The 72,089-nt window shown below is 37.3% G+C and overlaps 1 protein-coding gene across 2 annotated transcripts; it reads left to right on the top strand.

Moving 5' to 3' along the window:
• Nucleotides 1–21,632: 21,632 nt before the first annotated feature.
• On the top strand, nucleotides 21,633–64,645 carry LOC104589402 (uncharacterized). 2 transcript variants are annotated; one of them, XM_010247715.3, is made up of 15 exons: nucleotides 21,633–21,870; nucleotides 21,963–22,095; nucleotides 28,251–28,817; nucleotides 29,654–30,871; nucleotides 31,098–31,425; nucleotides 32,306–32,561; nucleotides 32,671–32,887; nucleotides 33,033–33,379; nucleotides 51,119–51,655; nucleotides 55,043–56,246; nucleotides 57,003–57,356; nucleotides 58,034–58,271; nucleotides 60,779–63,390; nucleotides 63,462–63,610; nucleotides 64,133–64,645. In XM_010247715.3, exons 2-15 carry the CDS (start codon nucleotides 21,982–21,984, stop codon nucleotides 64,404–64,406), a joined length of 8,415 nt encoding a protein of 2,804 aa, XP_010246017.1. In that variant the 5' UTR covers nucleotides 21,633–21,870; nucleotides 21,963–21,981; the 3' UTR covers nucleotides 64,407–64,645. The 2 variants fall into 2 exon arrangements, with proteins under 2 accessions (XP_010246017.1, XP_088760335.1); XM_088904209.1 differs by lacking the exon at nucleotides 28,251–28,817 and having other exon boundaries at nucleotides 21,634–21,870.
• Nucleotides 64,646–72,089: the final 7,444 nt, after the last annotated feature.

Raw genomic sequence — 72,089 nt, 5'->3', positions numbered from 1 at the left:
AAGGTCTGAACCATTTCTTCTTTATGCATGGGATGGTAGAGTTTGGCCGCCACCTCACGCCATTGGTAAGCATAGTCTAGAAAGTATTCCCCAGACTTCTGATTCATCAATTCAAGATCCACTTGGTCCGGGACCAGCTTCATATTGTAGGAAAAATGGTTTAGGAAAGCCTCTAAAACCTTTTTCCATGACATTTTCTTCTCCTCCTCCAAATTTGCAAACATTGTTCTTGCACTACCTGTCAAACTTTTTTGAAACATTTGGATCAGCAGCTTCTCATCAAACCCATACTGAAACATGTCTCCATAGAAAATTTTAAATTGAGCTTGCGGGCATCCCTTCCCGTCATATTTCTCAAAATCAGGAATCTTAAACTTTTCAGACAGCTTGGCGTCAGGGTAGAGACATAACTCCTTAAAATATATAACCCCCAAATTGTGGACCCCTTTCACTTGCCTCATCTCTTCTTTCAACTTTTCTACATATTGTCCTTTCATCTCTTGCATTAGTACTAGGTCAAATTAGAACTCCTTTTATATTGTCCTTTTCTTATTATTTGTTAATTATTATTCTCCTATTAATTGTTAAGTCATGGTTAGTTTTTTTTCTATTGGTTAATTTAATATGATATAGTTTTGTTTTCCTTTTCTTGGCTACTTTAGAGTGTTATGTATTTATCACTTTATTTCGTGCCCAAAAATTATTAAATAATCTTTGGGACATTGGTCAAGTAGAGGCCGGTTTAACTAGGTGTGTGTGAGGTGCTTATGACTTCTCACACCGTACCTTGGTCCTCGGACCCTAAGAATTTCATCCCCATTGGGTAACGAGTCACTAAGAAAACAAATCATTTTTCTTGAAAAATTCCAAGTTTTCCTAAATTCCCAATTCCCAAAAATTTAGGCGGTAACTCGACAATCCACTCCATTTTGTCCCCCTCTAGGTCAAGTAGCCACAGTCCTATTTCTAGATGATAAAGGAGATGACCTTTCCTTCCTGCAACTATTATGATTTTAGAATAAGGTGCAACTACAAGAGACTACCATTTCAAATTACCAATTCCTTCCTCTAAACATCTCTACCTTTGCCTTTTTTTAGTGTTATTGCCTTCATATTCATTTATAGGTGAATTCTTGATCCATTTGTTAGGGTACTAAAAAACATTTATGGTAATAGGATCGTAAGAAGGTTTTTTTCTTGTAGAACAAAAGAATAATTAAGATAAAAGTGTTTACAAATTACCTAGTTCATGACAACACTAGAAATTTCAACTTTCCTTAAGCCGAATAAAGTTACCACTTGAAACACTAAAACCATTACATACAAAACCAAACAGAGCACTCTTAGAAACATTACCTCCATTAAAAACAAAGAAAGACAAAACTCCTTGGAACCCTAAAACTAAGACCACAAGACACTGTGACACTAAGAAATAACTCGGGTTAACACTCCTAAAATTCCAAGTCTAATTGCCACTAATTGAATATCATCCTTCCTCATGATCATCTTTCAGCAAATTACTTTTCAAGTTTGAAATCTCAACCCTTAGTCCTTTAACATGATTTTCAAATTGCCTACACCTCCAACTATAGCTTTCTAATTATTCATATTTGACATAAAAAATTTTTATGTTAAAAAAATCAATTATTTTTTTCACCGCTATCATGCAGTCATCTTGTTCTGATTCCTTGTTAGGTGTTAATTTTCCATAAAATCTCCAATTGCATTCTTTAAGTCTAGAAATAATTGTAGCTCTCTAAAGTTTTTACCAACATCCTCAACGATCTTTCTTAGAGGTGAAATTCACAATCAAATACTTAACTAATTCAACACGTTCTTGAAGGAAATACTGAGTTCGTCAGATACGAACATTATTTTTGTATAGAAACCAAATCAAACAAAAGAAACTATGCATATACTAAAATTGCCTCATATATTCAACTTGTCAACTATAAGTATTTTTTGATATTCTAGATATAATAAAGACAAAAACAGATTGTACACGCAATTAATTATATGAAATTGAAACAGAAAATGAAGGATTTCAAATAATAAAAGTAGTCTACATAGATTCGGTTAGGCATGCATTTCACAAACAAACACAAGCCACATGTTATTGGTTTAAGCGTGCATTTCACAAACAGACACAGGCCACATGGTCTCGGTTAGGGTTTTTCATTTCAACTTTGATATTTATTTATCGGAAAAGGCATGAGAAGGCAGAGAGAAGGATTTGGAATCAATTTAATTTGGTTATTTATTTAATAGAAAAAACAGGATGAAGAGATAGAAAAAAATAAAGGATTTAAAATATGTAAGAGTACATGAAATCGGCTAAACATGCATTTATCAAATGAACCAAGGCTTTGCTCAGTTTACAAATACATGAATAATACACTACATTGAAAAATGAAAATCAATTAAAAAAATTAAAAAGGAAAAGAGAAACTTCTCACCGCTTCTTAATAATTGTTATCAATCAATTATTTAAAAGCAATCATATATGACTTTTTTGCCCTCGCATAGCATTCACGAAGAAGTTAAATATAGGGCTATCTTTTCAACTCAATTAAAGAGATCATACTTGACTTTTTTACCCTTAATTTTATATCAACAAATTTATACATGAAGGGGTAAATTTTGCCCTTAATTTTATACGTGCAGTTAAGGCCCTCTCATTGGATTTGGAACCTCCTTGGTGAATCCTCACCATTGTCCAAGATTGTAAAACTCTTCTTTCAGAGTTTACCACCCTTATGATTCATTATACATCTTGCTCTTGTAATAAGACAACCCATGAGCTAGCCCACTATGCCATTAGTCACCATCACTCAATGACCTGATCTTTACCTCCGGACTTCATAAGGTCTATGTTTCTAAATGAGATGTAATTTTGATTGATTGTTAAATTGAATTTGCCTGCTGTACTTCAAAAAAAATGTTTAGATTATCTAAATGGATCATTTGAACCAAAAATAGTTGGATCAGGATCAGGTTTTGGACCTTCACAGTCCACAATTATAATTATGTTTCATGGTAGAATTAGATTTTAGGATAAATGGCAGATTACCACCTTGTACATCTGGGGCAATGATACTTACCCCGGTCAAACTTTCATTTATGACAAAGATCCTCCTAAGCTTTTAAATTTCGACATTTTGCCCCTTGCCGTTACCTAGATTATGGAATAAATTAATTACTAAAATATCTTTTAAATATTTGTATGGACAAGAAGTCATTTAAAAATGACAACATGGACGAGACAAAGCACATTATCTTTCTCACCCAAAGTGGGCGAGGAAGAAGAATAAGCATAAATAAAACGGTTTATACAAATATGTGAGAGGGGAAATGAATGGTCCCACAAATTAAACAAAGGATACTTTAGGGATTTAGAAATGTTTAACAAGGAAATGACAACCACATGAGAATCTTGTTTGAAGTTAGCTGATAGCTAGAATGCTAATGGAGGGGACAAAGTGTTGGGATCTGAAAATTGAAGGGGTCTTTGTTGCAAATGAATGTTGAGGGAGGTAAGTGTCACTACACCCAAAAGTATAGCGTGGCCTTCTATAATTTACCCTAAGGCTCAGTTTGGAAGGAGTACAAATACAAATTTGTAGAGTACAAAACCTTACATTTTATATTATTTTGTATGTATTTGTACTGTACATATTTGTATTTGTACTCCTTCCAAACTGAGCCAAAATTTTAAAAGACTAGTTTAAGAGCACATGCAAGTAAATATTAAGTGTTGATGCTTGGATTGGTCGAGGACAACACAGTAAATTTGCTTACCTTCTTGGACGGCCTGGCTAGTGCATGGATCTGAGGGCGCTGAGGCACTTCGGGCTAGAGGAGCTCGAAGTGCGCTGCGACGAGGGTTGATGAAGTCTGCCTGAGGTCAGCTGAGGCCGAGGTTCGAGGAGCTTGGACGAGGTCGCCAGAAAGCTAGAGAGTAAGAGAGTTGGAGAGAATGAGAGTCTGGGCTCCAGTTACAGATCCTTTACCTTTGGGGAGTCACACTCTATTTATACTTGAGGTCGCCTGATAGCGGACACACGCGGACAGTCAGGATGCGATCTGGCTCTGACAGGGCGGTCATCCGAGCCCACTACATGTAGTCGCCCCCATTGGTCCCGCACTGGGCGTTGACCTCCGCTCTACCAGACGCGTTGATTGACTCCACACTGTGCCATGTGTCGACATGCCACAGGCTTGCCGAAAGCGTCTACATCATTTGCCCACCACTCTCGAGGCCGTGGTGGAGGTCTTAGTTGAGGACCTCGACTTTGGCTAAAGAGAGTGTCATTCTTGTTGGGAGGTGCTAAGCGGCCTTTTACGACGAGTACCTCAGCTGTAGGCAGGCTGGAGAGAGCAGGCTTCGGGCGCAGAGGTTTTGGTGCTGGCATCGTAGCTGCAGAGGATATCCCGGCCTGGGAGCGTGGAGACGTCTGCTATGGTTGAGGCCTCATCGGTGGTAGTTTGGCCCGTGAGCGTGCAGATGTCGTCCTCGGCTTCGAGGGGCTTCCGTTAGCTTGCTGTGCTAATTTTGCTCATTGAGGAGGTTGTGGAGGGCCGAAGAGCGCGGAGGTGTTGGCCCCGACTCCAAAGAGCTCGGTATCGTGTTTCCTATAGGTACGAGGCGTGGGTAACCCCTAGTCGTGTTTTTCAGATAAGCTGATGAGTCTATGCATGGGCCGGGCATCGGATTCTGGCTAGTCACCACCGTTTGAGGTGTACACGACGAGTGGATGTGTTGTGACCGTGTACGAGATGAGTTCTGGCATCGGGTGCTGTCCGTGCACGTGGCAGGTCTCGGCGTTGAAGGTCTAGACCGTGCCCAAGGTGGGTGTTGGGTCGCGATAGTACATGAGACGGCGGCGACGCTCCCTTGTATCTGGTGCAAAGGGCTAGTCATTCAGGTCAACTTGGTGGGGAGTTGAGCTGAGCCCTTAGTGGCGTAGGATTCCTGTTGTTGGCCAAACAAGTCAGCTCACTTCCCCGTTGATAAGCAGTAGTTAGCTCGTGCTTGCGTAGGGATGTCGTTGAACGCCAGGGACTTTGCTGTTGGAGAGGGCACTGGCAAGGGCCCGTTTGGCAGATAGGTCAAGAGGGCTCCTCGGCTAGGAGGGTGCCTCGGCTAGGTGGGTACCTCAGCCAGGAGGGTGCCTCGGCCAGGAGGGTGCCTTGGCCAATAGGGTACCTCAGCTAGGAGGGTACCTCGACCAGTAGGGTGCTTCAGCCAAGAGGGTGCCTTGGTCAAGAGGGCGCCTCAGCCAAAGAGGGTTCCTTGGCCAAGAGGGTGCCTCGCTCTGTTGCTTGGAGGATTCTTTTGTTGACGATTGCGCTTTTGTTGTGGGTTTCTTGTCATGCCATCGTTTTGTGGCTTCTATGCGAGGAGGGCGGCAGACGTAAAGTTGCAAGTGTCCAGGGTGATGCTGCCCTGAGTTGAGAGGCGCACGTCTGTTGAGAGGCAGTTAGAGAGGACCGCTGAGGAGGTGCGGCCGGCATCCGCGGTGAGGATGTTCCGAGTTGAGGCGATGTCACCGACAAGGAAGGGCCGCCGAGGTGTGGTTGTCACCCAAGGTAATGGAGTCCCAATGTGAGGGAGCGAGGTTGCGCTCCAGTCGGTGTGTGGTTGTGATGGTGCCCCGAGCTAAGGTGCGGCTGTCACCCGAGGTGACGGAGTGAGGTGAGCCTATTCTTGCCCAATGTGGAGTTTTTGCGTATCTTCTGCCTTTGTTGTAGTTGCATTTCTTCTGTGTAGGGGTTGGTGCCCCCTTTCGAGAGGTCTCATGTTGCAAAAATTCATCGCTCAATAACCCATCTGCTCAATCACCCAAGTGGGTAAGGTTGAGTCCTAGCTTTGCTGCCAAAAACATGGGGCCCCCTTCCTCAGCGAGAAGGAAAGGGAGGCGTACGCCATAACTGTCCTGGCTACCCATCCTATGGGGGATAGGGCACGTGAACCCGCGTGCGACCGAGGCTACGTAGCGCTCGGCCAGCGCCGCGGGACGTCTTGGTCTCAGTGAGGTGGTGTTGTTCCCTTGAACATGTTTGTTCTATAATGAATTGAGCCAAGCGGAGGGCCGATGCCAGCTCTTGAGCCCGGATGAGGACTCGCTCGCTTTGAGGGTCTCTCCAAGGCTGAAGCCAAAATCAAGGGCCGACATGTCAGCTAGGACCAAGGTCGAATAGGTCCCTTGTTACGCGGGGCAAGCAAGTGTGTGACCTCCAGTGGATCGTATGCCTTGGGCCGACGTCCGGTCTGGGCATGTAACCTTGGTGAAGGTTGTATTCTGCGGCTAGTTGATCATCCGCGGGCGTGTGGCCTCTGGAGGGTTGTATGCCTTGGGTCGACGTCTGGTCTAGGCGTGTAACCTTGGTGAAGGTTGTATGCTACGGCCAGGCGGTCGACCGAGGTGAGGGACCTAGTGACTAGGCATTTGAACTTTAAGGGTCGTGTGGTTTGGACCGAGGTCCAATCTGAGTGTGCAACCTTGGTGAAGGTTGTATGTTGCGGAAGGGCACTCGGTCGAGACAAGAACATATACGCTGAGGATTTGAGGCGAGGTAAGAGGAACTTGCTTTATTACAAAATGTTTACATGGTCGGCCGAGGCTGAGCTCTTGAGGTTACATGGTCCGACCTACAGGCATGCCCGAGGCCGAGATGTTGATGTTGAGTGGCTGATTACGATCATTGTTGCGGGGGCGAGGTGATAAGGTTAGTGTCAACGTACTACTTCAGATATCCGTGGCAGATTAGGGACTCAATCTCGTCTTGGAGGTCGTAACAGTCCTCAGTGTCATGGCCGGTGCCGCGGTGAAATGTGCAGTATTTTGTTGGGCCACCCCTCTTGGGGTTCCTCTTTCTCTTCTAGGCCACTTCATATACTCCTCCCCTCCTACTTACATGAGGATGTATGCTCGAGTGGAGTTGAGCGGCATGTACTGGTCGTTGGATGAGACCGGCAGCTTTTTGCTGTTGTTGTTGCCGTAACTGTCTTCATGTCGGTGGTCGCCATGGTCGTGGTCGGTGGTGATGTACTTCTGTGCCCTTTTCAAAAATTCCGCCTTGGTTCTGGGTCGGTGTCTTGGTGAAAGAGCACTTAAGGGCTGACCCGGGGAGGAGGCCTTGGATTGTTGCATGCATGGAGACCATGGGGTTGAGGTCGCAGACCTCGAATTCTTCTTTCCTGAAGCGGTCGAGGTAGGACCGCAGAGTCTCGCCGTGTTGTAGTTGGATGGCCATGAGTGAGACGACGCTCTTCTGGCATCGCCGGCTGCTGATGAAGTGGGCGAGGAAGAGGTTGGCGAACTGGTCCCAGGAGCTGATGGAGCAAGGTGGGAGCCTGGAGAACTAGCGCCGAGCTACCCCCTTGAAGGTCACTTGGAAGGCTCGGCACATCAATGTGTCAGAGTACCCGTACAGGAGCATGAGTGCCTAGAATCTCTCCAGGTATTCGTTTGCGTCCGAGGTGCCATCTTAAGTCTCCGATGTGGGAGCTTTGAAATGCTGTGGAAGAGGTTCCAAGGTGATGGCGGTAGTGAAGGTGTGTATCTTGGTGGAGGGATACTGATTTGCCGAGGTGTCACCTCGACTCTCCTTGACATGCCGAATTTTGTCCTTCATCGTGCTGAGTTGTGCCTGTAAGTCGACGATTGCTGGCCGACGAGTACCTCGGCTTTGTCCTGGTCTCAACGGTAGTGGGATAGGTCGGCTGCGTCTAGACCTGTTCATGGGCCGGGTAACCCAATGGCCCGGCCCGCACCCCGGTCGGGCTTGGTCATGTAATTAAGCCCGCGGGCCTGACCTCGGGCCTAACACAGTAAGCCCGACTGTGTTTCGGGCCGGGCTCGGGATTTGTCAAAAAAGCCCGACCCGACTCGAATCAGCATTATATATTTTATAAAATATATAAATAATATAATATTTATTAAAATATATATTTATAATTTAATATATACATTTTTTATTCTTTTCTTTATAATCTCTCTCTCTCTCTATTCAGCCGCTTCAGCAGTAGTAACAGTATGGGCTAAATTTCAAGCTTGGGCTCAGGCCCGGGCTTCGGGCTTTTTATGAGGGCTGGGCTCGGGCCCAAGTTGTAGGCCCGATGGTCAGGCCGGGCTCAGGCTCAGGCCTTAGAAAAATTTGTTAATACAGAATGAAAGCCCGGCCCGGCCCGGCCCATGAACAGGTCTAGCTGCGTCTTGGTTCCTTTTGGCCCGTCGGTTGTTGAGGTAGTCTCGGAGGTTTGAGGTGGAAGGTGGAGGTGGCTTACCTCGTCGGTGGTGGTGTTCTTGGCTTCGGCGTCAGTTGCAAGACCGCGTTGATTCGTTCTCCCATCGGCCGGGAGGTTGGAGGGTTCTCAGCGGCTGACTCACACTTCAGCCGCTTCCGCCAGACGTTGAGGGGCTTGTCCGGTAAGGTCTGACAGGGCGCTTAGCTGGCGGAGCCCATGAAGGGCATTTGCGGTGAAGCCCTAGGTTTCCAGTGGGGCGGCCACCTTACGAGCAGCCTCCTGCCGGTCGCCCCACCTCATCCAACCTCTGCGTTAGGTGGTCAAGCTGGTCGAGGACCATTTGGAGTTGGTCCCTGGTAACCAAGTTCTGCAGAGTTCTCTTGTTTCTAGCCATTACGCTGGAAGCTGAGTTGTAGTGCTGGGGGGAAGGCTTAACAGTCGTTCCAACAAACGACGCCAATTTTTTATGCTTGGATTGGCAGAGGACAACACAGTAAATTTGCTTAGCTTCCTGGATGGGCTGGCTAGTGCATGGATCCGAGGGCGCTAGGGCCGAGGGCTAGAGGAGCCCGAAGTGCACTGCGATGAGGGTCGATGAAGTCTACCCAAGGTCGGCTAAGTACTTATGGGGAAGGGAATATCAGAGGCCTCGGGTGATAAACCGAGGCAGGGACTCCGATGGTCAAGTTAGTGAGGGTGTAGCAAAGAGGGCAGACAAGGTCCGAGGAGCTCGGACGAGGTCGCCGGAAAGCTAGAGAGTAAGAGAGTTGGAGAGAATGGGAGTCTGGTCTCCAGTTGCGGATCCTTTACCTTGGGGGACAGTCGGGATGCGATCTGGCCCCAACAGGGCAGTCATCTGAGCTCACTGCATGTAGTCGCGCCATTGGTCCCGGATTGGGCGCCGGCCTTCGCCCTGCCAGACACGTTGATTAATTCAGCATTGTGCCACGTGTCGACATGCCGTAGGCGTACCGAAATACATCATTAATCATATATCATATATGATATTTGGCGATTGGATGATGACATTCTCTTGCATTTTAAGAGTTTGTTGTCATAGTAAAAGTTCAAATGCAACTACATTTAAAGCAAAACGTTGCATGTAGTATTTCTAAACATTTGTATTTGCAGTATACATTTGTATTTTTTTTTTTTTTTTTTTATATTCGGTGCTATGCACCACTAAACCTCCCCTTGACCCCTTTTCTTTGGCTCCCCAAAGTGGTGGTTGCGGGATACGATTCCTTATCACTGCTGGAACAAACCAGATAATACACCAACAATCCACCTCTCGGTTAGTTATACACATCTGTATTTACACTTACTAAAGTGAGCCTAAAGTGAAATTGGAACCTTGGATAAAGGTACATTTTGCTCACTTTTTTCTTCTTGTGGAAGGAAGATTTGGAGGTCATTTTCTGTCGCTTAATTGCTTGTTAATTAATTTCACTATAGCTGTTCTCTTTTCTAGCTATCAATGCTTTTCATGATTCCATCTTTGCTTTACTTTTTTCTTTTGATTGCATATTATTATTAATGTACCAACTTTGCTTTTCTTTATTTTTGAAAAGTCAATTAAAAAGAGAGTTTTCTTGGTAAGGAAAAAGAGAAAGGGATTGAGGTGGAAAATTCCCATTCAATCAATTACAAATGATATTTTTGGGTAAATTACAAATTATCACCCCATACTTTGGGGTAGTGACACTTACCACCCTCAATTTTCATTTGTGACAAGGATCCTACGGAACTTTCAAATTCTAACACTTTACACCTCTCTTAGTATTTCATCAGTTAACTTCAAGAAAGATTCTCATTTGACTGTTATATGATGTTTGTTAAACATTTCTAAATCCTAAGACTACCCTTTCCTTAATCTATTGGACCATTTTGTCTTTTCTCTTACATATTTGTACAAACGTTTTATTTATGCTTCTTTTTTTTCTTCTTTTTCATCCAAAGTGGGAAAAAAGAGATAACATGCATTGCCCTTGCCCCACACATTTTTGTCATTTTGGAATATCGTCCTTTCATCCATTTGAGTCTAAGAAGGGCATTTTAGTAAATTAATTTTTCCTGTCAATCTAGTTAACAGAAAGTGGGCAAAATGTTGGAATCTAAAAGTGTAGGGGTTTTATCGTAAGTAAAAGTTTGGGGACTAAGTGCAATATGTAATTATCTTTTCTTGTAAAATAAAAAGGAGCCAGAAAAATACATTACATTTTATTGCCAATGTACCTGGACAATGAGATCCAACTTTTCATCCATCAATGCTGCACTTTTGCACTTTTGACCAATTAGAACCTTCTTCTGATCGGAGGATATTTTGTTGTAGATCTAAGTGGGGGTTTGAGTTCATTTGTTTCTATTTTTTTTCCTTTTTTTCTTGGGATTTATTTGTTTATAGTGCAATTTTATTTGTACTAGTACACATTTATGAATGCGACAAATAAAAATGAATACAGTTTTTTGTTTTACTTTTGGATTGCCTTTTCTATTTTCCAGATTTTATTTTACTCCATATACGATTCCATTAGATAAGAGTCGAAGTGGTAAAAGCTGAAACAAAATAAATAATATTTGTCATATTAAAAAATAACTATGATAGAATAGACATAATTTTGTTAATGATGGACATCAAATATACAACTTAAAACCGAGGGAAAATTAAACAATTTTCCTATCTCGGGGGTGGGTTAATGGTTCAACCTTTTAGGTCAAATAGGTTAACTCATGATGTATAATTAAAAATAAATTTTTTAAAATAGAATCATACAAAAAATTATGAAACAATTTTGGGCACATCTATAATATTATATATATACTAATAATATAAACAAAAAATATAATAAATAATAATTATTTTATCAATGGTATAAATGAAATGCAAAATTTATAACCAGTTTGAAAATGAAACCGTTTTCATATCTAGATGGTAGGTAGGTCAATGATCTAACATTTCGGGTCAAATGTTTCAATCTATGATGTCATAACTAAGTAACGAATATTAAATAAATACATACATAATACATAATACAAACATATATATATATATATATATATATATATATATATATATATATATATATATACTCAAAAAAATATAAGCTTTGTATAAAGCATTTTGATACAATTCTATTGTTATATATTCACCATATTAAACAAATATAAACGTGAAAATAAGAATTACTTTTATCGATGATGAAAATGGAATACATGATTTTCCATCCAAGTGGTGGGTTAGTGGTTAAACTATCCATGTCAAATGGATGTTATTATTAAATAATAAAATACATAAAATTTTAGAAAATGTATAAATTTGTTGATAATTTTGGGTGCATTCTATAATATTATACATTCAATGATTCATCATATAAAAATGTGTGATTAATGAGAACTATTTTCATTAATGATAGAAATGGGATAAAAATTATGATAAAAATAAAGAGCATTAATGTCTAACACATTGCCTGACTAACCATGTCAAATGATTCAATAATTTAATTAGCTAAGTCATCATAGGCAAGTGGTTTGGTAGGGATGCAAACATATCAGGTTAGATTTGAATTAAGGTATATTCAAATCTGTTCTGATCCAAAGATTCGAGCGAATCTCATAAATATTGATTCGAATTCGAATCCGAATCCGATCAAGATGTCGGATATTCGAATTTGATACAATCCAATTTAATTTATTTAAAAATGTAATGAATTATTAAAACAAAAAGAAATATATAACAGTTGAAATAAAAAAAAAACAAAAAATATAAGTATTTTTTAAACTATTTCTATCATATAAAAAGTTTATAAAAATGCAATATAAATAACATATTTATAAATAAATATAAATAACATATATTATATATAAATAATATATATACTATATATATAAATAATTTATTTGACCACAATATTAAAACCAATGTTCAAACAATATATTAGAGTTGCATTTCCTCTTGGTAAATAAGTAATTTTTATGATCTCATAAATTAAATAATAAAAATAAAAATATAGCATTTTTTATAAATTTTATAGAAAAATTTGAACATGCATTAATATTACATATTCTTCATATTAAACAAAAATATGTTTGAAAAAAAAAAGAATTATGTTAGTAAAGATAGAAATGACTAAAATACAAAGAAAAAAATGAATTAATGTCTTAATCATAGTCCATTTTCTTGATTAAATAGGTTAATGGCTCAATGAGTAAGATCATTTGGTTGCTGACTAGCTAATATCATTATCATCATTTGATATTGCCATGTACAACCGACATTCTCTTTTACTAGTTTTATCAAAAGGGTGGAATGTTGTGGGCCTAAATCTCTATTTCTTTGTGTGTAACTTGTTTGTTTATCCTTCACATATTTCTTTAGTCAATGACATCCTCATCACCTTAATAATTGCCCACAATTTGAAGCAAGATGAAGTTCAACTACCCAACAAATTCAAACCCATAGGATTTGTAAATATTACTTAGAGGATTGTTGCTAAAATAATTGCCCACAATTTGAAGCTTCTCCTAGGCTAAGTAGTTCCACATACTAGGATGCATTAAGGCCTTGTTTGTTTGTAATAGTGCAGCTTATCTAAGTGAACTTACCCAAGTAAATGTTTTTTGGGTAACATTTACTTGGGTAAATGCACTTACCCATATTCTTTTAATTTTCAAGACTCCCAGGTAAATAATAAAATGATATTTCTACCCAAAAAAAGTAACTATTAAAATGGGTAAAATGGTCCCATCATGTTTTGTAAAAATTTTTCCTAACTGGCTTGGAAAGTTACGTACCCACCTGTGAGATGGGTAAGTTTTACCCAAGAAAATAAGGGTAACTTTACTGTGGCCCATTGCTTAATGCAAAAAGAATATGAAAAAGTTGATCAATGAAAAAAAGTTACCCATTGACTAACTTTCCCATGCATATTTACTTGCAAAAGAACGGGGCCTAAGTTCTAGCAGATAGATTTTAGACAATGTGGTGGTGGCTAGAGAAATAATTGTTCATTCCATGAATAAATACAAAATCAACACTTTTCTTCATCAAGACTTGTGATCGTGTTGAGTGGCCTTTTTCTTGTGCTTGTTTCACACATGTTCTCTGTAGCTCTTGACTTTGAATATTTTAAAGGCTTTAAATTCAGTAGAATTCATATTCAACTGAACCATCTTTTTGTAAACAATTTACTATTATATTCTTTGGTATTGAAGATCTCTCAAAGACACACAAGCTAAAATCTATCCTAGATCAATTTTGTGACTAGTCAAGTCAGTGTGTGAATTTTCAAAAAACTCGTATCTTCTTTAGTAAAATACTAGGAATTTTATACCATGGAGTCAAAGTGATGCTGAATACTTAAAAGTCATCATGGAATTTTATTATTAATAAGCTTTGATCAAATCTAAAAGGATGGAAGGTTGGGATTCTTCCTCATGCAAGGAAGACCACACTCATTAAATCCACTCTTGCCTCGTTATCGCTTTACCATATGGCCTTAAGGTGTGTTCCTAGCTCAATTAGAAAAGAAATTATGCCTATTTGTTGTAGAGATTTTTCTAGTGGGGCAAGACTTTAGAAAGGAAAAGGCATGGAGTACCTACCGCCGGTGGCTGGCCATTAGAAACATCGAGAATATGTTTGGTTTGAATGAAAATGTAGGGAAAGGAAGGGAAAGGTAAGAAAACCTATACAAGATTTGTAAAGGTTTCTTACCTTTCCCTTCCTTTCCCTACTTTTTCCTTCAAGCTAACGTAGCCTAAATATCCAAATCTTGTGAACAAATAATTTTACAAGAAGCTAACTCGGACATTCATGAAAATGAAACTCTCTCTTTAGGTGTCAGTTTGAGGGCTAAGTACCTTGCAAATTCATAGTTTTGGCGCCAAAAACACAAACCCAACCATTCCCCAATATGATCGAGTTTACTTGACTATCGGTGTGATATCATTAAGGGTTCTCATTGGATCATTTCAAATGGTTGGAAATTTGATATTTTTGATGATCCCTGGTTATCGCCAGGCTTGCCGAAAAAACCACAAAACTGGATAGTACAATGTAGTAAGGTAAGCATACTACTTAACCCAGATCGTAATTCATGGGACCTAAAACTCCTCCAACCTTTCATTAATGAAGAAAATCTACAATTCATCTTTAGAACCCGATTATCATAGAGAGGGCACTAGGCTAATGACAAACTTATCTACTCAATTCGACTCGATCTGAACTGAGCTTTGAGCTAAGCTCGAGCCCAATAAAGCTTCTCTAGCTTGTGAGGCTCATGAGTCTAATCAAGTTTTGTGTGTGTGTATTGATGTAACCGTTTCTGGTCACGTATCAATTTTTTGTGATGTATCAATTTTTTTGGCTAAGTGCTTCGTCATTTGACCTGCTCCCAAGAGAGGATGGTGGAGCTCCCTGGTGGTGAGCTGCCTGGGGGGAGAGCTATGCCGAGCTCCCTGATGGTGAACTGCCTGGGGGGAGAGCTATGCCAAGCTACCCGAGCTATGCCGAGCTGGGGAGAGCTATGCCGAGCTCCCTGGTGGTGAGCTACCTTGGTGGACTCGTCATTTGCCCTGCTCCTAAGCGGCCTGTGACTCAAAGAATGGTGGAGCTCCCTGGTGGTGAGCTACCTTGGTGGACTCGTCATTTTCCCTGCTCCTAGGCGACCTGTGACTCAGAGAATGGTGGGACTCCCTGGTGGTGAGCTACCTTGGTGGACTGGTCATTTGCCCTGCTCCTAGGCGGCCTGTGACTCAGAGAATGGTGGAGCTCCCTGGTGTAGCGCAACCCGACTGTCCTCTGCATTAGGTGATCTTCTCTCCTTTGTAGGCAGCGGGAGCTGAGGGACTTGCGAGAATTCCATCTTTTCCTTCTCTTTGTAGGTGGCAGGAGCTGAGGGACCTGCGAGAACTCCATCTTTTCCTCCTCTTTGTAGGCAGTGGGAGCTGAGGGACCTACGAGAACTGAATCAGAGGACCCAGGGGTCTTTACCCGGCGGGGACTCTCTGATGCTTAAGTTAGCACTCTGATTGTAGAGAGCTTGAAGATGATATTGGAGAAATGAGAGAGCTAGAGAGCAGGGATTACCTCCATTTTTTCCATGCTCCCTATTTGTCTTTGGGAGTCGGAGTCCTTATATAGCAGTGTCCTGTCAAATCAGGTGTAACCGCCTCTGTCAAGTCAGGCATAACCGCCTCTGTCTCTCTGCCGCAGCCGTTACCGCCGGAGCTGAGGTGGCGGGTGCAGGCAGCTGTCGCAGAGTACGGCTCTGCCAGGCAAGGGACAACTCTCAGGTCTAGCAAGCACGGCGCCGCCTGGCGAGAGACGTGGGCGCAGGTCTCCGGATCTGTCAGGTACGGTTGTCAGGCAGGAGATCTTCCTGCGATATGCCGAACTGCTCTTCTGTACCGAGCTACCTTGCAAGTGGCGAGCTGCCTATGGCGAGCTGCATGGGGGAGAGCTATGCCGAGCTCCTCGGGCTATGCCGAGCTGCTTGTGGCAAGCTCTGCCGAATTGCCTGTGGCGAGCCATGCCGAGCTGTCCGTAAGTGGCAAGCTCTGCCGAGCTGCCCGAGCTGCCCAGTTGTCAAGAGGCTGCACTTGGTTTGCATGAGATGCCAGGTGTCACAATTTCACTGGAGGGCCAAATCCGCCCTCATCATATATATAATAACAAGTTTTTATAATTTTTAGTTTTTTTATATGTTAAATAAAAAATAATGTTTTTATATGTATAATTTTTTATTTTATAAAACATTTGATTCACAGTTGAGGTCAAGTCGAGTCGAGCTCGAGCTTACAAGCTTCTGACTTGACCCGAATTTAACCTCAAAGTTTCTAGCTCAAATCGAGCTCGAGCATCATACTTTATTGGTGAACCAAGCTCAAATAGCTAAATCTGCAGCTCGATTAATAATCTCTTTTTTAGGTATTGCCTTGTCTAGCCCTTTTGGCGGTTTGCTTCACCTATGGGCCTTCAATTAGTTGCACTCCATAATTTTGGGTTGATAATGCTCATGGAGTAGAACTGCCTATTCCAATAGTTATTACAATGTGGTATATATGGACACCAATAAATAAATTGGCATTCAAGCATGCCCCATTCTCTCCTACATGGGTAGTGTCAGCCATTAATGCCCATATTGTAAATTTTATTCATCTCCACTCTCATAAACATGAGCAACTATCGGACCCTCCTCCCTTGTGCCATCGTTGGTCCAAACCTCTAGCTAACTATGTCAAGATCGATCTTAGTACAAACGGAGCATGGAAGCTTACTCCTGCAGCTCTGGGTGTAGTGATTTGAGATGATGGTGGATGTTTTATCATTGGTAGAGTCCTTTCAATTACTTGCTTGACTCCTAAGGAAGTAGAAGCTTTAGTAGTTTTGGAATGTTTGCGCCTACTTGTAGTTATGTCTATGGATCGTATCTCAGTTGAAAGTGATGCAGATTTTGAGGGTGTTTGAAACCGTGGGCGTTTATTCAATAAATGCTGCCACATAGGTATTACTTCGACAGTTTCCCTCTCATACACTTCTGTACGCATCAAAAATAGCAAAAGGTGATTTCAGTTTCTATGCACGCCTACCATTTGGAGAAGTTATTTTTTAAAGATTTCCCCAATGGTTAGGTGTTTTTTTCACAGTTATGCTGATGTGGCGCCTATTTGTCATAAATGGTTGTAATTATTATCTTTCTCGCTTTTGCAAATAAATAAAGTACAAACGTTGAATGAAAAAACACTCATGGTTCCAAACACATACTTTGTAGTTAAAACCCTCTCTTTGGCGAATTCTCAACTCTCCTTTCAGAGTTTATCACCCCTATGATTCATTATACATCTCGCTCTTGTAATAGGATAGCCCATGAGTGCTAGCCCACTATGCCATTAGGCATCATTGCTCAATAACCTAGTCCTCACCTCAAGACTTCATAAGTTCTATGGTGTTGAATGATATGTAATTTTGATTGATTGTTGCATAGAATTTGCCATTCAACTTTAGAAAAAATATGTTTCGATTATATAAATGGATCATTTTAACCTATAATATATGGTTGGATCAGGATTTTTGGAGCTTCATAGTCCAGAATTATAATTTTGTTTCAAAGTGGAATTACAGATTACCACCTTGTACACTGGGGGTAGTGATACTTACCCTGCTCAAACTTTCATAATGCCCTTTGAAGATTTGCATGAGTAAGAAGTTGTTTAAAATTGCCAAGAATGGATGGGACAAAGTACATTATCTCTTTCTCACCCAAAGTGGGCGAGAAAGAACATAAATAATAAAACAGTTTATACAGATATGTAAGAGAGGGAAAATGGTCCCACAAATTAAGTAAAGGATATTTTAGGGATTTAGAGATGTTTGGCAAGTAAATGACAACTATATGAGAATCTTGCATGAAGTTAGGTGATAGAATACTAATGGAGGCGGCAAAGTGTTGGGATCTGAAAGTTCAAGGGGGTCTTTGTTGCAAATGAAAGTTTAGGGGGGGTAAGTATCACTACCCCCAAAGTTTAGGATGGTCATCTATAGTTTAAAACACATGCAAGTAAGTATTAATCATATACGATATTTGGTGATTAGATTTAATTTTTATGACCTTTACTCAAACCGAGGCAAGTATTTTCTTTATATAGTATAAATGACATTCTCATGCCCTTCAAAAAGTGAAATTGGAACTTAAATTTAGACTAAAGTGAAATTGGAACTTAAATTTAGACTAAAGGTACATTTTGCTCCCTTTTTTGTGGAAGGATAAGATTTGGATGTCATTGTTTGTCGCTTCATTGCTTGTTAATTAATTTCACAATGCTTTTCATGATTCCATCTTGATAATCAATCTCCCTCTACTTTTTCTTTTGATTTCCTTTCTATTAAATATTTGTATAAACATCTTTCTTTATGTTTTCTTTTCTTTTTTCTTCTTTCTTGTCCAAAGTGGGAAAAAAGAGACAACATGCATTTTCCGTGCATTTTTGTCACTTTGGAATACTGTCCTTTCACCCATACGAGTCTCAAAAGGTTATTTTAGTAAATTAATTTTTCTATCGTTATAGTTAACGAAGAGGGGGCAAAATGTTGGAATCCAAAAGTATAAGGGGTTTTATTGTAATTGAAAGTTTGGGGCCTAAGTGTTACTACCCCCAAAGTGCAGGGTGTAATATGTAATTATCCTTTTTTACAACATAAAAAGGTGTCGGAAAAATACATTACATTTTATTGCCAATGTACCTTGTAGTGCAATTTCATTTGTATTTATACGTATGTATGAATGTGACAAATGAAAATGAATACAATTTTTGGTTTTGCTTTTGGATGTTGCCTTTTCTATTTTCAAGATTTTTATTTTATTTCATATACGATGCAACAATTGAAGAGGTAAAAGCTGAAACAAAATAAATCATAATTTGCACTCCTATACTTTTTGTGCCAATGTCAAACAAACTATCGATGTTTTGCTTGTTTTTTGATAAATTAAGTGTAAGTAAAACCAAGCTTTTAATACCCTTATAGCATATGAAGACTTGGGGTGTATTTGGATAGGCTTCAAAATTTGTGCTTTCAAAGCCCAAAAAGCATACAACCTCAATTATTAACCAGGTTGACTTCAGATTATAATGCTTTTATGTCCCAATTATTAACTAGGTTGGGATCATGTTGATGCTGGTGTAGGGAGGATGACACCATTATGGTGTTTAAAAGGTTATATAAAGCTTTTACCAAAAAAAAAAAAAAGTTACATAAATAACTTTATCACAGCCCATTTTTCAATCTTCTAAGAGGAGTTTGGAATCAAGTTCTTTTCAAAAGCTGATTAGGTCCACAAGGCAGGATTTCAAATGGCGACTGAGATGTGGAATCAAATTCATCATTTTTTTTAGTGGTGATGGGTTTTTGTATTTTACAACTTTTACTGGCATAGGTTTTGGCTAAACCCGATTCTCCCCAATTCATACATTGAATTTACAAAAATAATTTGGTCCATATATTTGATATTCCAAAACATGTTGCCGTCTACCTCTTGTGTAATGGAATGCTTTATCTTCAATTATTGAGAATTTTGATGTTTATTTATGTTATTTTTGATTGCTTGGTGCTTATATGTAACATGAATTAGAATTTAATAAAAGTGTAAATGATCCAAACTATTTAACCAATGGAAAGTGTAAACCACATGATATAGTTAAAGAATTTAGGGTCCATGTGGTTTGCAATTAAAATTGAAATTGGAATCAATATCAAAGTCTCTTAGAATCGGAATTGGAATTGTTTATTCCCATAATCCGTTTGATTCTAATAATGATTGGAGTTGGAATTAGAGTAAGCTAGAATGGGACTTTATTCCCAAGGGAAGGGGGATGGGCAAGGTTTAAAATTTTGATATGATACACCTATCGTATTTTTGAAAAATAGATACATGATACACATGAAAATCGAGCGTTTCGTCTTTTTTTATGTGTATCAAACCCATATTGGGGGTGTATTGGGGCGTATTGAGGGTATACCGGGGGTGTATCGAGGTGTATCAATAGTGTATCGACGAAAAAGATATGACCAAAATTTGAAAATAAAATAAAGGGGGAAAGCGAGCTTATTTTCCCTGAAATAAACCTTCTTTCACCCCCAAATGACTCAAACTCCAAACCTCATTCCTAGAGTGTTAGATTTGCAAACATTTGCAGGAAACAAGTGTGAATCATTAACTTTTTTTGAAGATTTTTCAAATTTTGAAAAAATATGGCAAAAACAGTTTTTTTTTTCAATTTTTTATAATATATTATGATTTCTTTTTTTTCTTGAATGTTTAAATTTATGTTGATCTACATTTTTTATATTCAAAATCACAATTTTTTTGTGTTATTAGTAGATTTATGGAAATTTCATGAAGATATTTGGGGAAAATATAAATTAATAAAAAATTTGAAGATGTAATATTTTCTCTGCCTATAAAGACTAAATATGTTTTAGATCTATGGATTTATCTATCATATCCATAGAGCATTTGGAATTTCTTCTTTAATAATTTTTTGATTTTTTATATTTCTAGAATTAAAAAATAAATAATACTTAATTATCTTTTATCATTTGATCACAATAATTGAATATATTATAATTCTATGGATGATCTATCATATCCATAGACCAATTGAAATTTCTTCTTTAATAATTGTTTTTTATTTTTATATTTTTAGAATAATAAATATCATTTGATCACAATGATTGAATATATTATAATTCTATGGATGATCTATCATATCCACAAAGCAATTGAAATTTCTTATTTAATAACTATTTTTTGAATATATTATATAACGTTTATTTATTTTTATAATTTTTGAAAATAAATAAAAAATAATAATATTTAAATAATAAATAATTATTAATTATATTTTCACTTAGAAGTTGTGCCAATGCATGTTTTATGGTTGGATAGGAGAGTTGGGTTTTTCCCATCCCATAAAATATTATAACTTAAGAATTATAATTTATAAATTATAGTTAAGCATATGATATTTAATGAAATTATAATTAATTATAATATATTTTTCATAAGCCATTAAAATATATTAATATAATGTATATACACCTTATTGAGGTCTTATATTTAATGTTGTTGATATATTTTTGTGATTTATTAAAGTATTTATAGTGTTTTCAAACTTGTATTTATGTGTATTTTAGTTTTTTTTTTTTATACACATACATATCCAAGACATATCCCGATATATCTCTTAAAATTATCTTTCTATACACTTAAATGCTTTGAACCTTGCGAGTGAAATTCCAATTATGTCCAACCAAACAGTTAGCCAGATAGGAACGGAATGACTTAGATTATGAATCTACAACGTTATTCCCATGAACCAAACGGGCCTTCGTGAAACCACATGGCTCATTTAAATAATTAACCCTTTAATTTTTATTTTTATGAATATTTTAAATGAAAACGATCCGTACTGGTAAAATGGCTGCCCAACTGACATCACTTTTGATTTGTCTTAATATGAGTGGATTCCACGAGCAAAAAGCTCTGGATCCGAAATTGGGTCCGTGGGTCCAGCATGGCACCCTGCCAAAGCTGAACCTGATTAAAACAAACCGAACCGAATTAATCGTAATATATGGTTCGGGTCCACGTCTGGTGTTAAGATTCTAATTGGGTGAGCATTTTATACCTATTTCCATGATCGGTTCTTCTTGGAATGGGTCCGACAGTCCTCATTACGGACCCTATATACCCGGTTCCTACATTTGATCATCGGGTCGGGTCCGTGCAAAAAAAACTCGTAGAACGCTATCATATCCCTCACGTCATCATCATTCTTTTAAATCGGTGGGAATATCAAGAGCCGTTGGCGTTGGATGCTTTGCTTAATTGCTTCACTACCCGCGAGTGTGCATAAGCTCATCTCAGGTACTTGTCAAGTCGTAGGGCCAAAAACACTGAAACGCCGGAGTCAAAAGTCAACAGACTCTACACCTTCTGTCGTAGCTTTTGGAGTAGCTTTTCCTTTATGGCGAAATAAAGAAAGAGAGGCGATGGTAGCGTCAGCTCTGCTGTACTGATTGGGTTTCTTTCATCGGTTTCCTCTTCTTGCTTAGGCGTGAAGTAACCACCTCCTCCAAGGCTCCGACTCTGTCTATCTTGTAGTTTAAAGTTTAAACTTTATTTGTTTAACGGGCTTTTGATATTTGCTGCAGAGACTGATTGGAAGGAGATATGGAGGAGAGTGTCGCAGGGAAGAAGGGAAAAACTATAGATAACAGCTTAATCGATCTGGTATTTTCTTGGTCTCTTGATGATATACTCAACCAGGATCTGTACAAAGACCAGGTTTGCTATTTTTCTCCTCTCTCTCTCTCTCAGAATTTTTTTTTCTTTTCTGTTTTTAGTCTGATTTACGTAGATTTTCCACTTTGATATCTGATGAAGGATTGATTTCTCATTGATTGTTGCGGTTAAAATTCAAATAAACTTCTAGTGGTGTTAAGCAAGCTCGTTATGGGGTGCTTAGGTTTCTTCTCTGGTTGACCCACCTATCTTGCCACGCGGATTGATGATGTGGCTAGATGTACATAGGGTAGGACCAGGAGGTCCCTTGGCTTTTGAGTTTTCCATGTGACCATTCTTCTACTTTGGAACACCGAACCCCCTTAGAAATTCTGCCCGAGTGGGATCCCAAGAAGATTACAAGGTCGTTCAGAATTCTTCTCCGAACGACTCCGCTATGAAAGAGGGCTGCGAGTGGCTGGCAACACGGAATCATGTCTGCATGTAAACTTCGTGCACCTCTGATACGCTGGGTGGTCTTAGTGTGGAGTGATGGCGCCATGGCGGTATCCTTATGGCTTGAATTGTGGTGCCGGAGTTTTCGAGAAGATACGTTGTTCTCGCTTTACGTGCTGTTAGTGTCCTAGCCCTCGTTTGGGAGGGCTTCCAGATAGCGGCTTCTGGCGTTGCATGCGTCATGGAATCCGGAAAGCCGAAAGTAGGCTTACATGAGCCCCAGAATCGACTTTCCGGTGAAGCAGGCAGCTTCTCGGAAGCGGCTCGGTCGACGCAGCTCAATCACCTCATAAGCCCAAACATCGACTTTTGTTGCATTTCCGTTTCGATTCCACGTAAGCGACACAAAAGCAATGTGATTTCGTTACATGAATGGGGTGTTCGGAAACTATTACAAAAGAAAAAACGTTTTCTTGTATTGGTGGGGGCATTCGGCATTCCCACTTTCGTTGTCGTTTTTGTGGTGTCCAATCACCAATGGGCAACGGCACCTGACCGCGCCTGTGCGTCTCTTGTAAACTGAAACAATAATAAACTTAGGGAAATTGTCCACCATGAGTTTTCAGTATTTCTCTTAAATTTATCACACAATTTTTCAAAATGTTTAAAATTCATAATATTACTAATTTGACGTTAAACAGATTAATGGGTGTTAATATATTACCATTTTAATCTTCATAGAAAAATATAAAATATATACAAAATAAATTAACGGGTCTTAATATATTACCATTTTAATATTTAGACATGAAAAAAAGGAGAAAGTTCAAAAACATAAAAACATAGAAATTACAAAAATATAAAAAAAATATAGAAATTGCAAACAAAATAAAAAATTATTTTCAAATTATAGAAACTATAGAAATTGAAAAACAAAATCAGAAAATAAAAATTATAGAAAAACACCAAAAATTATAGAAAAACACAGAAATTACAAATAAATAACAAAAAATACAAGAAAATTTATAGATTGTAGAAAATAGAAAATGTAAAAAACAGAAATTATAAAAAACATTGGAAATTATTACAAAACACTAAAAATGCGAAAAAAAACAAGAAAATTGAAAACTGAAAAAGACCATTTTTCCTCTAACTCGCCGTTCAAGGGTAATTTGGTCATGAAAATTATTATTTATGCTGACGTGAACACCTCCGTTAAGAAGCATTAACGGTGCACTAACGGAAGGTGAGTTTTGGAAAATAAAAACTTACTGACATGGTGAGTTTTAGACATTTTAAAAAGTTGTGGTTAGTTTAAGGGAAATGTTGAAAACTCATGGTGAGTTTTAGACAATTTTCCATAAACTTATTTTTTGCCAAAAAAAACCCTAATAACCTAATATAGTTTGTGAGGCCAATTTTTTTCCCTTTTAATATGTATATACTTTCTTTTTAATATAAATACTTTTTTTTTTTTAATTTTAGTTTGTGTTTATTATTATCTCTATCTAAACAAATAATCTCTTTACTTTACATATATTCTACTTTATTTACATACATATATGTATGCATATTTACTTTTTTTACATGTTTATAATATTAAACTATATTTATTTACATAAATATATGCATGCTAACATAATATTTATTTCTTTCTTAGCTTAGTTACTTTTTTTTTACATGTATTTTAAAACAGAACCAATGTTTTCCAAATTTTATTTTGCATTAGTTTATACATACATAAATGCATACACATATACATATAAGATCTAACTAAATTTATTTGTAATTTCTTTGTTCATTTTGGGATACAATTCACTTATTTCATACTCTATTTACTATATATATATAATATGATATGATTTATATGTTTTTAAAATTTTTATTTCCAATTTTCTTTCACATCCGTAACTTTTGTCTACCTAAGCCAAAAGTAACACTATTAGCCCATTCCTTACATTTTTTTTTGAACATAACATACATTAAAAGACCTAAAAACCCCTAGGTGTGTACATTATGGATTCATCACTCCCCTTTAAGCTAAGGTTTTAAAAGGTGAATGGTGGAGGCAATGCCGTTGTTCTTGAAGAGGCTAGGCAAGGCCTCAATGCGTTTTGCGTGTCAACAGAAAAGTATATACTATTAAAGTAATTCATATCTTTTGAGTTCTAAAATTATACACCTACAAAAAATGTTGCCTTTGTCAACAAATGACATTTGGTACAAAAAATGGATTGTATTAGCTGTTCATTTATGTAGGAAATCAAACGGAGATGTTATGTAGAAGTGTCTTCAAGAATTTGTGGAGTGTTGGGCTTAGGCACTTGCTTGGCATGACGCTTTGTCCACTTAGGAGAGTCCATGCAGCACTGCAAAAAAGTCTAAAATTATATGTAGAAATTGTGTATATATACCCCCTCCCCTCATGACAATTTGAAATATTATTTATTCATTTGATAGTTATATTATAAATTTATTTTATTAATTATATGCCTTTTATTACAAATGATTTTTAACTTTTCTTCTGTATTTTACTTTATTTTTAAAATCTTCCCTATTTCCTTGATGTAATCAATATAATTAAAGGAAATACCTTGTTTACTTGGTCAATGTATTTTAACTTATTTCTCAAAATAAACTAATTTATTAATCCTTTTCAAATAAATAAATTTTACTACGAATTTTCAATTAGGGTCTGTTCGTTTGCACTGAATTCTGAAGTCTGAATGCCTCTGGAACTGTAATAATTAATTAGTTGGTGAACTTTTCTTGGTTCTGAAGTCTGAATGCAGAGAATATTGTTCTTAAATCTGAATGCTGAATTCTGAAAAGTATCAAATGACCATTTTAACCTTGGATATGAAAATTTTGTTTAACTATTTAACAATTAATTAAATGAATATAAAATAATTAATAATTGTTTATTAAGAGATATTTAGTACATAATATTTTATTAGTTATTTAATAAAAATTAAATAAGTAAATAATAATTATTCAATAATTGAGAATATAATAAAATAATGATTCATATATAATAAAATATTTATTTTAATTTACAGTATTTACTAAATTAATTATTTTAATAGTTAATTATTAAATAAATAAAAATAAATTATTTCAATAATTAATTATTTATTTTTAATATTTGTGTGAATGTTTAATTAATTAAAAATTAAAATTAATATAATCATCTTCATTGTTAAAATAATTAAGAGTTGTTAATTATATTATTTAAATATTTATGTAATTATTATTTGTGGTTAAATATTAATATATTTTAATAATTATTTAAGTAATAAATAATGATTGAAATGGTTATTGTAATTATTAAAAATACATATTATTAAAATACTACTACTACTACTACTACTATTTTACTTGCCTATTCTTTTTAATTTTTATGTATGTATAAATTTATTACACAAACACATGCTCATATTTTTATGTATCTTTTTATATCCAATTTACTTACCTATTCTTTTTATTACTTATGTATCCTAGAAAAATGTATATATTCTTTTAATATGAAATCTTATGTTTTTAAATGTTTATTTTGGATTTTGTTTTATGTTTTCCACCAAAGAATGTTTTATGTTTATAACTTTCTCTATCCAAAGTAAACAATATATGCATATATACACTATTTTTTGTTATTTAATGGTTATAACCTTCCCAAATAAAATAATATATTTACTTAATTTGCATATTTCCTACTTCATTCACGCATATACAACAATCTGAAGTTTTTTATAATTTCTCTATACATTTTTGGGTATAATTTATATCTTTATATTTTGCTTTTAATTACATGTATATTCATTTTAGTATGATATATATGTATATGTTAATTTTATCTTGTATTTAGTTTTACATTTATATCCTTTTATACTTAAACAAAAGAATCAACAACAGCAAATAGCCCCTGGCCCAAGTGCCATGCGAAATTTGTCTGTACAATGTTTGTATAGAGGTATTTTGGTTGAATACAATAAGATTAGAACATTGAAAAGAAACCCTAGTGAATATTTCATCGTGGCCAATTTATTTATTGATAAGTAAAAGTGAGTTTTGTTAAACACTTAAAAATGACATTACGTGTATCCCTTAGAGAGGCATGAGATGCAACCTCTCTCATCTGTACACTTTATTTATTAGAACTAATCATGTGTCATGGGTGGACATCTAAATGTAGATGCATTCTCACATGTGGTACATTGGAAAATAGAGTGGAGATACTATTCTAACATGTACATTCAAAGGTATATTTTTGGGTTAAAAGAGATATTATGAGAGGGCTTTGAGTTTAAATTGTTTTATTTATTATAAACTAATAAAATAATAAGAGTTTTAAAATCATAGATGTTGATGACCATAATTATAATAAGAGTTTTATTGTCCATATTAGAACCGGTGTAACAAAGACAAGTAATCAAAGCATAGTGTAGTGGCAAATTTGTTGACTTTCAACTTAAAGGCCCAGCTTCAAAACCCATTTGACTCGGCGAATAGGTCCCATATTAGACATTAAGTCTCATTTATCATACTGTAAAGGAATACACTTGTATAAAGTCATGTGCAATTAATGAATATACCTTATTCTCTCTCTCTCTATCTATCTATATATATATATATATATATATCTATTAGAGAAATTTCTAGATTTTCTAAATTATCATTTTTTCAATGTTTTTTGTATTTTTATTAATTAATTTAGAAAAACATAGGTTGACTTGTTTGACTTAGATGATCGAACTGCTAACTAAGGATGATCATTTCCAGCTTGGCCTAGGCTGGGGAACACATCAAGTTCAGAAATTTCGGGGTTGGGTCTGGTTTGGTTTGCAAAATATTGCTATAATGTATACATATTTTATGTACATACATATGTATGTTTTATTTTATAACATATCATATATGAATATTATAAAATGACACATGGTGTATATTTTATTATACCATATAAGCTAACATAATATATATATATATATATATATACATCTTTGGAATAAAATCCAGTGAACGTGGTCATCTTGGAAGATTCCCTCTCTCTTGCTATAACTGAGCTGTCCTCCCCCCGAGGGGGAACGTAAAAGCCTTACCCCTCGAGAAAAGCAAAGTACAAGTCCAGCAATCCTAAGACAAATACAATTACACCTCACTGCTTTGGTCGGTTCGTTCTGGCGGACGAATAAAAGCCCGTATATTGAGGGCCAGGCCAGACCTTAAGTGTTGGGCCTAAGCCTGGCCAAGAATTTTGTGGACTTGATTTGGGCCTGAGTTGGTCTGGGCCTGCACACAAAAACCTGGGCCCGGGCCTGAAAATTTGCAGGCCGGGCTGGGCCAGACCAAGAATGGTCACCCCTAGTTGGGTTTGGAGTTTTGTTGAGTATTCTGATTTCTTTTTTCTATACTGTTTGATGGTAATGAAAAACATTTATTCTCATATGTTTATTTGCTTTTGTATCCTTTTTTACCTTTCTTTAAATGGAAAGTAAATAATTCATTTTAGGATTTGAAATTTAGTATGCTTGATAATTTTAGTGTCCTAATCCTAAAAGCTATTATTTCTGGAGAAAGTTTTTTTTTGACGTATCTTAAACTTTGTCATACAGTTCCCTGCTTTTCATACAAGTATGAAACTCTCAAGTCCTTGTTATTGACTGGTTAATTGTTTTTTGTGTGATAGTTTTATACTACTTAAATGAGACATATTATCTCCTTGTTTACATTGAAAATATAGCATTTATTTATGTCTTTTGTAGGTGGAAAAGATTCCAGAAACATTTCTGTCGGTGGAGCAATATCTTGGGTCATATAGGTTACCTTTAATAGAGGAAACACGTGCAGTATTGTGTGAAAGTTTGGAGGTTATGTCAAAGGCCCCCATTGCTGAAGTAATCTCCCTCCAGGAGTGCAAACCATATGGTTCATTAATATATGATATTAAGGTTGATTCCTGGAAAAACAAATTTGGATCTGGTAGTAGGGAACCCTACAAATCATTGCCTGGTGATATTTTTCTTTTGACTGATGTAATACCTGAAACTGTTTATGATCTACAACGATACGGAAGGTTTTGTACTTTTGCTTCAATTGTTAAAGTTGAGGGTGAAGATCCAGGGGTCGATTTTGAAGTTGAAGAAAGTGGAGACATGTCTTTGTATCTTAAAGTCAAAGCTTCAAAAGCTATTGAAGTCAAAGAGGGAATGCAAAACTCACTTTTTGCTGTTTACCTGAGAAATATAACAACAAACAAGAGAATATGGATGGCATTACATGCTTTGGGAAATTTGAAAGTTATCAAGGAGATATTATGCAGTAGTTCCCTGGTACTAAATGTTCATTTACTGCTTTTTTAGTCAATGTAGAGAGAATGCTAAGGTACATTCACGAACTGGCAAGGGCTGTTTCAGTCCTTGGAGAGTGAGTGCACATGGTGCATGTGAATGGGAAGCTTCCAATAGTGGTACCCAGATATAGCATGGACACATACTAGGTATTGCACATAGAATATGCACTAGAAATTGAAGTCTCAAACATGACATGCATGGTTCCTACGCACAGGAGGTATCTGGGTATAATATGCTATCAACATCCATTAATATGTCATACTAAGTACTAACTTGGGAGGTTTTCTGTAAAGTTGTTTTGGTTGGAGCTCCCAAGGCACATTCTACAGGTTATGGTCAGGAACCGAAATGACCATGAATGGTCTGAAAGAAATTTTACCATCTGGATGCTAGCATTGATCTTTCATTTCAGTTAAATAACCATAATTGTGTACAAATTTTGCCAAGTTTATACTGGATAATCTTTTAGGTGGTATTTGTAATCTTGGATGTGGATTGCCTATCGCCATATCTGTGACTTGTCTCCTCAAATAACACAGTATTGGAGCTTCCCTTCACTGTGGATGTACCTTACGTGGTGTCTTACTAAAGTATCAATTATCTAGTTAATGTAAACTTTGATCCAATTATGATTTTATCCTTCATGTTGTTATTATTTTGTCAAATACTTCATTTTTAATTATACCTTTCTTTTATATCGTTAAAGTTTAGATTAAATAGAGGAAGAGTTTTGGAGTTTATGCTGTTCTATATACTCAAACTGTAAAAGTGTTGGTAATATAATTCTTTGATGCTTGTGCCATCATGTTTTGTAGGTGGAAGAAAGCTGTGATATGTGTCAATCACACAGTCAGGATAGCATTTTGACCAATAAATTTGGTGTGGCTTTATCATCTAAGTTGAATGAATCCCAAATTGATGCTGTACTGAGTTCTATTTCTACAATACACTGCAAGCATAGATCTTCTGTTAAGCTTATCTGGGGTCCTCCTGGGACAGGAAAAACAAAAACTGTCAGTTTATTGATACAGACCTTCTTAAGATTGAATTGCAGAACCCTTATTTGTGCCCCAACCAATATTGCAATCAAAGAAGTGGCATCACGTGTTCTTAGGCTTGTTAAAGAGTCCTTCCAAAATGAGTCTGGTGAGGATCTCTCATGTTGTTCATATGGAGATGTACTTTTGTTTGGTAACAAGGACCGATTGAAAGTGCTTGATGATGTTGAGGAGATTTTTTTGGATTACCGTGTTGAGAAGCTTTTACACTGCTTTCAGAGGCTAACTGGATGGAAGTATCGCTTTGCTTCTATGATAGAATTTCTTTTACACTGTGTTTCTGAGTATAATATTTACTTGGAAAATGAGGCAAGCAAAAATGAAGAGGCTAGACGGGAGAATGAGACTTGCAAAGAGGAAGTCCTTTCATTTCTTGGATGGACAAGAAATCGATTCAAGGCAATAGCTTTGGAGCTTCGAAAATGTCTTGAAACTTTCTGCATTCATCTGCCTAAACATATAATTTCAGAACATAATTTCCAGAGAATGATTTCCGTTCTTGATCTTCTAGATTGTTTTGACAATCTCTTACATCGTGATGATGTGGTTGACAAAGAACTAGAGAAATTATTTTCTCATTCAGATGTTGAGAATATATCTCTTCCTGCCATAGATATATTTGTGTGCAAAACTGTTAATTGTTCTACATCAGTTGTACTGCATAGGACAAGAAATGAATGCATCTCCATTCTTAGATCCCTCCGTGCTTCTCTTGAGGAGCTTGATCTTCCACAATTTACAGATAAACATTCCATAGGGGAATTTTGCTTCCGAAATGCTTCCCTCATTTTCTGCACTGTTTCTAGTTCTTTTAAGTTGAATTATGTAGTAATGGATCCAGTGGAGATGCTGGTTATTGATGAAGCTGCTCAGTTAAGGGAGAGTGAATCAGCAATACCCTTACAACTTCGTGGTCTAAAGAATGTTATACTGGTTGGTGACGAGTGTCAGCTACCAGCTATGGTTACCAGCAAGGTATAGGTATAGTTATTTAGTTTTTAGAGTTACAATTATAGTTCTTCATTGATATGAGTACATAACGATCAGTAGCTCACATGCATGGGTTATTAGGACATACTATTTACTGGCCCTACTTATGATATTTCCCATCCTGTTAAGTTTTTTTAATGTCAGCTTTATGTTCTCTCTAAATTAAAATTAAAATAGAGCTGAATTCATACATTATTTCATTATTTGGTAGGTTGCAATTGAAGCTGGTTTTGGAAGAAGTCTGTTTGAGAGGTTGAGTTTATTGGGACATCCAAAGCATCTGCTCAACAAACAATACCGTATGAATCCTAAAATTAGTCTTTTCCCAAATGCCAAGTTCTACATGAACCAGATTTTAGATGCTCCAGAAGTTAAGGATATACATTATGAGAAGAGATATATTTCTGGGCGTATGTATGGTCCTTATTCCTTCATAAATATTTCTGATGGTAGGGAGGTATTAGATGATGTTGGGCGTAGCCGGAAAAATATGGTGGAGCTTGCTGTGGTTATAAAAATATTACAGAAACTTTTTAAAGGTATTTAGATTTTGAGTTGAATGGCTATATTTTTATAGTGAATTTATGATCCATTTTTATTTTTTAAATGTACAATCAGCTTCAACCATTTTAAGTTAAAATTTTCTATTTTTATTTTTAGTTCTTTTGATATTATTCATTGCTTTGATCATGGATTCCTTCCTTTGCTCCATCAGATATTAAAAGACATAATTTCTGTTTGGTGATATACTGTTCAAGAATCATTGGTCTCTCTGTAAAAGATGTATCCTATTGTTGAATTACTCTTATGACATAACAGGTATTTTGATTTAATCTTATGACATAACTTGTTTTATTCGTTCATTAATCTCTTCTAATGGGGTTTGATTTGGTTATGGAAAACACATTGGAGCGAATGGTTTTTAAAGTGTAAACTTTAGAAATAGCAACATTATAGATTTTGCACTCATCACTGTTCATTTTTTATTTTTATGAATCTCTTTATGGATTTTTAATGGTACATTTATGTTTATGTACTTCAATAAGACATTAGTGATGAAATTGAGCATACTACTGGGCTTTCATCTAGGACCATATTTCTTGACAAATAGTCATGTTATAGTTGATGCATATCATTTTTGGTAATGCTTTCTTTTTATTTCTTCAAAGAATGCATCCATTGTAAGGTATATCTAGAAATTTTGTGGTACTAAGTGATGTTTTATTGGTTTTGGTATATGGTATCCTGCTTTTTGTACAAATATCTAAAATGATGGAAGCAAGGATTAGATATCAGTAATAAGTGTCTACTCTCTGCTTGCATCCCATTTATGGTTTTTTATTATTTTCACTATTAGTACAATGGTTTCATGTTTTAATCTTGATTGCTTCTTAGAGAAAGGCTTCATATATTTTGCAGCATGGGATGGCTCAAGGCAGAAGCTTAGAATTGGTATTATATCCCCGTACATTGCACAAGTTTCTGCAATTCAAGAAAAACTTGGCAACAGATACGAAAAGTTTACAGGATTTAAAGTGACTGTGAATTCTGTTGATGGATTCCAAGGTGGTGAGGAAGATGTCATAATAATTTCCACGGTCAGATCTAATACTTATGGATCAATTGGATTCATGACTAATCATCAGCGAACTAATGTTGCTTTGACAAGGGCAAAGTATGTCTTACATGCTTTTAGATGCATTGCAAGAATTTATCTTCTTGTCAATTTATGCTAGATATTGTAAATTCAATTTATTTCTCGTTGACTCCTTTTTCCTTTGTAGGCACTGTCTTTGGATTTTGGGGAATGAAAAAACTCTGATTAATAGTGCATCTATCTGGGGAGAATTAGTATGTAATGCAAAGGATCGTCAGTGCTTTTTCAATGCTGATGAGGATAAGGATCTTGCAAAAGCAATATTACAAGTCAAGAAAGAGATTGATGAGATAGACGATTTACTTAGAGGGGATTCTATACTTTTCAAAAGTGCAAGGTGGAAGGTAATTTGGTTAGGGTGCTTGCCTTTCTTATGCTACAGTATTACATTGGCATTCCTGCTTTTGGCTGCTAATTGGGCACATTTATTCTATAAAATATTTTAGTTCTGGTCATATCTTACTTTTTTTTCCCACTCTACAACTCCAGGTTCTCTTTAGTGATAACTTTCGGAGATCATTTGGAAAACTTAAGAGAACCGAAACACAAAAGTCTGTAATTAATCTACTTTTGAGGCTTGCAAATGGTTGGCGCCCAAAGAAGATAAACTATATTTGCGAAAGCTCATCTCAGCTTGTCAAACAGTTCAAGATTGGATATTTGTATGTCATTTGCTCAGTTGATATTATGAAATATTCACAATATATCCAAGTATTGAAGATCTGGGACATTTTACCTTTGGAGGAGGTACCAAATCTTGTCAAGCGTCTTGATAACATCTTCATAATGTTCACAGATGATTATGTCAACCGGTGCAAAGTTAAATACATGGAAGGGTAAGTTCAGAGCTGTCTTCACAATCCCTTGTCTGACAACAAAAGGAAGCAGTATGGATTTATGTGACTATTTGATGCCAACTTTTATTTTAGAAATAATAACATTTTTTCTGTATGCTAGTAATCTATTTCCTTGCTCATCAATGGGAATTTCTTACCCTCTCTTTTACTTTTTGCCTTTCTACGAGCTTCTTTTCTTTTATTCTGGGTAGGTCTTATGTCTTAAATTGTCTTATCATTATTATTAGCTTCTTTTTATGGTAAAACATTATTATTAGTATTAGCTTATGAGACTTATAGATACTAGACAAGAAGGAGATTGATCCCCCAACCCCAAAAGAAAATTCATCCATAGAAAATAAACATCATAAAACATAAAATGACAAAGAAAAGTGTAATAGGTGCAGCTTGGGCCATGCCAACCTATGGCAATTAGTGAGAGTTGTCACTCCAGCTTAAGGCCCAGCACAAGCCCTAGGTAAAGCTTGAGATGGCATGCCTACACTCTCTAGAGATAAAAGCTAACCCAAGTCATGTCAGTTCTTGGTCATGCCTTTGCAAGTTATCTGGTTTGTAGATTTTAATGCCCATGTTTTTTTCTGTTATATTTTGTTTGGATGGTAAAATCCTGTTTAGGGAGGAAAGAAATAAAGAAAGAAACATCCTTAGGATTTAGGTATATTGCCATATACATACTTGTACACTGTGGGGATGGAAGTGAGCCGAATGTTATATGCATAGTGTAGAACAGCTACTTTGCACGTGCATAGTTACATTAGCATATACAGATAAAATTTATGTTTTCGTATCCTGTTGTATGTGAAGTATAAGGGCAAGAGAAGAAGTTTTACTTGAAAAGGGAAGAAAAAATGAGAAACTGCAGTAAAGCACTCATTCCCCTATTCATTACTTTAATTCATCCAGAAAAGAGCAATATGGTTATAGTAATGTCCCTACTTTCTTAGTGCCATAGAACCCTGGGGGAAGCTCCATGTAAACCTAATGCATGTAACCATTAAGGAATGCATTCTTCATATGCAGATAATACAAGGGCCATGAAAATGATGGAATAAAAGATAAATGAAATAGAGTTTCAACATGGCCAACTAGAACCTTCTTGATGGGTGCATCAGCCTTATATATTATGGTGAACATCCAGTGGAAACCAACTAGAACCTTCTTTTCAGGTAAGTCTACAACCTCCCATTTCTGTTTCTTATCAAGGCTTTCATCTCTTTTTTAATAGCATTCTTCCACTCAGGTTTAGATAAGGCTTTGATACATTCTTAGGATCAGATTTAGAAGAAATAGATGCAAGGAAGGTTCTATAGGAAGGGGACTTCTGTAAGAATGGAACTGATTGTACAGTAGAGGAATGACATTTACCTTTCTTAGGGCACTAGGCAAGTCAAGGTTAGGAAACTCAGGATGATGAGTACTTGAATTTGGATTACATTAGGCAATGGTTGGGGAGAGACTCAACATCTGATGTGGGAGCAATTTTTTTTTTTCCTTTTTGATAAACTTGCAACTCTTTATGATGGCTCATAGAGGGAGGGATAAAAGATGTATGCATCTCCCTTTCAGTAGAAACTTCATAAAAACAGGGAATGGACTCAACAAAGGTAACAACAATAGAAACAACTGACATAAAACCAATGCAGCAATATCTCATTTGGTTAACAACATAATCAAGCAAGATGCATTTAATATTCGGATTAAATTTGGATTTGTGAGGACCAAGATCATGAACATAGCATGTCTAACCAAAAATCGCAAAAGAATGGAAAATAACTCTGTATAAGGATATAACAAATGAAATGGTGTCTTAAACTGAAAGATTTGAGTAGGCATACAGTTGATGAGATAAATCGTAGTAAGAACATCTCCCAGAAAAGGAACATGAATATTACTACTAAACATAATGCTATTAGCAACATCTAAGTTGTGTTTGTTTTTCCTTTCAGCTACCTGATTTTGCTGAGGGGTATAAGAACAAGAGGTCTGATGAATCACTCCATTCAAAAATAAGAAGATAGTATGTTCTCAAGATATTCCTTACTATTCTGTTAATGGGATTTCTTAATCTGAGTACTACACTGAGCAAGATTCATCTGGTGAAACTTTGAATCAAAGAAGGAACTTCATCTCTAGATTTCATAAATATATCCATGTACAATGAGAGTAATCATAAAAAAAAAAAAGAAATATCTGTATCCACCCATACTAGGCGCATGATAAGATTTCCACACATCAGAGTGGACAATCTAAAAAGGTAAAACAGATCTTTTATTACTTAAAAGTAAAAGAGTTTCTATGATCTTTAGCCAATTAACTGAAGAAGATGAAGAAGGAAATAAATGACTCCAATATAATACTTGATTCAAGTGAACATGCCAAAGGACTCTATCAATGGACTCTGAGGTAGTGGGTGGAAGGTGATAACTCAGGTGTGCAGGCCTCCGGAAAAAAACATCTAGAATATAGATCCCATTCATATCATGGTCATTCCCAGTCATCCTCTTGGATTTCGAGAAACACAACCATAATGAAAGAACCTTCAGCAATGGAAACTTTATCCTTACCAGAATGCAATGAATAAGAAAGAAATAGTGAAGGTGGTAGTGGTATGACTACCTTTATTACCTTAATCTACAATCCAGAAAATACATTGATTTCTTGAAATATGGATGATGAATGGTTCGAAGTGGCATGAGTACCTGTATGAGCAAACACTCGGCTGCAACTCCACCTCCAGATCTACTTTCCATAGTGCACTCCAACTGACTTTGCACCTTACCATGCTTCTCAATTTCTGCTTTAACATTCTCATTGGAAGTAGAAGAAGATGATCCCAGTGAACACTCTTGGGTATGTGTCATAGCCACATTAGCAGTCCTCTTCCTACTAACACTGCTGCCTTTTTAACCTGGTTGGTTTAATATTAGGGTGATGCTTCTGGCAAGAATCCCATGTATGTTTGGGTTTCTTGAAATAATCATAGACAACCTCCTCTTCATCAGTGGGAGTGTCAATGTGTTGGGTTGAACAGTAAACCCGGCTTGACCTGACACTATAGGCTCAGGTTTGTGGTAGGTTTACTCAGGTGTGGGGTCAGGTTAGGGTTTTGACACTCTAATCCAACAGGCTGGGTCATGATACCCCCTACATATAGTAAGTATAATTGCAATTTAGTACGGCTTCAAGCTCCATAACTCAGGGTTTTCTTCTGCTTCCATTTTCTCTCTTTCACTTGTTTTCTTGAATAGGAGATAGATTGCAGAAGTAGCAACGAAACAAGTAGACTGTAAGCATTTAGCAGCTAAGCATAGATGGAAGATAGATTGGAGAAGGGGTAAGGAAATAAACAGACTGCAAAACCATGTGTGGCGAAATATAGAGGGAGAGAGAAAAGAGAATTTTCTTTATTGATAATAAAAACATGTTGAGCATACAACTTAAATAAGAAAAGATAGGAAAGGCAGACCCCTAGAATCTCTCGCAATCAGGGATTTTCTAAATCTTTCCCTTAATCCTAGGATATGACTTTCCTAAAATTATTCAAATCTAATCCTTCCTAGATTTATTCAAATCTCTTGATCTATCAAACCCTATCTTTCTTACTTTACCGACACTCCCCCTCAAGTTGGTGCAAAGATATCTATCATGCCCAACTTCCTAACTTGAAGCTCAAATGGTTGTCTCAACAAGCCCTTAGTCAAGACATCTGCAACTTGCTGCGTGGTTGGCACAAACGGTGTGCAAATTATTCCTTCTTCAAGCTTCTCCTTTATAAAGTGTTTGTCAATCTCAACATGTTTAGTCCTGTCATGTAGAACCGGATTATGAGCAATGCTGATAGCTGCCTTGTTATCACAATACAATTTCATAGGAAAACTCATTGGTCTCTTAAGATCCACTAGAACCCTCTTTAGCCAAAGAACCTCACACACTCCTTGAGCCATTGATCTGAATTCAGCCTCAACACTACTTCTAGCAACTACACTTTGCTTCTTGCTTCTCCAAGTAACTAAATTACCTTAAAGAAATGTGCAGTACCCCGAAGTTGACCTTCTATCAGTAATCAAACCTGCCCAATCCGCATCTTTATACACCTCAACCCCTTTCTTCTCATTTTTCTTGAAGAAGAGTCCTTTTCCTAGTGTGCCTTTTAGATACTTAAGTATTCGATACACAGCTTCAAGATGTTCTTTGTACGGGGAGTGCATAAATTGACTCACCATGCTCACAACGAAGGCAATATCAGGACGTGTATGTGACAATTAAATCAATCTTCCAACCAGCCTTTGGTATCTACCCGTATCTACTGGAACCCCATCTTTAACTTCTTCAAGCTTAGCATAAACTTCTATCGGAGTGTCTGAAGGTTTGCAACCACTCATTCTAGTTTCTTTCAAGAGATCTAGAATATACTTTTGTTGCGAAACCACAATGCCCTTTTTTGATCTTGCCACTTCCATTCCAAGAAAGTAGCTGGCCCAAGTCTTTAATATCGAATTCCTTAGCTAAGCTCTGCTTCAGTCTGCTCATCTCTTCAATATCATCTCCGGTCAAGATTATGTCATCAACGTAGACAATCAGAACCGAAACCTTGTCTTTGGTGGATCTCTTTGTGAAAAGAGTATGATCAGATTGTCCTTGACTATATCCTTGACTTTTAACGAACCTTGTGAATCTTTAAAACCAGTCTCTGGGAGACTGTTTAAGTCCATATAGAGACTTATTTAGCTTGCATACCTTAGTTCCAAACTTCTCAGTGAAACCAGGTGGAGGCTCCATATATACTTCTTCCTCCAAGTCTCCATTTAAAAAGGCATTCTTCACATCCAGCTGATTTAGTGGCCAGTCAAGATTAGCTGCAATAGATAAGAGTACTCGAACTGTATTTAGCTTCACCACTGGAGAAAAGGTCTCAGAGTAGTCCACTCCATATGTTTGAGTTAAGCCTTTAGCTACTAGGCGAGCCTTGTATCTCTCCAAGGATCCATTTGAGTTGTACTTCAGAGTAAACACCCATTTACAACCAACAACTGTCTTTCCATCCGGTAGATCCACTTTCTCCCAAGTAGCATTCTTTTCCAAAGCTCTCATCTCCTAAAAAATAGCTTCTCTTCATTCAGGAACATTTAGAGCCTCCTGGATACTGTTAGGAATGGATACAGTAGACACTTGTGAAATAAAGGCACAATATGAAGGTGAAATATTTTTGTAAGATACAAAATTTGACAGAGGATGTTTTGTACAAGACCTAACACCTTTCCTAAGAGCAATGGGAAGATCAAGCTGACTAGAAGAATCAGAATTACATGGAGGAATATTTTCAGGAATCTTTGAAGAATTATCATGAATTTCATGATCCAACCTCTGATTAGATTGTTGTCCATGCTGCGGAATAGTGCTTCTCCTTTTCTATGCTAGATATTCCCTTGAATATACAAGGCCTTTATACTGTTTCGCACGCATCTCTGTTGTTTCAGCTTTTTCATTTTGAGATGGCATTACCAAAGGTTGTTCATTGGTAGTTAACATTTTCAATATTTAATTCATTTGTTTCCACTAATTTTGTATTTTCTACTTCACTTTCTTTCGGTGACCGGTTGTGAGGAACATCATTATGGACAAATTCAAACATTAAATCAGAACTATCTAAAAAACCATCTTTACTAGTGTTGCCCTCCCCCTGAAGATGGGAGTTGCTGTAGTACGAGGTTCCTTCAAAGAAGGTGACATCCATAGACACAAACATCTTTTTCAAAACTGGATCAAAGCATTTGTAACCTCTCTGATTAGTGGGATAGCCTACAAAAATACATTTATGTGCTTTTGGATCAAGTTTTGAACGTTTGGGATCATGGTTATGAACAAAAGCCACACTTCGAAAAATTTTTAAGGGAATGTTTGTCACTAGCCAAGAATTTGGAAAACAGTCAGTGAAAACTTGTATGGGTGTTTTAAAATCCAAAATTCGTGTAGGAAGTCTGTTAATCAAATAAGTGGCTGTTAAAACGGCTTCTCCCCAAAGATACTTAGGAACCTTAGTTTTAAAACTTAGAGCTCTAACAACTTCAAGGAGATGTTTGTTTTTCCTTTCAGCCACCCCATTTTGTTGAGGTGTATTATTACACGAACTTTGGTATATAATTCCTTTCTCAACAAAAAAAATTCCCAAACACATTGTTAAAAAATTCCTTTTCATTATCATTTCGAAAAATTTTAATCTGAGTCTGAAATTGTGTTTGAACCATGTTGTAGAAATTTTTAAACACAGTTTCAGCATTAGATTTCTCTTTTAAAAGGAAAACCCAAGTGACCCTAGTATGATCATCAATAAAAGTAATGAACCAACGTTTTCCAGAAAGAGTTGTCACTCTAGAAAGACCCCAAACATCACTGTGAATCATGGTAAATGGTTTTGATTTTTTATATGGTTGAGACGGAAAAACAACACGATGATGTTTTGCTAATTCACAAGATTCACACTGAAAAACGGAATGATTTTTATTCATGAATAACTTGGGAAATAGATGCTTTAAATATTGAAAGCTAGGATGTCCTAATCGATAATGCCATAACAAAATTTCACTTTCTCTAGAAATGGAGATAGAACTGAAACAAGTCTGTCGGTTTTGCCTTCCAAAGGTTGATCCTTTATTAAAGAGGTAGAGGCCACCATCCTGTTTAGCACCCCCAATCATCTCCCCCGAGGTTAAATCCTGAAATTCACAACGAGAAGACCAAAAATTAACTCGACAATTATGATCAAGGGTTAGTTTACTGACAGACAAGAGATTGTATGATAGGTTAGGAACATGCAGAACATCTTTAAGGTTTAGAGAAAGAGAAATAGACACTGTTCCTTTCCCAGCAATAGTAGCAAAGGAACCATCTGCAATTTTAACCTTTTGATTCCCTGCACAGGGTGTATATGAAGAAAAGAATTGCGAAGTGTCAGTCATATGATCAGTGGCACCTGAATCTAATATCCAGGAGCCATTAAATTTGGTACAAGCAATGGTTGTAGTGAAAATATTACCTGATTGAGCTAGAGAACAGGATGGGTTAGAATTTCCTAACGATTGAGATTGAAACATTTTATATAAGTGATCGATTTGTTCCTTTGTGAAAGGAAGAGACTTTGAGGATGTTTGCTACCTTGGATCCGAATTGCTTACTTGAAACGTGCGGACATCTCCCCCTGATTTGTTGTCACTGCCTAATTTTTTCTTCCTACCCGTCGGTTTCCCGTGCAGCTTCTAGCAGGTTTCCCAAGTATGCCATGGCTTTCTACAATGATCACACCAAAGCCTCTGCTTTCCTCCTCGTCTGTCTCCTTCTAAGTCTGCACCTCGGGCCACAAGAGCGAACCCTTCATTCTTTGTTTTTGTTTCACTAACATTCTTCAACATCACTTGCCGTCGTGCTTCTTCTCTATGCACTTCTGAAAAAACTTCTCTTATAGTAGGCAAGGGCTTTCGCCCTAAGATACGTCCCCGAACCTCATTGAGTTCTTTATTCAAGCCAGCCAAGAAAACAAATACCCGGCCTCTTTCTATCTTCTTTTTGTACCGAGCACTGTCACTCGGACTTTCCCATTCTTCTTCAAATAAATCCAACTCCTGCCAAACAACCATCATCTCATTATAATAAGCTGTTACTTCACGTTCACCTTGCTGCATCTTCCACATTCGAGTATTCAGTTTGAACAGTTGTGAATGATTGTCCAAATCCGAATAGGTTTCCCTAACAGCTTCCCACACATCGCGAGCCATCGGCAAGAACATGAATAGTTTTCCAACCACCGGATCCATGGAGTTGATGAACCAGGCGGTAACCATCGAATTTTCAGAACGCCACTGCCTGTACTTTGGATCATCAGTGGCTGGCGGTTTCACTTAGCTGTTCAAATAGCCGAGTTTCCCTTTGCCGTCGATCACCAACCGCACGGACTGAGACCACTCAAGATAATTTTTTCCATTCAATTTGTGAATGGTAATTTGAAGAGAATTCTCAGAAAGAGAAATAGCCGCTGACTGAATACCTCCCTTTGAAGACGTCACACCGCTGGTAGCATCTGAAGAGGCTGAACCAGAGCCAACCATGGCGGCCTTAAAATTCATGATCGAACCCTAAAGCTTTGATACCATGTGGCGAAATATAGAGGGAGAGAGAAAAGAGAATTTTCTTTATTGATAATAAAAACATGTTGAGCATACAACTTAAATAAGAAAAGATAGGAAAGGCAAACCCCTAGAATCTCTCGCAATCAGGGATTGACTAAATCTTTCCCTTAATCCTAGGATATGACTTTCCTAAAATTATTCAAATCTAATCCTTCCTAAATTTATTCAAATCTCTTAATCAATCAAATCCTATCTTTCTTACTTTACCGACACCATGACCTAGGATTTTGTTGTGATTTCACTTCCTTTTTAAATTCATTTTTTCAAATAGAATAGATTGGAGAAGGGACAATGAAATAAACAGACTGCAAAGCATCTCAATGGTAAGCCTTTGTATACTTAAGGAATGAATTATTTGTTGCTTATTGTTTATTTATGCTTTTATAAAACTTAGGGTTCCTGCTTAAAAATGACAGGAAAGGATTTACTAGATTCTGTTACAGATGAAAGTTTCTTGTTTGTATTTTTTGGGTGCTTTTTTAATAAACATGAAGTCCAAATCCAAACAACTATTTTTTCCTGCTTGTATTTCTCATATTTGCTTGTGTCTTTCTTCCATCTATATTTTTCTTGTCTTGTTTGTATTTTTCTTCTTCACCAACATTTAAAACCTTGGTTCAATGGATGTTCTTTAACTTCGAATACATTTTTCCGGAACTTTTTTTGTTTTGTCTTTAACTGTTTTTTATTGGAAAGAATAATTATACTGGTTGGGTCAGGTACTTAGGTTGGTATCGGGTTTGACCCTATAGGGTTGGGGTGGGTTCGGAAATTGCATCCTTTTAACTTGGGGCGGGGCTGTTTCAGGTGGAGGCAACACAGGGTCAATAATACTGAAAGATATGTAAAATAAATTCCAAGCACCATTTCAGAAAGGTCTAACAAGTCCTCTGCAAATTTAGGTCCAATAATCTCTGATTTATTCTTGATTTTGGGTAATAAACTTCAAATTGTACTTCCAAGGTACAAAGTATTGATACACTTGATTTTGAGTATCAAGCGTTTCAACAGGTCAATACTCAAAATTCGTTTACCCTGTCATTCTGATACTTCATCAATAAATATCATAGCACAGATATTAATATTTAATACCATTAAAATGCCTTAACTCTAATTATTTACTGTATCAGTGATGAAAATCGAACTTTGAACCTTAAGTACTTCTAGGCAGCAAAGATCAGCCCTCTCAATTACTCGTGTCCATTGTGATTTCAGCAGCATATAATCAACAAAAAAATCAAAAAATATGTAGAAAAGACAGGGATAATAGAGGAGAAAAGAGGTAGGAGAATAGGGCTAGGAGAAGAGAGTGAGAGAGAACAATCAATTGAGTGGGTTAGAGAGAACACCCGACTTTCGTATTAATTGGCCCAAGTAAATTATAAAATTACACATCTGCCCCTAATTAGTGGCAGCAAAAGAAGAGAAAAAGTAAAGGCCCATGGAAGGCCCGCAACCCATAAACATAACAAGTAAAAGAAATAAAAGCCCAAGAAGAATGAATGGAATAGCCAATCTGTCAATACTAACTAATAAGATCACTTGAAGAAGAAAGTGGAATAGAAGAATAGTCCAACAAGTATAGGCTATTAATTTTTTCCCATGACCATTTGTTATCCCTTCAGCTAGATCCTGGAAAACATAATAATTAGGAAACATGTTATTTTGTGTTTCAGAATCCTAGTAAAGCTACTTCAAGATAACACATGATTTGACTGTTGAGGAACGTGTAAAACATAAAGAAGCATGGTAGTGGCATATTGGATATTTCCCCTTCAAAAAAATTATGAATAGCGATCCATTTGCAATTCTAACTGTATCCCTACTGGAGTATAATTGAGGACATAATTAGTCATATGATTAGAGACCACTAAGTCAATGGCCTAGGACTGAGGAAACATGTATATGAAAACATGGTTTGTAAAGGCATATTAAGTGAGCAAAAGAAGTCTTGACAATAGTAGAGGATTGAGTTTAAAGATAAGTTTCAACTATGATGAGTTATCTCCTCTGTGGCATTGGCAAGACTTGAAATTATTTGATCTTCAAACAAATTAAAAGGAAGCAAGTATTCTTCAAGAAAAAAGGAAGCAAGAAACAGATGTAAATAGAAATGGAGGAAAGTAAAGTAGAGTAGTTCAATGTGAAAAATAAGATACGTTCAGGTATCGTCTGCCCTCTAGAGCTCTCTTATGTTTGTACATTTGCAAGTACTCTGCAGTTTTATTATATAGGTTAAATTGCTTATTCCTCCCATGGAGTTTTTGGTTAAACTTTTATCACCCTTCAGTTATACCCTTACTAACTAATACCTCCTTTGACAACAAAATTACAGGGGGTTTGTTAACATAAGAGACAGAATTAAGATAGAACATATATCTTACCGAAATGCCTTTCAACAATAAAACGTTAACTTTACTGTGTTAAATTTATATTTTATTCTATTCTTTTTTGAATCTGTTCTTAACTTTTCATTCCCTTCTTAACATTATGGAATAAAAAAATTTGGCCATTTAAGAAGAATAATGAGGATTTTTTCCATATGATATACAAGAAGGTACCATAAATGCTAAAGTGAACTTTTAAACAGTTCTAAATGTCACTTGAGCACTTTCTGTCACTAAAGCCAATAGCATGTCAATTGAAGGGTGAAACAAGTAACTTAACCCCAAACTATGAGGGTATAATAAGTTAACATGCAAAACCTAGGGGGAGTTAATACTTCGGCCTTGTTCGTTTTTTGGTAAATGGGGGCAAGTAATTTGGTCAGTGGGAGAGTTGACTAACTTACCCACATTCATCAATTGGTATTAGTGGGTTCCATCCATTGATAAAGAAATATTCCTGGCTGTATCATTTACTCAGGTAACTATTACTGTCCACCTACTTGGATAAGCAACTTACCCGTCTGGAGAGGAAATTCAGTAAGCACTCTCTCTCTCTCTCTCTCTCTCTCTCTCTCTCTCTCTTTCCCTCCTTACCTGGGTAAATTCATATAATAAAAGAACAGGAAGCATGCTTACTCGAGTAAGCTTTACTTGGGAAACACTTGCCTAGATAAGTAAAATGAACAAGGCCTTTATAGTATTTGAACAAAATCCTAGTCCCAATGAAGCTCGGCTCATGAGCCTAATCGAGCCTAGTGTAATAAATAAATAATTTTTATTATATATACATACATAACATACTTACATATAAGTGTATACATATATATATATAAGTAGAAAACCTTATGTGCTGATTTCGGCCAAGTTTCTTGTGAAAGGAAGAGTAGAAAGTTGGGGATTTCAGCAAGAGACAAAGGAAAAGGAAGAAAAGAGAAGAAGGTCGACTAGGATCGATTTTCTTCCCACTAGCCGCTAGCCCCTCATTCTATTTATAATTAACTTAAGTATGAGATATTACAAAGATGCCCTAAGTAGGGCGGCAACTCAACCTAAGTAATTACAACTCTTTAAAAAATAAAGATTAATGGGCCCAAGGCCCAACAACATCTTAATTTAAAAGGAAATAAACTAAACACAAGTCGACCCACTCAACACTCCCCCTCAAGTTGGGAGTAGATGTCATACATCCCCAACTTGCGTAGATCATGCTCCAGCTTATTCTTTGCAACGCCTTTTGTGAGGACATCAGCAAGCTGCAGATCAGAAGAAATGTATGGAAGACAAACTTCTCCAGAAGTTACCCTTTCTCTGATAAAATGTCTATCTACTTCAATGTGCTTAGTTCGGTCATGCTGGACTGGATTATGAGCAATATTAATTGCTGCCTGGTTATCGCAGTATAGCATCAGAGGTTCTTCTGCCTGAACACCGATTTCTTCCAATAGAGAACGGATCCAGAGAAGTTCTGAAACTCCATGTGCCATGGCCCTATATTCGGCTTCTGCACTTGATCTTGCCACAACTGTTTGTTTTTTACTCTTCCATGAGACTAGGTTCCCCCCAACTAGGGTGCACACTCCTGAAGTTGATCTTCTGTCATCGAGGCATCCTGCCCAGTCTGCATCTGTATAGGTCTCTAGCTTGAACTGTTCATGATCAGTAAACAATATGCCTCTGCCTGGATGTCCCTTCAGATAAGCAAGGATCCTGTCAACTGCCTTCCAGTGTTGGTTTCGTTGAGCATGCATGTATTGGCTCACTACACTTACTGCATAGGAGATGTTTGGTCTTGTCATGCACAAGTATAGTAGCCGACCCACAAGTCTTTGGTACCTCCCAAGGTCCTTTACTGGTTCACCTTCTGATGCACTGATTCTGTGGTTCTGATCAATGGGGGTGCTAGCTGCCTTTGTTCCAAGTTTCCCTGTTTCTTGGAGAAGGTCCAAGACATACTTCCTTTGAGAGATAAAAATTCCATATTTCGATCTTGCAACTTCAATGCCTAAGAAGTATCTCAGTTCTCCAAGGTCCTTAATCTCAAATTCCTTATGCAGGTTCCTCTTCAGACTATCAATCTCACTCAGATCATTCCCAGTGACAACATTATCATCCACATAAACAATTAGGATTGACACCAAGGATCCCCTGCGCTTCACAAACAAGGTGTGATCAGATTGAGTTTGAGTGTAGCCAAAAACAATCAGGGCCTTTCTGAATCTGTCGAACCATGCTCTGGGGGATTGTTTCAAGCCATATAGTGACTTCTTCAGCTTGCATACCTTTCCCTCTTTAGCATTATCATAAAAACCAACTGGAAGATCCATATACACCTCTTCTTGTAGATCCCCATTTAGGAAAGCATTCTTCACATCCAGTTGAAACAAGGGCCAAGAGTACGAGGCAACAAGAGAAAGGAGTATTCGAACAGAGGTCATCTTTGCAACTGGTGCAAAAGTCTCTAGATAATCAATGCCATAGGTCTGTGTGTATCCTTTTGCAACAAGTCTTGCCTTGTACCTCTCTATGCTTCCATCTGCCTTATACTTTACTGTGTAAACCCATCTGCATCCAACTGTCTACTTGCTTTCTGGTAGGTCCACAATCTCCCATGTCTGATTCTTAATCAAAGCCTCCATCTCTTCTTGCATAGCTGCCTTCCACTCAGGTTTGGAGAGAGCCTCACTAACACCCTTGGGTATAGACACGGAATCAAGAGAAGAGAGAAAAGCACGGTAGGAAGGAGAAAGTCCACTGTAGGATAAGTATTGTGATATGCAATGAGCAGTGCACTTCCTCTTCCCTTTTCTAAGAGCAATAGGGAGATCAAGGTTATCTGTAACAGTGTTAGTGGGACCAATGGGAACTGAAATAGTAGAGGGATCAAGAGGAATACCTGGATCTGTATCAGCCGAATCTGGAGTCTCCAAGGGATCGACAGGAAGTGGTGTGAGTTCTGCTGTAGTGGAATCAACCTCCTTATGAAGTCTCTGTCGTGAGTAATACTGTGAGATGGAACGCAAAGGGGGGGGGGCATGGTAGGTGACATCGAATGGTTGTCAAGCACAGTAGTAGGCACAGGAACTGGAACTGGGAGAGGGATAGATTGCTGACTTACTTCCCCAAAACACTCCCCCTGAGAAGGGTTCCTTAAGAAGAAGTATGTAGATTCGAAAAAAGTGATGTCCATAGTAACAAACCAGTTCCCAAAGACTGGATCATAGCAGCAGCACCCTTTCTGATTCTCTGCATATCCAAGGAAGACACATTTCTTTGCCTTGTGATCAAGCTTCAAACGGTAAGGACCAAGAATATGCGCAAAGCAGACACACCCAAACACCCTTAGAGGAATATGAAACATCTCCCCCTGAGGAATAAGAAGGCTGAATGGAGTGCTGAATCCAAGTATACGAGAAGGCATCCTGTTAATCAGATATACTGCCGTGAGAACAGCATCACCCCAAAAACGAACTGGAACTGCCGCAGTGATCATCATGCTTCTTGCCGTCTCAACAATGTGTCTGTTCTTTCTCTCCGCAACACCATTCTGCTGTGGACTGTAGGAACAACTACTCTGATGGACAACACCATACTCCAACAGATATGAGGCAAGATGTCTCTCAAAATAGTCCCTAGCATTGTCAGATCTGAACATCTTGATTCTAGTTTCAAACTGTGTTAATACCATCTGATGGAATTGTCTCACCAAGGATGGTACCTCATCACGTGATTTCATCAAGTAAATCCAGGAATATCGAGAGAAATCATCCACAAACAGGAGAAAATAGCGATATCCGCCCATAGAGGGAACATGATAAGGGCCCCACACATCCAAATGAATAACATCAAAAAGAGAAGAACATCTTTTATTACTCGGTTTAAAAGAGTGTCTACAATGCTTTCCAAGTTCACAACCTTCACACTTTAACCTTGACAGACTCACAGATTCAAACAGTTTTGGAAACAAAGAACTTAAAGAAGAAAAAGACAAATGGCGCAGACGATTATGCCAAAGTATAATATGATCCACAAGTTTTGACTCACTGCCCTTGCAAACATGATGACTTTGGTGAATTGGAAGAGTATCCAGGAGGTAGATTCCATTTACTTCACGACCACTCCCAATCGTCCTCTTTGAATCCAGATCCTGCAAAATACAATGTCTAGGAGAGAAAATTACTGAGCAGTTCAGATTCTTAGTCAAACTACTAACAGATAACAAGTTGGTGCTCAATCTAGGAACATGGAGGACAGAGGGTAAACAAATGGAATCATTAATCTTGACAGATCCCTTCCCAGCAATAGGAACATGGGATCCATCAGCTGTAGAGACCCTATCTCTGCCAGAACTGAGCTGGTAAGAGGAGAAAATGGTGGAGCAATGGGTCATGTGCTCTGAGGCTCCAAAGTCTATAATCCAAGGAGATCTCTCCTTACCTGAAGCAAAAACATAGTTTGCAGTGACATGTGGACTACCTGTGTGGGCAAGGGAGGTAGAGTGAGTTCCACCTGTGCTACCTGTACCTTGTTGTCCGGTTGCGGCTGAATTGGAACTAGCTGCATCCCTCTGATTCAGAAGTAACCCAAACCTCTCAAGCTCGGACCTTACTGCAGCAGCTGCAACAGACTCCAAGGCAGCTGTAGTAGGAGGGGCCGGAGTGTCACCAGTAACTGCCATATGTGCATTTCCTTTCTTATTCTTCAATCTGGTTGGCACAAGATGTGGGTGAAGCTTCCAGCAAGTATCTCTTGTATGCTTCGGTTTCTTACAGTAGTCACAGACTAAGTCCCTTTTGTCTTCCTTCTTGTTCTCATTGCCATTCTGTTTAGGTTTCACAACACTTAACATAGCAGACTGATCAGTCATGAGATTCTTCATCATTACATCCCTCCTGCACTCCTCCCCTAACACGAATGCATATGCTTGGGAGAGAGTGACACTGTCCCTGGAAAGAAGATGCTGTCGTGCAATGTCATACTTAGGGTTAAGGCCAGCAAGGAATTCGAACACCCTATACTTCTCTAAGTGTCTTTGATAGGTAGCTGCATCCTTGGTGGTTTCCCAAGCAAAGATCTCTAGATGATCAATCTCCTGCCACAGGGTCTTAAGGACTGAAAAATAAGCTGCAACAGATCTATCTCCCTGCCTAGTAGCAATAATCTGATTTCTTAGTTGATAAGCCCTAGCAACATTCTCCTTCTGTGAATAGGTCTCTGCCACCCCATCCCGTATCTCCTTAGCAGTGTTTGCCCATAAAAAGTTTTTACTTATATGTGGCAACATAGAATTACACAACCATGTCATTAGCATATAATTTTCTTGCACCCACCGAGAGTTGCCAATTTCGGGTTTTACCTCTTCACCAGTAATATACCCCAATTTTCCACGAGCCCCAATGGCCATCTTTGCAGATTGGGACCATTCCAAGTAATTTGTACCATCCAACCTAACTGTAGTAATGGTTCCGGCTCCGAAGGGGTCTCCAGCACCTCCTCCCACTGGTCTCATTTCATTCCCGGGCTTATATTCAACTCTGTGTCCCTCCATGTGTCTCAAAGAGGTACAGAAAACAGCTAAAAAATGCAACAAGAATAAACAGAATACCTTCTGGAACCAACGACACTCCTTTGGTGTCCTGGACTTTCTTCCCACGAAAGATTCTTTTTCGGTGGGATGGGGAGAAGAGAGAGAAGAAGCAACCGCCCTCTCTAGAGGCCTCCAAACCACATGGAACTTGAATGTCCCCTTACAAAAAACCCCGAGGAACCCTAAAAAAATAGGGCGCCACTACCTAGGTCAAAATTGAAGAGTCCAACAAAATCAGGACTCTTCCCCTTTCTCCAGTTTTTCCTGATTCTGATGAGAAACCCTAGACCAGCTATAGGGCATACAGATCCACCAAGAAAATCCAAAAACTGGGCTTACCTGAAAGCTTCGATCAGCCTCTTAAATCTCCATGCAGTCGGCCGATCTAGGGCTGCAGGAACGAATCTCTTCAAGAACCTTCAACCCGCTCTGATACCAAGTAGAAAACCTTATGTGCTGATTTCGGCCAAGCTTCTTGTGAAAGGAAGAGTAGAAAGTTGGGGATTTCAGCAAGAGACAAAGGAAAGGGAAGAAAGCTTCGATCAGCCTCTTAAATCTCCATGCAGTCGGCCGATCTAGGGCTACAGGAACGAATCTCTTCAAGAACCTTCAACCCGCTCTGATACCAAGTAGAAAACCTTATGTGCTGATTTCGGCCAAGCTTCTTGTGAAAGGAAGAGTAGAAAGTTGGGGATTTCAGCAAGAGACAAAGGAAAGGGAAGAAAAGAGAAGAAGGTCGACTAGGATCGATTTTCTTCCCACTAGCCGCCAGCCCCTCATTCTATTTATAATTAACTTAAGTATGAGATATTACAAAGATGCCCTAAGTAGGGCGGCAACTCAACCTAAGTAATTACAACTCTTTAAAAAATAAAGACTAATGGGCCCAAGGCCCAACAACATCTTAATTTAAAAGGAAATAAACTAAACACAAGTCGGCCCACTCAACAATATATATAATAATATATATTATATAAGATTTTTATTTTTTGTATAATAGTAAACAATTTTTATAATTCTTAATTTTTTGTATGTAAAATAAAAATTATTTTTATATGTATAATTTTTATTTTTTAGAAAAAGCTTGGTTTGCAGCTGAGCTCAAGTCGAGCCAAGCTTGAATTTGTAAGCTTTTGAACCGAGCTGACCTCAAGCTCAAGTCTCTAGCTCGAATTGAATTTGAGGTCGAGTCTAACACCATTTCTGTGAGCCAAGCTCGAATGGCCATGAAACTATGTTGTTGCTTTTCATTACTTGTTTTGTGTTTTCCTTCTTCAGCTGCTTTGTTGCTTTACTTTATGTTACAATCTATTTTACTCAGATATGGCAGGGACTTGGCTGGATAAGGTATTGGTATGGTATTTCCATTAAAACTTGAAGTATCCAGCACAATATGACACCATTGTACAGGTATCTGGGTATCATAGTTTATGATAATTTTTGGATCTTTCCCTAACCTTTCTGCTACTGAAAAAGTGAGTGAAGCAAATATCCTGAAATAATGGAAATGAATCCAGTGGTTCATTTATATCTGTTGTTTTTATTTATCAATTTATTGTGCATGTAGGGATCTGGAAGTGCCAAAGAGTTGGGACACCTATACTCATATTGTTCGGTATAAGAATATCCGGAAAAATGAGTCAGTGAAGGAACTGGCTGATGATGCATTTGATGGAAGAACCTATGTTGAGAACTCCAGGGTCACTGAGTCTCTACTCCTAATGAAATTCTACTCATTGTCTTCTGGTATTGTTCAACATTTACTTTCTGGTCGTGATGGTAGAGAGCTTGATCTTCCATTTGAAGTAACAGACCAGGAACTGGAAATAGTTACTTACCCTAGAAGCACCTTTATCCTTGGAAGATCAGGAACTGGGAAGACGACAGTTTTGACTATGAAATTGATTCGAAATGAACAACAGTATTTTCTTTCCAAAGAAGGATTTTCTGGTGTTCAGGGTGACATATCCATCTCTAATAGAAAGAAGAACAAGTTTGCAGAGGGTGTTGGAGAGAGTAGTCAGACTTTTTTGCGCCAGATTTTTGTTACTGTGAGCCCTAAGTTATGTTTGGCTGTGAAGAAGCAGATTTCTCAATTGAAAAGGTATGTGATTGCATTAATTAATCAATTATGTATTTCCTTCCTCAGTTCCTGCTTATTTCAGCATTTTTGTTGTTTATAGAACATTGTGAGGTTCTCCTCTGTCAAAATTATTTTGGAATATATGTCTAGATTGTTAAGAAAACTATGGGTGTGCAGCACATAAGAGGTGCTTTAGTATTGCATTATTTTCTGGCAGAATTATTTAACTCTATTTCAATGTGAATATATTCAACTGGTTGTTCCACTCCTCTGATGCCAAATGCAACACCGCTTTTTTTTTCAACGATTGCAGCACCAACTAGTTGTAGAGGGCTATAGGCTTGTGAGGGTTAATTTTGTCATTGTACCTTAGATATTAATTTTTCTTTTTTGAGCAAAGGTAAAGTATATTTGTATTAATCAAAAGGCTCTTTGTACAATGAGAAACTGTACACAAACTAGAAGGGCCTCAAAAAAGTTAAATCAGATGTATCTTCTTTAAAATCTGTATGTATAGACAACCAACTTCTAACAAACTCTATAGCCATGTTGATGACCTTGGCTTCAGAGAGGATTTGTGATAAAAAATCATACTGTTCCTTTCCAGAAACACGGCCAGAGAATTGCCAAAGGAATGGACGACCAGCAGACTTTTCATTGCCAACTCTGATAATAGGTGGTTCCTCAGTAGAGACATTGTTCGAAGTTTCATCTTCCACCAAGGCTTGATTTGGCCCAAGAAGAGGGTGGACTATGCAAATCATAGCAAAGATTAACTGTATGACCTTCATGACCACAATGAGGGCACTTCTGGATTTGACCACATCCACTACCACTTCTGCCACTACCTCTTCCTTCCCTACCACCACCATGACCCCCTCTAAAAGCCCAAGCATTACCTCTAGCCACACCTCTTCAACCACCACCACCACCTCTAGCAACAGTTAAGGCTAATTTCTCTGTAAGGATAGTGTGCTCACCATGTGGAGTGCAAACTCTTCTGATGCAATAGAATAGGGAGATCACTACTTCCCAGCATTTGAGCTCTTACTAGCTCAAATTCAGATCTCAAGCCGGATAGAAATCTAGTAACATCCAAACACTCCCTCTGTTCTTGTTGCACCTTCAAATCTGTTAGAGAGGAGATGATAAACATTCAACTTATTCCTCAAGCTTTTTAGGGCAGCATAATATTCCTCCACACTCTTGTCTCCCTATTGAAGGGTAAAATAGTCTTGGTATAACTTGTATATCCTTGTGAAATTATCTTGTCTAGAGTATGGTTGCCTGGCATTCTCCCAGATCTCCTTTGTCATGTCTAAAAACATAAAATTAACACTTGTATGATTCTCCATACTATTTCACAACAAATTCATAATCTGTGCATTTTCTTGCACCCATTCATTGTACCCTTTAGACCCATTCTTTTGTTGGTCATCCCTAATATATTTCAGCTTGCCTCTTCCAATTAAACAAACTTCCATAGGCTTGGCCCATGGTTCATAGTTCATGCCATTAAGCTTAACCATGGTCAATGGGGTATTCATTAAATCTGATTGCACTATACAGCTGATTTAGTGCTACTAGTGGAAGAACCCATAGATCACAAAAGGTTGAACAAGTACACTATAGTCACCCACAACAAGAAATCAACTTGTTACACTAGTTTCCACCACCGAAAGAGAAGCCAGATGCCACAACTAGAAACCACACAACTCTGACTTAGAGAGACCAACCACTTCATACATTTACACTAGGGTTCGAACTCCACACATTATCACTAACCTGCTGTACTAGCCACACACACCATAACCGTCCCTCTTTTGGGCTGTAGCAAGAGGGAACTTTAGAAGAACACCCAAAACACCATAACAGCCACAACTACAGGCTTTAAAGCCTCCTTTTCTAATGGAAAACCACTCCTTTTAGGTCCTTTCCCTTCTAGTGAACAGAGTGAGTTTCTATTCCTAGGGCACAAAAAGTGGCATGAACAGTGGCAGCTGAGCCCTAGTGCTCTGATAGCATTGCCTATCTCTGGACATGTGGGAGAGGTAGCCTATAGACCAGATCTTCCTCCTTTCCATCTTCACCATGTATCCATGTTGAAATGGAGTGTTGGGCCCAATGTTTCAGCTAGCCCAAGACTACCAGAGGACAAGACAGGGAAGAAATTCAACAAAGAAACCTTTGTGAAGATGAGAAGCTATTTCCTACTATCAAGTATCAACCATGAGGACAAGGTTCTTGATGGGGAGCGAATTGATAAGACTCAGGCCCGGGTACCAACTACAGTCCGAGTCTCAATTCACCCAGTCTCAGCTTGAAGCCCAGGCTTGTGCACTCAAGCCTATGAAGCCCACACTCACCAGTTCATTATATCTGTACAAGGAAGACATGTTAACAATGAACAATGACACCATGCACGAGACACATGATTCTCTTGTAATGCTATAGATACCCATGTAATAAGAATTGTTGAGAGACCTGATTTCCTCCATTTTTTCCCTTCCCTATCTTTCTATTGTTTCAGGAGAGTAGGTCTCCCTCAAAGAGACCTCTGCGGTTGGCAGTGTCCCACCAGATACAGTCTAGTATACAATAATAATGCTAATTGTAAGAAGACCACTATGAGGTTGTATGGATGATTTTGTTCTGGAAAGTTCTGTTTCTAGTTAAAATAGGAGGAAAAGTGCTTACCAATAAAAAAAAAAGAAAAAAAGAGAAAATATGCCCTCAAACTAAAAGTTAGATACATGATGATCCATTGAGTTTCAGTATATAGTAAACAAGTAGACCCAATACACATAATCTAACAACACAATTTGTCTGAAAACAGGTTCTTGTTTTTGTTTGCTACTCCTGGGGTGATAATTTTAATTAGTTAAACTTTAAATTTATACTGAAAATTATCCATTATATTACCTTTGCTATATAACAAATATTAATGGCACTGCAATAAGGTGGAGGTTGAAAATTGAAATTGAATGTCAAATAACTTGTACTATTGTAGCTAGGAGATAGGCTTAGTACAATCACTATATAGGGAAAAATCCAACTAAGATTTCTGAAATCCATTTAATTTTCAGTAATTGTATATTATTGGTGTAAAAAGAACAAGGCAATTATTCATTGTACTGCAACAAAAGGGAGCTTGAAGTTGAGTGTCAAACAAGCTGATACAATTGATGATGAAGATAGGCTTGGAACAATCACTACGGAGGAAAAAAGATTGACCTACAATTTTAGAAATCCATTTAATTTTCAGTAGTTGTATTGTGGGTGTAAAAGGAATTGTTCTTTTCACAACATACATATAATTTATGCATTTCTATATGTCACATTTTAGTATATGAAAAGCTTTGTCCGATTTAGATGTCTTGACTAATAAAAAAATGATTACTTGCACAGCTTCATCTGTGGAGGAAATGTTTCGGAGCATACTTCTATTGATATGCTTGATATTGATTGCACAACTGAGTTCAATGATATCCCTGATTCTTTCATTGATATTCCACCTACATCCTACCCTCTTGTTATAACCTTCCAGAAATTATTGTTAATGCTAGATGGTAGCATGGAAATTTCATACTTTGATAGATTTCATGATCTGAGGGAGCTTTCTCTTGGTAATTCTGGACCTTCAAGATCAATAGCATTACAAACCTTTATAAGAACAAAGGAGGTTAATTATGACAGGTTCAATTTGGGTTATTGGCCCCATTTTAATAGTCAACTAACTAAGAAGCTTGATTCTTCATTAGTGTTTAGAGAGATAATTTCACATATAAAAGGTGGGTTGGGAGCAGGCAAGGCTTCTAATGGTAAACTCGACAGGGAGGACTATGTTAATCTATCTGAATGTCGGGTATCAACCTTAAACAGGGAAAGACGAGAAATGATTTATGATATTTTTCTTGAGTATGAGAAGAAGAAACTAGTGAATGGTGAATTTGACTTGGCAGATTTTGTTATTGATCTTCATCACCGCCTGAAAGATGGTGGCTACAAGGGTGAGGAAATGGACTTTGTGTACGTTGACGAGGTCCAGGATCTCACTATGAGGCAGATTGCTTTTCTGAAATTTATATGCAAAAATTTTAGTGAAGGCTTTGTTTTTTCAGGAGATACGGCACAAACTATTGCCAGGGGGATTGATTTCAGATTTCAAGATATACGTTCTTTGTTCTATAAAGAGTTCATCTTGGAATCTGTAAGTGACAGCAAGGACAGTTCAAAAGACAAGGGCCAAAAGTGCATCTCCGACATTTTTCATTTGAACCAGAACTTCCGTACTCATGCCGGTGTCCTAAATTTGGCACAGAGTGTAATTGACCTACTGTACTGTTTCTTCCCACTGTATATAGACATTTTAACCCCAGAGATGAGTCTTATATATGGAGAAGCCCCAGTTTTGCTTGAATCTGGGAATGATGAGAATGCAATTATAACAATTTTTGGTAATAGTGGAACAACTGGCAGCAGTATGATTGGATTTGGTGCAGAACAGGTAATTCTGGTTCGTGATGATCATGCTAGAAGGGAGGTTTCTGAACATGTTGGAAAGCAAGCTCTTGTTTTAACAATAATTGAATGCAAAGGTCTTGAATTTCAGGTTAGTTTGTGTAATTGCTCGTTCCCACAAAAGTATTAATCTCTTTGACCATTACATTTTTAAATGGAAAGCTTGCATAGTGCCTAAGTTATTGTACGTGATTGCATTTTCGTTGCTATGGACCAGTGTCCTAAGATGAAGTAATCAGATCATTCTAATTATTTGATCTTTATGTTGATTTGGACAATTAAAAACATCAAATTTATTTGCTATTGGTCTGCATTGGGGTCATTATATTCTTAAATTGGATTTACATGGAGGTTACATAACATTTCAAGATATGACCTCCTTGTTTATGCAATATTGATGTGCCAAATGCTTATTGAACAGCTTACAGCTTTATGATTTGCTGTATGAGTTTATTTATCAAAAAAAATTCTGATTCTTTCTAATTTTGGTAATAATTCACTTTTACCCTTCTGATTTTGTATGATGTATTACTAATTTACTATAGACCATTGTTCTAAGATGATGTAATCAGATCATTCTAATTATTTGATTTTTAAGTTGATTTGGACAATTCAGGCCGTCAAATTTATTTGTAATGGGGCTGCATTGGTGTCGGTATTTTCTTAAACTGTTTTGACATTGATGCAGGGGAAAATTACAAGACATGGCCCCTTGTTTATGCAATATTGATATGCTATGTTCACATTGAACAGCTGATAGCTTCATGGTTTATCATATGAGATAATATTATTTCCTGATTTTTTCTAATTTTGGTAATCATTTACTTTTACCCTTTTGATTTTGTAGGATGTTTTGCTATATAACTTTTTTGGCACGTCTCCTTTAAAAAATCAATGGAGAGTAATTTATAAATATATGAAAGAACAAGACATGCTTGATTCTACTGGACCGATATCATTTCCAAATTTTGACACGACCAAACATAACATCCTTTGCTCTGAACTGAAGCAATTATATGTGGCTATAACACGTACAAGACAAAGGCTGTGGATTTGTGAAAACATAGAGGAGTTTTCCAAGCCTATATTCGATTATTGGAAGAAGATGTGTCTTGTACAAGTTAGACAACTTGATGAATCCCTTGCACAGGCGATGCAAGTGGCAAGCAGCAAAGAGGAATGGAGCTTACGTGGTATTAAGGTGAGAAATTTTATGTTCATCCTCTCCTTTTTATTTATTGTTTCTTCATAGTGTTGGTATAATTTTGTCAATTCTATGCACTGTTGTGGAACTCAAAGTCCTATCAAATGCTCAGACCATTCGGACAAGGAACTGACAGCCAAAACTGTTTTTGAGATGCCTAGTTCATAGAAATGTTGACTTTGTCAAAGTTAACCCAAATACATGCATTAGTGGGTGTCTTTACATATAATATATATTTTTTAGACTTATTGTGATATAAATTATTTAAAGAAATAATTTTGAACTATTTATTTTTCAAATTTTTATTTGAGCAAGTTGAGGAGTCAAATCTGACAGTCCAGACCATCTATGACCCAGAAACCAGAACGGTTTATGTTTGATCCATGTCTGACAGCACTGATACTACAAGAAAGTGATATCCACAGTTGGAACAATCAAGAATATAACTTTTCCCAGATAATGCCTCTTGCCCTTTGACATACTGTCCTGACAGAATGACTATTATTCATGCAAGTAATCACTTACTTTGATTGTGTGCCAACTTGTCGAACAGAATGGAAGAATGCTTCTTTTTCAACTTTCTTCCCATTATGGTGCATGTCTAAGCCTAGTTTGTGGGGGTGGGGGTACATTATAAAAATTCTAATTCATATCTTGGAAATTTATTTTGGCAGCTATTCAATGAGGGTAACTATGAGATGGCCACAATGTGCTTCGAAAGAGCTGGTGATGCATACAGGGAAAAATGGGCGAAGGCTGCTGGACTGCGTGCTGCTGCTGACCGTATGCGTGGATCAAATCCTGAGATGGCACGCATTGTCCTCATGGAGGCTGCTGAGATATTTCAAAACATTGGGAGGGCTGAATATGCTGCAAAGTGTTTTATTGAGCTAAAAGAATTTCAAAGAGCAGGTATGCATAATTTATTATGAAATTTGTTGAGATACATAGTTTATTTGCAGAACCTTACTGATGAAAAGAAGACACTTTATCAACGAAACCTATTCTATCTGTTCTATCAAAGTTGGTTGGCTTCAAATAGCTTTGTTTTGATATAGACCTATTTTAGATAATTAACAATTGTGAGTAACATATTTTAAGTTTTGGGCATAAGGTAATTAGCAATGCTTTAATACTGGACCTTTCAGTGAATTGAAAGTAATATGTTTAGTTTAAATTGTTCTGGACCTATGCAAATTGATGAATTGTCATAAAAAGAATTAAGAGAAAATATGCTATTATTTAATGTTGGCCCACACTCATCAAGGGTCTTTTTGATGGAAGTTTTGAATAACCTTTGCATTTAGCACAGAGTGAACACAGACTCAAACCCACATTCTCATGCTTGTCAGCACGAGGCTTACCAAAGAATCAGGAGTTGATTTAGCATCAGATCTGTTGCACTGGATGCTTAACATGATTTTCCTGTCACACCTGCTTCATTGACTCTACCAGTTTTAAGTTTTTGGCTCAATAACTGAACCAATTTGGTATGAACCTTGTCTATTATTTGGCAGCCGTGGAGTTTGGTGGTCTTGTGTGCCTTGCTACCAAAGCTGGGTCCATCAACTATGTATTTATTCTACATTTACTTGGGAGGGGGGGTATTTGCCAATGTGAATGGTATTGCTTTATAAAACAAAACACAATTTCCACATCAGAAAAAATTGTATCATTTTTTCTTGGGGTGGCAAATGGATGGGTTGAATACGAACCCACCATGACCTATCACCAATCCTTGTTTATGGGTCACAACCCACCCTGACCCTCACCCGCCCTCAGCCACCCATATTGACCCACTTACCCATCCATACTGACCATTACCCACCCCTACCAATATTGACCCACTTACCCTCACCTATAAATGCAGATTTTTTTAAATATATTTCAGCCAAAAAAAGAAATTACAAAAAGTAAATAAAATGATAAAAACTCAAAAAATTATATATTTTAAAAAAAGTGAAATATTGTAGAAAAAATACATAATGATAAAGATTTATTATATATAACAAAAAAAGTAGAAATTACAGAAAATACATTAAATGATAAAAATCGAGAAAACACATAAAGTTATAAAAAAACATATATTTCATCTAAAAATGCACAAACCAGAAAAATACAGAAATTAATAAAAATTTAATATACACACACACACCATAGAAAGGTAGAATTGCAAAAAAACATAAAATGATAAAAATTCAAAAATATATTTGAGTCAAAATTCAGAAATTGCAAAAAGTGCAAAAATTAATAGAAAATTGTAAAAAAAAAAAGTACAGAAATGCACAAAATGTAAAAATTACAAAGAAAAAAAATATAGAAAAATGCTTAATTTTTTGCAAAAAAATTGTTTAAAATGCAAATTTGGGAGGAGGAGGGCGTTATTTCACTAAGCAAAAATCCACTGTCAAAAAGCCTTAGTTACAGAGAATGGAGAAAAGGCCTTAATTCTATACCCATATACACTTGTTTTCTGCATCTTTGAATAATGAGAATGGGAAATTGTGGAAAATTACAGAGAAACCAGAAAAGAATCAAATAAGAATGGACAAATTAGCAAACTAGAGGCAAGGGCCGTCAGTGGTACAAAGGCAGTGATCAAGCATTGGTGGTGATTGGTGAACAAAGGTGGAAGAGAACAGAGGGAGCATCAGTGGTGATTGGTAAAGCTTCGAACTTTCAAACCCTAATTCCTTGTCTTATCTGCAAATAGGCATTGGGAGAGAAATTCTATCTTCTCTTGGTCAGAGCAGAAGAGCATGTTGGACTTTCAGAGCAGTGTGCCAACGTCTAAGGGGGTGGAAGAGGAGAACAGGGGGTGGCGATTGACTGAAGCTTCAAGCTACCAAACCCTAACCCTTAGCAAGTTCAATCCTTGACTGATCCCTAACTGACCCAAGCAGTGTGCTGACGTCTAAGGGGGCATAAGAGGAGAACAAAGGCAGCGATTGAGTGAAGCTTCAAGCTTCGGGCACCTACCTGAGAACTGACGATGGTCAACGGTTAGAGAGAAAACTTAAATCCCTAAATGTTTGAGAATGGCGAAGGTGAAACAGTGTGGTTGATAAACCTTCGAAGTTTGGAAGTTTCTAACCCTAAACAAACTACAAATCCTCTGATGAAAGTACTAAACCTCAACCCAACCCACCCTGACCCTTTGCTTTGACCCTCTTGGGTACCCTTGACCCAACCCTACCCTGACCCTCTTCCCCTACCCTAATGGGTCATTTGACCCATCTTAACCTGCTGCTGTAAGCATGTGGGTTGGGGTCAACATTGCCACCCCTAGTTTTTTGCTGGCATTAGCTGTTTTAAAATGATGGCTTTACCCAGAAAGTAGGTTTGAATTGTGACTTTAAAATGATTGCTTTGTTGGGTGAGGTTTATTTCTTGCTTCTAAATATCTTTTACTGATATAGGTATGCTTTATCGGGAGAAATGTGGAGCATCAAGTCTCGAGGATGCTGGTGACTGTTTTTCCATGGCTGAATGTTGGAATTTTGCTGCTGAAGTTTATGCTAAAGGCAAGTATTTCTCAAAGTGTTTGTCTGTTTGTATAAGGGGAAAATTATTCAACATGGGACTCAATTTCATTGAATATTGGAAAGAAAATTCAACTACTGGTGATGATACGTTTGCAATAACTGAAGAACTGCTTGAAATGGAACGAACATTCCTTGAGAAATGTGCACTTCACTATCACGAGCTTAATGATACCAAGGCTATGATGAATTTTGTTAGGGCCTTTCATTCTATTGATCTCAAACGTGTTTTCTTGAGGTCCCATAATTATCTTGATGAACTTGTATTGCTGGAGGAAGAATCAGGGAATTTTGTGGAGGCTGCCAGCATTGCAAGGTTAAAGGGAGATCTTCTCCTTGAAGCTGATTTTCTAGGGAAGGCTGAACGATATGAAGATGCATCAAGACTCATTATATTATATGTTGTTGGGAACTCTCTCTGGAGACCTGGAAGCAAGGGTTGGCCTTTGAAGAAATTCATAGAGAAGGAAGATCTTTTAAATAAAGCTAAATTTTTTGCAAAGAAGAAATCAGAGTTCTTCTACAACTGTATCTGCATAGAAGCCACAGTAATATCAGACCAAGATAGTAACTTATTATGCTTGGAGAAACATTTCAGTGCTTCCCAGAGACTTAAGGATCTCAGAGCTGAAATTTTCTGCACATGGAAAATTCTTGATCTTCTTCTTCAGTCACATCCTTCAAAATATGGGTGGGAACATGATGTTGTCTCTGATGTGATGACAAATCCAGGAGTCGTAATTTGTAGGAATCAGGTCTCTGTTCATAATCTTGTGTATTTTTGGAACCTTTGGAGGGAGAGGACTGTAAACATACTATCATTCCTCCAGTCTCTTGGAACCCAACATGAAGATGAATATGTGGCCTATGGGCAGTTCTGTTTGGATTATATGGGTATACGGAAACAAGATAGCAATCGTATTCACGCCTACAATTTGCTCCATTCGGATGCCTTTTGGCTAAAGGAAACTGATGGAAGATCTCTCTGGAAAGATAGGAATTCAGTTAGCATGGATGTTAATCAATTTGTCTCTCATGCTAAGAGATACTGGCATTCACAAATAAGTTCTGTTGGTCTAAAAGTATTAGAGTGTCTGGAAAAGCTCCATGATTTCTCGATTCACAATCCCTTTCCAATATTTTGTCAAGCTATGGCTGTCCTTTATATGTTTGAAGTGACAAAGTTTCTTGCTGAGTCTAAGTTTCTGGATTGGAAACATGTAAGAAAGTTCCTTGCATTATCTAGGACTAAGTTCTTTGAGTATGTATTTCCTCTGGATTGGAAGCAGGCAATGATGGAAAAGATGATTTATCTCAGGGAAAGCAGTATTTCTATGGATCTACTTAAGGATATTGTTACTGAAAACATCAACTTGAAGAGTGTGTTGACACATGGGGAAATTGGAAGAGTGGTAATGCTAATCTTTGTATCAGGGATACTGTCTGATGAACTTTATGGGATGGTTGTGCAGCGGTTTGATGTGAATCCTCCATGGAAAGCATTCATCGAGGAACTGAAACAGAATATGGTATGCAGGTTTGGACAACTTTCTTTGGCAGTGAAGCTCCGAGAAGCTCTTAAAGATACATATACTGTCAACTGGAGTATAGAACCTGATTACATATCACCTCACTGTTACATGTATCTTGTTGAACGTCTTCTGTTTTTGGTGTCTTCTTGTCAAGAGAGTTTCTTCACAACAAAATCTTCTATGGTTGAAATCCTCATCTGCCAGGAATGGCATGCCAATTTGAGCACATGTTCGAAAACTAATATGGGTCATGTGATGGAGTGTTACAATTTTATTGCTCGTCTGGTGGAGGAACTTCTTTTAAATAAATATGTGATGGAAGAATGGCTTCAAAAATCTAAAATTAATGTGAATACCTACTATCAGCCTATGGTATTGAGAATGGTTGTTATGGTGATATTACTTTGTCTAAACTCTGAAGACCATTGGGGTTTACTTTTCTGTCTGCTGAGTAGTTCTCTACTACCTCCACCTTTCAATCGTATAAACCCAAGGAAGCGGAACCACAGTATCCTTCAAATTCAAGTAGAACTTTCTCGAGCACTTAAAACTATTGAAAATCCTCTAGTAATTGTGGGCTCAAAAAAGAATATTCCAAAACATCTACGTCCAGATGCACTTGTTATAAATACAGATGTCACTCAATGCAGAGAGGATGTAATGAGAGTCTTGTACTCAAAGAATTCAGAACATGATGAATCAAGGAGTACAAGATGCAGTGAAAATCACCTTCCAAAGAGTGGCAGTGAAAATCACCTTCCAAATAGTGCTGATGTTCCATCTTCATGCATAACTGGAATGGTAAAACAGGAATTGAAGGGTGGGAATGAAAATGATGATGAGTTATTACTTGAGAGATACAAACATTTCTGGGAAACATTTGATATTTTACTACCAAGAGAGCATGAGCCATACAAGAATTCAAGAACTTTTACTTCTAATACACCAGACATTAAGGTACCAGTAGTCCCAATTACATCTGTTTTGTCTATGGTGGGTATGCCTCTAAAGATTGTCCTTGCTTGCAGTTGGATGTTAAGGATGCTATTCGTATTATTGATGCCGCAATGTTCAGATTGAATCAGAATAACCTTCCTAACGAAGATGCTAACCTTTCTGAAGTGAGAAAAGGATTGCTTGATGAATTGAAGCAATTCTTTGTTGCCTTTGAGATGAGGTCAGTCTGAATGTGTGGATTTGGTTTGTAAGTTTGCATGTGAACATTATTTTCATAGGCTAATCGCTGTTTTACGTTAAATGAATCTTTACTTACAATCTATCATGATTTACTGAGTTACAACTGGCTTACGAACTGTTTCCTCTTCTCTCGCACACTCTCTCCAACCAATCTCTCCCCCCCCCCCACCATTTTTTTACTTGTGCTTTAGAAATGGTTAGACAATACAAGGCACACCAATCTACTCTGCAAGATCCCACCAGGGAGTTGAGTCTGCTTGACTTGCACCATGCAAGTCCTGTTGAAATGCTTGCCATTATTTTTTGGCCACTGATAGACAAACTGTTAACTAAGTCACAGTTTTGTGGATTCTGGTTGGGTGTCAGGTGCCTGTAGGACTTGCTGCTTACAATCTTCTAGACGACTTCACTACTAACCCCTTTTGGAAAGTGACTATAATACTTATGGTCTGAGACCTAGAAACGTGTTCACTTGTGTGCTGAAACTTCTTTTTTCTTCCAGTGACCAGGAATCAGTGGATAAAATTTCAACTGCTGGGGAGCTTTTCAAGAGATTGCAGGGGAAAAAACCAGTGATGAAGTCTCTATTAGATACTTTGTTCTTGCAGAGTAATACAGATATGCCTGGTGGAACTTTACAGATGAATGTCGCAACAGAAACCAAGACCAGTCCTGCAACACAAACCCAAAATAATAGAAACACGGACAGTGGTTACAAATCCAAGGATAAATCCAAGTCCAAGAAGACTAAGAAGGGTAAAGGCAAGAAGAAGTAACTAATGCATTTTCTGTTTTTCTTTTGTAAATACTGCCCTACCATTTCTTCTTTTCTATTTGAATGCGCTTGTAAATATGTGCTAATTGAGTCTAGGTAAATTTCTACTATTGACAGAAATCGGCAAATTGCTAGTGGCAAAAGAAACTCTTCTGACATTTCACGGAGTTTGCCCTGTATGAAACATTATCACTTGTAAATTTTCAGCATGTTATTACGATGTGAATCTCCTTTGAATCACTGGCTTATTTTTTCACTGTTTAAGAGTCTAATCATGGATGCGTTATAACTAATGCATGGATCCAGTCTGCAACAGACTGAGCCTGAATTAAATCTGGGCGAAACCCAAGGGGTGAACCTAGCCATTTGGCCCGAGACACTGGGCAGTGCCAAAAGAGATGCTTCACAGATTCAGTCATGTCACAGCCAAAGGGACACTTGCCTGAGATAGCAAGCCCAAATAATGAGGATGTTTGTTTGGGTGTCCACTGTACTATGGAAGATTTGGGAGGCCAGAAACAATGTTATCTTCGTAATTTGGAGGTGGTGTTTATCAACTTCCCAATTTGGATGTTGAGCATAGTGTGGCTGATGTTGTGATTTACACCGATGCTGCTGTTAAAGCGGGTAGATCAGTAGTAGTGTGGGTTGTGCTGTGCAGGGACAAGAAATTCTATACGGAAGTGGAGGTGTGAAGCCATCGCTGCGGGATTTATCTCATCTGCAGAATCTGACTATATATGTTTTATCAAACAATTGCACTGTTGTTTGTGGCTCCGTTATCTCATGCTCTTGTCCGAGTCAGGTGGTTATCCAGGATATTCTAAGCTTAGTGTCACCATTCACCATAATTTCCTTTTTCTGTGTCAAGAGTAACAAATGTTTTAGCTCATGGTTTAGCCAAGGTCCAAAATATCAATACGCCTGATACGCCGATAAACATTTTTGCAACCGATTCAGGGGGGCCAATTTAGGTCTTCTCTACCCCCTGAATCGGTCAGACCTCCGATACATCCACTATAGGGGCGTATTGGAGGGGTCCCGAAATGATACGTATCAATACTTTAAACCTTGAATTTAGCCACGTGTTATAGGGATACTGAGTGTGTTCTTCAATGGGAATCACCCCCCCCCCAACACCTCCGATGTATTGGTTCCTCTTCTCAATGCATACTTTTTCTACTAAAGTTTGTAGCAAGAGAGAGAGAGTCTAATCTTACCCAAGCAATATCACAAAGATAAAGCTAATTACTAGACTGATCCAGTGTCTGAGAATATAGAGGAAGAGTCTGGGAGGCATATATTAATCTAGAAAGTGTCTGAGAATATATATATATATATATATATATATATATATATATATGGTAGTCATGACTCGTTGCATTAAGGTCCTCAGGGTCTGTTTACCCAAAAAAAAAAGAAGAAAAGATCCTCATGGTGATGCAAGCCCTTGAAGTTCTCTGCACCCTTTTTCCAATATGAAGGGATGCAAATGAATATTTGAATTAGAGTATATTCGGATTTGATATGATATTATTAACAGTAGATCATCGGATTTCATAAACATTGATTTGAATTTGAATCCGATGAGGAATTTGGATATTTGGATCTTATCTGATCTAATTTAATTTTTTAAATGAATAAATAAATTATTAAAGAAAAATAAAATATAACAATTTAAATAAAAAATACAAGTGTCTTTTCAACTATTTTCGTCATATATACATGTTTTTTATTGTTTAAAAAAAACAAATAATATAACAAGTTCATAAAAATGCAATGTAATTATATAAATAGCATATTTATAAATATGTGTGTGTGCGCTATATTTATATAATTAATAAATAACATATATATATCAAATCAGATAGAGGGGTGATTTGAATTCGACTCGACCTCATCCGAAGATCCAAAATGGGGATATCCATATCCGACAAAATAGGTTCTAGAATGCCTTTGAGGCTAGAGGTGTAAAGTGGGTTGTGCCGGGCCAGCACGGAATGGCCCGTGGGTGGCCTGTGCAAAAGGCGGGTCATGTTGTCCCATAGGCCGTCACGAGCCGTGCCGCCCTCCCCGATGGAAATTTTGGGGGTTGGCCCGGCTCGGCCCATGGCCTAGGCCCATGCCATGTTGTGCAGTGCTGCGGGCCTGAGCCGGGTTGGGCTGCAGGCCATGCCGTGGGCTTGGGTCATGTTAGGTCAGGCCATAGGGCGGGCCGAACCAGGTTGCACTGTTTTTTTTTTTTTGAAAATTTTGATTTCTTTTCTAAGTAAAATTGTAAAACTAAAATATTTAACTTTCCTTTGAACTTTGGGAATTGTGAACTATTTAAAAAATTAAGAAATAAGAAATCTAAGTTATCTAACACATAAATGAAAAAAAAATACTTAACCAAATTGAAATAATAATGATGGAATAACAAATTGGAAGAAAAATAGGAATTTTATTTCATTTAAAATTGAATGGTACAAATTACAAATACAATGATTGGATATTGGATAATTGGATGAATGAAATATGAAAATGGAATAAACTAATAAAATATAAAAAATGCAATATGGTTACAAATTGAAAATACAAAATTACATTGTTAAAAAATTAAAAAAAATATATCAAATAAATTAAATAAAATTAAAAAAATTACAATAATTTGAAAAAATAAAAAATTCTATACATGTAGTCAAATTCATGACTTTCATCATCTGCTTTGGGTGAAATATCCGGTGTAGTATCATGCCCTCATTTGTCTTGTAATCTATCTTCTGCATCTAGCCAATCCTTGAAGCATATGCGCATCTCTATCCTTTTATCGTTCATGTAGCTTCTTTTGTCATTGAACACTCTGGTACTTGCACTAAAACAAGACTCCGGTGAAACTATAGACATCGGAGGGGTTAGTATATCACATGCCATGGTGGCGAGAACTGGATAATTTTTTCGAATGTTCACTCCACCAGGCTAAAATATCAAAATTATTTGATCCTTCAACTAAATTAGAAAATTTTGCTTGTAAATAAATTAAGTTCAATAAATATACTTGTTGTAAAATTAGTAGATTTCTTCCTTCTAGTTATTAAATGAAAAAGTTTTTCTCTTCTACTACTAGGCTCAAGGTCAGAAGTAGAAGAAGATGATGTACAAGTTGTAGTATTATTTCCTACAACTTCAAATTCATACAAAATGTACATTTTAAATAATAAGTTATTAATTTCTTCATTTTTATTTCCTATATCAATATTCAGATTTTCACAATATGATTCAAGTAAAATATCTAAACCATCTTTCCTAATCCTAGGGTCTAATATTGTAGCAAACAATAAAGGGGAGAAATGTTCTTCAAATATTTTTTAAATTTATTTTCCATTATTTCAACAATACATTGAAATTGTAGATTATTTCTATATTTTGCAAAACAATCACTAATTACCATTAATTGATAAGGTAAATTACAACTAGTTGGATAATGAATTCCGGATAATTCATTAGTTGCATCATAAAAATGTTTTAAAAAATCTCTTATACAAGCTGTCATTTTCTAGTCTTCCTCAAATATCATATCATTAGGCATTTTTGAATTATAAAAATCAGAAAGAATGAGATATACAACTTTCTAACATAGCATAGGTAGAATTCCACCTATGCTTTACATCTAATATAAATTGTTTATATTTTAAACCATAATTTTGACATAAATATTTAAATTCTTGTTTTCTTGCCCCTGAACGTTTTATATATATAATACAATTTCCAATTTCTGAAATATGAGTAGAAATAATATTCAAGGCATCTTGAATACATAAATTTAAGATGTGACATGCACATCTAATATGAAATAATTTACCATTTAAGCATGGTCTTAATTGAGATTTTAAAATATTTATTACAGAATCATTATTGCTTGCATTATCAAAACTAATAGAAACTATTTTATTTTCTATTCCATAAGCATACAAAGTATTTAAAATACTTGCAGCAATAGTTGGGCCACTACGTGGCCATTCAAGTCTAGTAAATCTTAAAAATCTTTTATTCAAAAGCCAATTTTCATCAATGAAATGGGCAATAACACAAATATAACTAATATTAAATTTGGATGTCCAAACATTCGAAGTAATTGCAACTTTAGAATTAAGATTAAATTTTGTTTATATGAATAAAAAATTTTTAAAGCATCTACTCTTATAGTATTCCTAGAATCTTTTTTATATTGTGGGTTTATAGAACTACACAACCATTTTTCTAGCTTTGGATCTTCAACTAATATAAATGGTTGTTCTACATGTACAATATACTTAGCAAGTTCTTGTTCATTTTTTCTTGTGAATATTTAAAAGTACTAAAACTACTCCCCCTCTCAATCTGTGTTTGGGTTGTTTCTCTCCCTTCATCTTCTTCTTTCTCATGTGTGAGTAGATGTTTGCTCAAATGACCCATACCACCCTTGCTACAATAACTAAAGTCCTTTCTACATTTTTGACAAACGACCATTTTCCCTTTCCCCTTGATATCCTCTACTTTGAAAATTTTCCAAACCAAGCTACTCAACTTAGAGGCCCTCCTTTTTCCACTAGTACTAGTACCGGGGTGAAAGTTCCACTTCCATCGACATCAATCGCATCAGTGCTAATAGTATCATGATGCGATTGAATATCATCAATGGTGAACATGTTGGGGAATCGGTTTTCAAAAGAGCCGGCCATTTTTTTAATTCTAAAAAGATAAAAATTAATCTAATTTGACTTACCCGAATTGTTAATTCAACGTCCAAGCCTCCCAAATTGAGATACTTGAGCTAGTTGAGCAAGCCTTCTTCTTGTTGAAAGTTGAAACTTCAATAAAATTGAGACATGAGAATTGGAGAATGTAGAATCAGGCAATCAGCTAATCAGAATTACTCAGATTGTAGAGAATTGATAATGTATGAGTATGAGAGAGAGAGAGAGAGAGAGAGAAGAGATTAAGGGAATCGTTGAATTGGTATGATGAGAATGGTGGAGGATAGGGCTATTTATAGGAATTGAACATAATTCAATTGCCCAAAATACCCAAAAAACTAGTTATTTAGTTGTTGGGAGGGGTATTTTGGTCATTGTAAAGTTATTTATAACTTTACCCAAAAACCCCCCTAAACTAGTTGTTATATAGCTGTTGGGGGGCATTTATGTCATTTTTTCTACCCCTATAAGCAAAATACACAAATACCCCCATAATATGGCTGTTTATAGCTATTGGGGGGTATTTATGTAAAAATACCCCCAAAAGCTGAAATTAGCCATTGGGCCCCTTTGGGGGGGAACAACTATATTCCAGGTGAGCCGGGCCGACGCGTGGACCTTGAACCACCGGCCTAGCACAGCACGAACCTTCGTGTCGGGCCTGGCATGGCTCGTGGGCTTTCGTGTCGTGCTGGGCCGAGCCGGTCCATTTGAGGCCTTAAACTCAACTATGGCCTCCTCCTTGCTCGGCCCAACTTTGCCTCGACCTTGTCAAGGTGCTTCTTTGTTGAGGACAGCTTGCCCTTAGCCTTTATCTTTTGACCCAACTTTATCTTTCAGCCCTCCTTGTCCTTAGCCTTGGGAATGGTCTTCACCTCCCCCAACTCAACCTTCGTAGCTTCAAGGCTGCTCTACATCTTCTCAATGTATTTGTGCATGCCATGCATCCTGTTCATTGCTTGGGTGTGCAAACACTCTACAAAATCAACTTAGTACAACTCTTAGCTCATAAGTTGTGACAAGAATGAAATTGGAGTAATTTACTCATAGTCATAGCTATGTGAATCATCGAGATCTCCAGTGCCCCAATCGTATGGCCCATCTTCTCAGCTCTTATTTGTTGGAGAAAGGTTGCTTGGGCGATCTACCACCCCCTTGTTCTCTGGAGTGTCGCTATGACGTATTGTCTAGCTTGGATGGTAGAGGTCATCATCAGTTTGCCCTGAAGACTGACCCTTCATGCCTCTCCTCAGTGTCACCTACTACCTGCTCCACCCCACTGACCTTTGCTTGTTGGAGTCCACCACCACAACGTTCTCCATAGTCATCATCTACTTCTTCAAAGGCCTTGTCGCTAACTCTTCGGTCTGCTGCTGAGATGAGGCCAAGGTCGAGCCTACAACTGCTCCTTTCTTCCTCACCTCGCTCTTTGGAAGCACAACATCTGCTACTCCTCATTGGGGTCCATAGAAATTCCTGCACAACATTAGTTGAGGTTAGTACTTGGAGAGAAACTCCAAAAAATAGGACTTAACGGCTTGGTGACCAACTAGGTTGAGCTAGGCTTGACTCATCCTGAATTAACATAGTTGTGGAGGTGTACTTCTTTATGACCACCTCAATTTTGGCAATCTATGACAATGCCTTTCTGTCCTCCTCGGGCAAGGCCTTTGGATCAAATGCCTTTACCTTGGTCTTTGAGTTAATAAACATGGGTCTCAAACGCCATCCATCTTTGTATTCGACTAAAAAAGAACCCCTCCTTCCAATTATGGATCGGAGAGGGTGTGGCAAAAAGAACTTTCAAGTTCAATCAAGTTGAGAAATAGTAGTACCCTTACAAGTGATTCTTGCGATGAAAGAGGGTATGGAAGATTAGAAAGGTCATCCAAAAAACGTTAATAGTGAAGCCCAACCAAGTACCTAAAGGAATTGGGCACCAACTAGATGGGAAGGACATGATGCCCTTTAACACAACAACCAACCATGAATCTAATGGGAACCTGAGACTAGGAGTGAGCAATCTAATGGGACATGATACCAAACCGAAAATTTTGGTTTCAGTTTTTTTGGTTCAGCTTTTTCAATTTTGGGTACTTCGATTCAGTTAATTCGGTTTTTAGAATTTTCAGTTTTCGATTTTGGTTTTTAGATTTGGAAATTCGGTTAACCAAAAAAATCGAATTAACTAAAATTCATTATATAATATATAATATACAATATACAATATATAATATATAATATAATATGCTATATATTTATATATTAATATATTATATATAATGTATTATAATATATAATATTATATATGTATTAACTAAATTCGGTTTTTAACCAAAATAATCAAAAACCGAATTGAAAATTTCGGTTCGGTTATTTCGGTTTTACTGTAATTCAGTTTCGGTTCAGTTTCATTTTTTATTTAGGTTTATTCAGAACTGAATAAACCAAATGCTCACCCCTACCTGAGACCCATAAAAAGACTATCTTCATAGATGAATAGCTCATTAGACCGAGGCAAACCAGCCATCTCTTTTCTTCCCGAGCATCTAAGCTTGTACTCTAGAGGAATGGAGTACGCTTCTTTAATCCTATGCATATCTCTCTCCGAAGAACAAGGAATACTACTAAATCTCTCTGATGCTTGAGCTAGGACCTCAACCTCGGTTGGAATGAAGTCCTTATCCAACTCTCCTCAATCTTCCTCATACTCCACCTAGAGGATGTTCACCTTAACTTTGGCTTCAATGGTGTTGGTCTTAGGGGCCATTACTTTGGCTACCTCTTGACCCTGGCTCCAAACTTTGCTCACTATCAGAGTTTGAACCACTAGACCCTAAATAAGAAGATGAGGACATGGATGCTTACTGATGGGGGATGATTTGACCCGACCTACTGAGACGATGACACGTGGACCTGACTCAGCACGAGCAACAACTCAGCATCATAGCCTGACCACAACTAAGTAA

The sequence above is a fragment of the Nelumbo nucifera genome, chromosome 4, assembly GCF_055504915.1.
Source record: "Nelumbo nucifera cultivar China Antique chromosome 4, China Antique-T2T, whole genome shotgun sequence".
Lineage (NCBI taxonomy): Eukaryota > Viridiplantae > Streptophyta > Magnoliopsida > Proteales > Nelumbonaceae > Nelumbo > Nelumbo nucifera.
This window is presented reverse-complemented; position numbering and strand designations above follow the sequence as displayed.

Excerpts from the sequence above, each read along its gene's own strand:
- LOC104589402 (XM_010247715.3), top strand. The coding sequence starts at position 21,982 with ATGGAGGAGAGTGTCGCAGGGAAGAAGGGAAAAACTATAGATAACAGC. Across the intron at positions 31,426-32,305 it reads ATTACAGAAACTTTTTAAAG|CATGGGATGGCTCAAGGCAG; the intron begins GTATTTAGATTT and ends TATATTTTGCAG. Across the intron at positions 51,656-55,042 it reads CAGATTTCTCAATTGAAAAG|CTTCATCTGTGGAGGAAATG; the intron begins GTATGTGATTGC and ends TTACTTGCACAG.